This window comes from Papio anubis, unplaced genomic scaffold, assembly GCF_008728515.1.
Source record: "Papio anubis isolate 15944 unplaced genomic scaffold, Panubis1.0 scaffold538, whole genome shotgun sequence".
NCBI classification, from domain to species: domain Eukaryota; kingdom Metazoa; phylum Chordata; class Mammalia; order Primates; family Cercopithecidae; genus Papio; species Papio anubis.
In genome coordinates this window covers 1-53,005 of record NW_022165591.1, presented here as the reverse complement: position 1 = coordinate 53,005, position 53,005 = coordinate 1, and the positions used below count along the sequence as shown (strand labels likewise).

Below are 53,005 nucleotides of genomic sequence, written 5' to 3'. Positions count from 1 at the left end.
GAGAGAGAGAGAGGCAGAGAGGAGAGAGAGAGAGAGGCAGAGAGGAGAGAGAGAGAGAGGCGGAGAGGAGAGAGAGAGAGAGGCAGAGAGGAGAGAGAGAGAGGCAGAGAGGAGAGAGAGAGGCAGAGAAAGAGAGGAAGAGACAGAGGCAAAAGAAAAGTCCAAGAGAAAGTCACAGAGAGAAAGAAAGAGAAAGAGATATATACAAGTAGTTAAGAAAAAAAAAATAAAAGAGTACCCTAGTCCTTTAAAAGCCAAGGTAAATTTAGAACCTGTAATTGATAACTGAAGGTATTCTCCGTAACCCTATAACACCCCAATACCACTTTGTTGTCAGTGTAAACAAGGGGTATCCCAAAAGCACTGAGGCCTTCCTATCAAAAATTCTTAACCCAGTAACCAATGGATGGCCCATATGCATTCAATCTGTAGTAGCAACTGCTTTGCTAACAGAACAAAGTAGAAAAGTAACTTTTAGAGGAAACCTCCTTGTGAGCACATCTCACTAGTTCAGTTCAGAACTATCCTAAATAAAAAAAGCCAAAAAGTAGCTTACTAACTCAAAAATCTTAAAGTATAAGTCTATTCTGTTAGGAAAAAATAATAATAATAAAAAATAAAAAAGGGAAATTCCCTTAACCCAGCAGGTTTCCTAACAAGGGGTTTAAATCTTAATTACCATACAAAGGTCCGACCAGACCTAAGAGGAACTCCCTTCAGGACAGGACGATCAATGGCTCCTCCCAGGTAATCAAAGGGGGAAAAAAAAAGCCATCTATACCAATTCTAAGTTAATTTGGACAAAACAAGGTCTTATTAATAGCAAAGGATAATTGAAATCCTGAACTTACAAGGTTCTCAACAAAAGTAAAGTTTGCTAAAAGTTAACATAATATGTATTAGAGTAACTTCTAATTTTGTGGCCTTAGACAGTCTAGTCCACAGACATAAAAGAAGTTCGCTTTGCAAAAGAATGGTTATCTTCGGGAAAAAAAGGGAAAAAATGGGGGGCAGAATTTATGTAAAAAGAGTATTATATGGTAAATTATTGTCCTGAAATAAATTAACTGGTTGTTTAAAGATAGAAATGTTTGTAATAAGTGAGAAAGTTGAGGAATGTCAAAGAATTGTCTGTGAAAGTCGTGAAAGAAAACAATGTTATAACAAATAATTTATGCCAGAAATGTTGTATAATTTAAAAGTAACTAGACCTCCTGAATGCAAACTATTGGGGAAAAAAAACAGTTTATGTGCAAGATGTGTAAGGAAAGTAAAATATACCTTTGGTAAAAGGATAAGGACACATAAGAATAGAAATTTTTACCTACATTAAAAGGTTAAAAATATGTATATTTTGTTTTAAACGTTTAATCAAGTTTTAAAATGTTAATTGGAAAGAAAATTCTGTGTGTAAACATTGGCTACAGAGTATCATCCAGTTTTTCTGTAAACTGAACATTAAAATAAAAGCATAGCAGGTTTTTCTTAAAGCACCAACCTGCTCTTTAGCAAAAATTATAAAAGGTTAAAGAGTCTATAAAATCTTACCTTATTTATCCAACTTTTAATGTTTGACCATTTGTCTACAAGGTTTTATTAAAATTAAGTTTAACATTAATAACACACTAAAAAAAGGTAAAATTTAGCTTATCTGGTATAAAAATCATACAAAAAGCATTGCTAAATATAAAATATTTGGCTTTCTTTGGTTTAAAAACTAATAAAAATAGGTGCTAAAGGAAATTTCTCAGTAAAAAGGCACTAAGGACCATAAAGTCCACTGCCAAGGTCCCCATATTTAAAACAAAAGGTCAATTTCTTAAAAATTATATACTTGGTTTATCTTCCACTTTCCTTTCCCTCAAAAACTAAAAGTCTTTTAGCACATGTACCACCCCTAGAATTTCCAGTAAACCAGCACCAGCCTGAAGATCACATTCTCATCAAAGGGTGGAAAGAAGAAAAATTCGAGCCAGGCTGGGAAGGACCCTACCTTGTGCTGCTAACCACCAAGACTGCTGTTCGTACAGCAAAAAAAAGGATGGATTAATCACACCTGAGTCAAGAAAGCACCACCCCCTCCAAAGTCATGGGCCGTAGTCCCAGGGGAAAACCCTACCAAATTAAAGCTAACAAAAATTTAACTTTTCATCTATTCTATTACTCTTTCTTTCTCCTTCTATTGCTGACTATCTAGTTATTAACATAACCAAGTCAATTTTGCCTCAAACTATTGCATTTAATGCTTGCCTTGTTATACCCTGTGGAGACTTGCCAAGTCGAAGACAGCTTTCTTCTTCAGAAAAGTACTTCTGTCCCTCCTGATTCCCCTCAGACTGGGCATTAATAAACTACATCATTTAATCCAGAGAGATTTCGATAAAGACCCCAGTGCCAACAAGGAGTCTTGCCCCCTGATGTAGTGCTTTCATGCCATAGTTGTTCCAATGTTCTGTGGACCACTAAAGAGCAAGGATGGACTGCCCCAACCGTTTTTTGTAATTTCCTAAAACCATACATACATTCATTTTACTAGATGATCATAGAAGTTAGACTTAAAACAAACTTTAGCAATAAAGACAGGATACTAAGATGCAAATGCCTGGTTAAAAAGGATCCAATATTCCATCTGCATGTTAAGCAAAAGCAAATGTTATGCTTGTGCATAACATGGCAGGCCAGAGGCCCAGATTGTCCCCCTTCCACTAAGGTGGTCCTCCAGTCAACCAGGTGTAGGCTGCATGGTAGCTCTTTTCCAGGATTCTACAGTCTGGAGTAGTAAGTCATGCCGAGCTCTTTCTGCTATATCCTGAAGTCCAGCACCCTGCACGTTGGCCCCCGAGGGCCATCCAGCTTCTGTCTCCCAATACTAAGTTCATTTCATGTCTCTCACGACAGGGAGGAAATTTAGCATTCGTTGGAGACCTGAAGGGATGCAGTGAGCTTAAGAATTTTCAAGAGCTTATCAATCAACCCTTGTTCATCCCAGAGTGGATGTGGGGTGGTATTGTGGTGGACTTTTACTGGGCACTCTGCCGAATAACTGGAGTGGCACTTGTGCTTTAGTCCATTTGGCTATTCCTTTTACCCTGGCATTTCATCAACCAGAGGGATAAACAAATAAGACATCATAAAGTGAGAGAAACCCCTTATGGGTCTTTCGACTCTCACATCTATTTAGATGCAATTGGAGCCCCACAAGAAATACCAGATCAATTTAAAGCTTAAAATCAAATAGCTACAGGATTTAAGTCAATAGTTTAGTGGGTGGCAGTTAATAAAAATGTATATTAGATAAACTACATCTATTACAACCAACAGCAACAAACTTTTCATGAGTTAAAAGAAAAACTTAGGTCGGTCCCAGCCCTGGGGCTACCTGACCTGACAGAACTTTTTACGCTCTATGTGTCAGAAAGAGAAAAAACGGCAGTTGGAGTTTTAACCCAGACTGTGGGGCCCCGGCCAAGGCCAGTGGCCTAACTCTCAAAACAACTAGATGGGGTTTCCAAAGGCTGGCCTCCATGTCTAAGGGCCCTGGCAGCAACGGCTGTTAGCACAAGAAGCAGATAAGCTAACTCTTGGGCAAAACCTCAAGTCCCTGCATCCTGTGGTGACTTTAATAAATACCAAAGGACATCATTAACTAATGAATGCTAGACTAACTAGATACCAAACTTGCTCTGTGAAAATCCCCACATAACCACTGAAGTTTGCAACACCCTAAACTCCGCCACCTTGCTCCTGGTATCAGAGAGCCCAGTTGAATGTAACTGTGTAGAGGTATTAGACTCAGTTTATTCTAGTGGGCCTGACCTCCATGATCATCCTTAAACATCAGTAGACTAGGAGCTGTACGTGGATGGGAGCAGCTTTGCCAACCCCTGCAAAGTGACTCCGAAGATGACAAGCCCTGCTCCAGTCACACTCAAAAGCTGACTGGTCCACGCATGGCTGAACCATGAGGAAACTCATCACAGGACTCATTTTCCTTAAAATTTGGACTTGTACAGTAAGGACTTCAACTGACCTTCCTCAGACTGAGGGCTGTTCCTAGTGTATACATCAAGTCAGTGAGGTAGGACAAAAGGTTGCTACAGTCCTATTATTTTATGGTTATTATAAGTGTACTGGAACTCTAAAAAGAACTTGTTTGTATAATGCTATTCTATCCAAGGTATGTAGCCCAGGAAATAACCAACCTGATGTGTGTTATGACCCATTTTAATCCTCCCATGATCACAGTTTCTAAAATAAAATTAAGGACTGGTCCTTTTCTAGGTGACACAAGTAAATAGCTAAGACAGAAGAAAGAGGGGTCCCCAAACATAAAACCCTAAAATTTAATGCTTGTGCCACTATCAATAGCAATTGGCATGGAATAGGATGCAGTTCTTTAAATTAGAAAAAAAAAAAGTTACATGGCAAGAAATAAGTATATCTGCCATGAATTGGGCTCATGTGCAAATGTGTATAATTACTGGTCTTGTGTCATCTGGATTACTTAGAAAAAGGATGAAAAAGACCCTGTTTAGCTCCAAAAAGGAGAAGGCAGCCCCTCCTGTACAAGTGGAAGCTGCAATCTCTTGAAATTAGTAATTACAAATCCCTTAAACCCAAGGTGGGAAAAAAAAGAACACGTATCTCTGGACATCGATGGAAAAGGACTAAATCCTAGAGTAAATACCTTACTAAAAGTGGAGGTTTGTAAACTCTCTCCAGAACTGGTATTTCAGACTTTCTATGATGAACTAAATGTGCCAGTACCAGAGACTCCAGGAAAAACCAGAAATTTGTTTTTGCAATTAGCTGAGCATGTAGCCCAGTCTCTACATGTCACTTCATGTTAAGTTTGTGGAGGAACTGTAATGGGAGATCAATGGCCATAGGAAGCCCAAGTATTAGTGCCTACATACTCAGTTTCTGATGAATTCCTGGCCCAAAAGAATCACCCTGATCATTTCTGGGTTCTAAAAGTCTCAATCATTAGACAATATTGCATAGCTAGAGAAGGGAAAGAATTCACTTATCCTGTAGGACGACTTAGTTGCCTGGGACAAAAACTGTATAATGGTACCACAAAAACAGTTACATGGTGGAGTTCAAACCACACAAAGAAAAATCCATTCAGTAAATTTCCAAAGTTGCAGACCATTTAGGTCCACCCAGAATCCCACCAGGACCAGACGTCCCCCACTGGGCTACACTGGATATGGGGACATAGAGCCTATGCTAAGCTGCCTGACCAGTGGACAGGTACTTGTGTTATTGGCACTATTAAACCATCTTTCTTCCTACTGCCCATAAACACTGGCAAACTCCTGGGCTTCCCTGTCTATGCTTCCATGGCAAAAAATAGCCATAGATAATTAAAAAGATGATAAACGGCCTCCTGAAAAAGTTATACAATACTACGGGCCTGCCACCTAGGTACAAGATGGCTCATGGGGATACTAGACCCCCATTTACATGCTCATCCAAATCATATGGTTGAAAGCTGTCTTGGAGATCATCACTAATAAAACCGGTAAAGCCTTGACTGTTTTGGCCCGGGAAGAAACTCAGAAGAGAAATGCTATTTATCAAAATAGATTAACACTCAACTACTTGCTAGCAGCTGGAGGAGAAGTCTGTGGAAAATTTAACTTTACTATGTGCTACCTGCACATAGGTGACCAGGGGCAAGTAGCTGAAGATATAAAGACATGACAAAACTGGCACATGTGCCTATACAAGTGTGGCATGGATTTAACCCTGAGGCCATGTTTGAAAATGGTTCCCAGTGCTAAGAGGATTTAAAACTCTTATAATAAAAATTAAAGCAGTAATAGGAACCTGCTAACTGATCCCTTGTTTACTACCTGTACTCATTCAAATGGTAAAAGGTTTCATCGCTACTCTAGTTCACCAGAATGCTTCAGCACAAGTGTACTACATGAATCACTATTGATCTGCCATGCAGGAAGACACAGGTAGTGAGGATGAAGGTGAGAATTCCCGCTAATAAAATGAGTGAGAGTCTCAAAGTGGGGGAATAAGGGAAGAGACCACCCCTCATATTGTCTTATGCCCAATTTCTGCCTCCAAAGAAAGAAGAAGTAAAAACTAAAAGGCAGAAATGAAATCTACAGGCAGACAGCCCCATGCCATGCCTTGGGCCTGGTAGTTAAAGATCGACCCCTGACCTAACCAGTTACGTTATCTATAGATTCCAGACACTGTATGGAAAAGCATTGTAAAAATTCCTGTCCTGTTCTGTTCCGTTCTGATTACTGGTGCATGCAGCCTCCAGTCATGTACCCCCTGCTTGCTCAATTGATCACGACCCTCTCACCTGGACCCCTTAGAGTTATGAGCCCTTTAAAGGGACAAGAATTACTCACACGGGGAGCTCGGCTCTTACGACAGCAGTCTTGTCGATGCTCCTGGCCAAATAAACCCCTTCCTTCTTTAACTTGGTGTCTGAGGCGTTTTGTCTGCAGCTCTTCCTGCTACAACAGGACATGAGACTTCACAACCTGCTGAAAATGAGCTTTCCTAATAACTCAGGACTTACCCATCTAGGGAATACACCATCCTAGCCATGAAAGATCAGATAAAATCTTAGACCAGAGAGAGATTTATTTTATTCTAAAATACTTTCTCCAAAAGATTTTAAAAAGGGGAGAAAATGTGAATAGAAAATATATTGGGCCCCCAAATACAATAAGCTAAAGGGAAAAGTCAAGCTGGAACTGCTTAGGGCAAACCTGCCTTCCATTCTATTCAGTCACTCCTCTGCTCACTGAGACAAATGCATTATATGTTTGCCTCCTTTGGAGGGGCTAATCAGAAACTCAAAAGAACACAACTTTTTGTCTCTCTTCTACCTGTGACCTGGAAGCCCCCTCCTTGCTTTGAGTGGTCCCACTTTTGCTTCAAAGTTGTCCTGCCTTTCTGGACCAAACCAATATTTATCTTACATATGTTAGTTGTGTCTCATATCTTCCTAAAATGCGTAAAACCAAGCTGTGCTCTGACCACCTTAGGCATATATCATCCGGAGCTCCTGAAACTGTCATGGGTGTGTGTCCTCGACTTTGACAAAATAAAATTTCTAAAATAACTGAGACCTGTCTCAAATTTTGGGGTTCACAAAAGCCACAGAGCTGCAGCTGCCTTAGGCCATGGGAGCCCACCTCTTACATCAGTGTGACCTGGAGGTGAGACATGGATTCAAAGGAGACCATTTTGGAGCTTTGACTCCCCTGCTGGATTTTAGACTTACATGGGGCCTGTAGGCACTTCACTTTGGCCAATTTCTTCCCTTTGGAATGGGTGTATTTACCCAATCCCTGTACCCTCATTGTATCTAGGAAGTAACTAACTTGCTTTCGATTTTATAGGCTCACAGGCAGAAGGGACTTGCCTTGTCTCAGATGAGACTTTGGACTGTGGACTTTTGAGTTAATGCTGAATTAAGACTTTGGTGGACTGTTGGGAAGGCATGATTGGTTTTGAAATATAAGGACATGAGATTTAGGGGGGGGCGGGGGGTATAATGATATGGTTCGGCTGTGTCCTTACCCAAATCTCACCTTCAATTATAGCTCCCATGATTCCCACATGTCATGGGAGGACCCAGTAGGAGGCAATTGAATCACGGGGAGGGGGGGCGGGTCTTTCCCATGCTGTTCTCATGACAGTGAGTAAGTCTCATGAGATCTGATGGTTTTAAAGGGGGAGTTCCCCCTGCACACCTCTTTTGCCTGCCGCCATGTTATATGTGCCTTTGCATCTTTTGTCTTCTGCCATGATTGTGAGGCCTCCACAGCCATGTGGAACTGTGAGTCCAAGAAACCTCTTTCCTTTATAAATTACCCAGTCTTGGATATGTCTTTATTAGCAGTGGGAGAACTGACTAATACAGGTATTTATTATGGTTGTTGCTTGTTCGTACCTGTCCTTCTTGGAGAGGCTTTCCAGGTATTCAAAGGGACTTGGGTGTTGTGATTTATGTATTTGGTCACTGCAGCTGTATCTGCATTAGGAGGCACTCCATGCCCAAGAATACTGTGGCTTGTGCAGACTCAGAGGTACTACCTTGGTGGGCTTGGATGAGATCCAGAAGAATTCTCTGTATTAGCAGGCAGAGAATCTTGTTCTCTTCCTTTACTTTCTCCCAAACAAATGGAGTCACTCTGTCTATGCTGTGCTGCCTGGAGCTGGGAGAGTGGGTGACATAAGCACCCTTATTGGCCACCATCACTGGGACTACACTGGGTGAGCCCTGAAGCCAGCACAGCACTGAGTTTCATCCAAGGCCCACTGTAATGACTATGTGGCTACCACTTATGCTTGCTCAAAGCTCTACAATCAGCAGGTGGCAACGCCAGCAAGGCTTGTGTTCTTCCCTTTAGGGCAGTGAGTTCTTTCCATCCCTGGATGGGGCCAGAGGTGCTGTCTGGCATCCAGGGCCTGGAGTCAGATACCTTAGGAATCTACCTGGTGCTCTATTCTACTGTGGCTGAGCTGGCACTCAAGCCGAAAGACAAGCCTTCTCACTCTTCTCTCCCTTTTCCACAAGAAGTGTCTCTTCCCATGGCCAACACTTCCACAGGCCAATGGCGAGTACTGCCAGGCTACTGCCAACGTCCACTCAAGGCCCAAGGGCTCTTCAGTCAGCTTGTGGTAAATGCTACCAGACCTGAGACTCACCCTTCAGAGCAGTGGGCTCCCCTGTGGCCTAGGACAGGTCCAGAAATACCATCTATGAGTGAAGGCCTGGAATGAGGGACCCCAAACCCCCACTTTGTGCTCTACCCCACTGTGACCGACCTGTTACCTAAGCTGCAAGACGAAGTCCTCTTTGTTCTTCCCTCTGCATTTTTTAAAAACAAGGAGTCTTTCCCCACAGCCACCACAGCTGGGAATGTGCTGGGTCTCAACTGAAGCCAGTAAGTCTCAGAGGTTCAACCAAGGCTCCCGACATGTACTACCTGGCGACCACTGATTATTCAGGTTATTCAGGTTTATCCCTGATTATTCAGGGCCCAAAGGCCCCTTTACTCAGCAAGCGATGAATCCTGCCAAGACTGGGTCCTTCCCTTTAAGGCAGTGGGTTCCTTTCTGACCCAGAGTATGTCCAGAAATGTTGTCTGGGAACTAGGCTCTAGAATGAGTGGCTTAGGACACTGCCCATTGCCCTAGTCTACTGTGGCTAAACTGGTTTCTGAGTTGTGAGATAAAGTCCTCTCTACTCATCCCTCTCCTCACCTCGAGTAGAAGGAAAGTCTCTTTCTGTGCTGTGACCTGTGTGGCCTGAGCCTGGGGGAGAGCAGGTGCACACACCCCCTTGGCTGACCCGGCTGGCTTCTCACCAGACTGTGTGCCCCCCAAGTTCACGGGCTCCAAGTGCAGTACAGCACAGCATTATAACTCACCTATGAGTTGTAGTCCTTGTGGCCTAGACTGCTTCTCAAGGTTAGTTGGAACCCAAGTCACCTTAGCCTGCAGCGGCGAGGCTTGCGGAACTCAATTCTGGCCACTGGAAGGGATGACACACCTCTGGCTTGGGCTCATCTAAATATTCTCTCTGTGGGGTCAATTGATTTCTGCCTGGTGTTGCTTTCCACTGTGACAGGGCAGCACTGAGTCCAAATGCAAAGTCTCACAATTACTGTCCTCTCCCGCCCCCAAGGACAGATGCTCTCTGTCATGGGGCCACTGTGGCATTGGCAACGCAAGACAGTCTTTCTGACCCGCTCCAGTGCCTCTTTCGGTGATAAGTTAAAACCAGGTACTGTGATGGCTCACCTGATTTTTTGGCTTCTTAAGGTGCTTTTCTGTGTAGATAGTAGTTAGATTTGGTGTTCCTGTGGGGATGATTGCTGGAGGCTTCTTTCACCATCTTACTCTGCCTCCTTCCGAAAAACTAGTTTTTAAAAAGGCTCTGAAAAAATATACACATTATAAACCCTAAAGTAAAATAACACAGAAATAACAATTATACAAATTATAATGAAAAAGCCAAGAAAGGAAATAAAGTGAAATTTTAGAACACATTCAGTCAATTCAAAAGTCATCAGAAAAAGAAAAAATAGGGAACACAGAACAGATAAACAATAACAAGGTGGTAGATTTAAACCAACCATATCAATAAATGCATATCTGTTGCATGAAATGTAAATGGTCTAAACTAAGGAGTTGGGAAGAAAAAACATGTAAATTGTCCAGACCAAGAGTCTTCAAACCTTTTCTTAAAGGGGCCAATCATAAATATTTTAAGCTCATGGACCATAAAGTTTCTGTTGTAACTATATAACTTTATTATTTTAAGCATAAAAGCAGCTATGGACAATACATAAATAGATGTGGCTGCATTTTGATAAAACATTAGTTATAAAAACAGGCAGCCCACCAGGCTGTAGTTTACTAATCCCTGGTCTAAATATCTCAAAAGGTGAAGTTGTTAGGTAAAAAAAAGAAAAAAAACCCACAAAGCTTAACTATATGCTGCCTACAAAAAACCCACTTTTCTATGACACCCATAGATTAATAGTAGGGAGGAAAAAGCTATACTATGCTAACATGAACCAAAAGACAGCTGGAGTGCACATGTTTGTATTAGCCAAAGTATATCCTAGAGCACAAGTTGGGGGATGGAGAGACAAAGAGATGGCAAGGGTGAAAATAGAAATATAGAGCCATCTTTTACCAAGGGGATCAGCTTGCCAACCTCACATGACCTTGTCAGACTCCTAAGGACAAGAGAGACCAAAAGACAAAAACAGAAAAGGACTTGCTGAGTCTCTTCCTATGTGAATGTCTTCAGCCCTTATCACTACAGTAGAAAGGTCAGAGGGAGCCAGTGGAGGAATCCTAGATATACTTAGAGGCAAGAAAGAGTAGTTGCTAAAAGCATGAGCTCTGGTGTCAGGCCGCCTGAATTTGAATCCCAACCTCACCACTTACAAACTGAGCGACAGTGGGTGAGCTTCTTAATTTTTCAATCTGGGAAATTAATTTAAAAATGACTATACCTTATAGGCTTCCCATGATAATTGCACGAGTTAACACACGTGAAGCATTTAGTATAGTGCCTGGCACATGGTCAGCACTCAAAAACATGAACAACACTGACGTTGCCACCACCATAGTATTTCTTTTCTAGCTTCTTTGGAGAAAGCAAAATAAAAACTATTGTACCCTATGTGTGCAGCTATCTCTAAGTTGGCACAGTGGCTCCCGTCTTCTAGCAGTGGCCAAAAAAATGTTCTTAATGGAAAGTACAATTTGAGGTAGCATGATTATCCCAGGGGTTGGCAAACTATGACCTTCAGTTTAGATCTGGCCCACCACCTGTTTTTGTATGGTCTGCAAACTAAAAACGGTTTTTATGTGTGTAAATCGTTTTTAAAAGTCAAAGATGCTTGTCGAAAGTTTGAGAAAAGAAAAAGTCAAATGAAAAACATTTTGTGAGATGTAAAAATTACATAAAATTCAAATTTCAGTGTCCATAAAGTTTTAATAGAATAGAGCCATACTCATTGATTTACATATTATAGTTTTCAACTACAATGGCAGAGGTGAGCAGTTCCAACAGCGACCATGTGGCCCACAAAGCTTAAAATATTTGTTATCAGGTCTTCTACAGAAAAAGTTTGCCAACAAACTTGATTTAACCCATCTTTGAATTTCCCCTTTATTTCCAAATGCCCACAAAGTCTACACAAACGGCAACTTGGAAGTGGCCAACACTTTATCCCATATGTCAGAGCTCCGACCTGCCCCTAGCTCACGTTCTAACCTTGGCATAGCAGGTCTTCTTTTGTTGGGAGTTTAACCTTCTTTGGAGGTTGGTAACTCTGATCTTTAAGTTCAGGGTGTGACCCCGAGCTTTTTCTCCCCTTCTGCAGGAGAAAAGAGCCTTATTTGTAAGCTGGAGGTGTAAGGAGCGGGCTAGGAGGCCTTTGGCTTGCTCACTCAGCTTTCTATTGGTGATTAGTCACGCTCAGCTTTTTATCTGTTTCCAGTGGGTCAATCAAGCTTAGCAGTAGCCACCTGATTTTATTTACCTTTCAGTACCTATTTCTCCCATAATCTCAAACATCTGACACATCACATCAGCTAATGCCTTCCTTTCTACCGCTATACATGCCAGTGGATCACCAATGCAAGTTTGAGCAATTTGACCAGTTCCTTGTCCCATTTGCTATTTGTGCTTTATCTATTACCAACCTGGGGTCCTCACTGAAGGAAGGGTGGTGAGTGATCCAGCACCAAAGCCCCACATCAGTGGCTTCTGTCTGCGACCATACCAGGTTAGGCTTGCCAGATTCAGTTAATATAAATACAAGGCTCCCAGTTAAATTTGAATTTTAAATAAATAAATACTTTTAAAAGCATATTTCATGTAATATCTAGGACATATTTTTACTGTAATTTTTCTGTCAATTTGAAATTAAAATGTAGCTGAACATCCTGTATTTTATGTGGCAATTCGACAACAGGTTGGGTTCCCTGGGAAGCAAACTCTGAGATGGAGTTTAGCCAGCATGATGTCATTAAGAAGAGCCCTTAGGATCAACACCTGTGGAAAGGAGGTGCCAGAAGCAGGAAGGACAGAGAAAGTCAATCTGCCGTACAGGCCCAGGGACAGACTTGGCTGAACGCCGGGGTGCTCTGGCTCTAGAATTGCTCTTTAGAGTAATTCCAAGGTGGGCTGAGGTGTCTAGGCCTTAAATTCTCACACTGATCAGTCATTGGATGATGAGGCGTATCCTTGGGCTAAGCGGTTCTCTGCAGCACTGACCATTTCTGTAGGCGCTGACAGCTGAACGCTATATGCTGACGGCACTTCCAGCACCAAAAGCAAAATGTCTTTTCTGAAGTAGAATCCAAGTTGTGAGTGCATCACAGTGTTCACTGCATTTGTAGAGAGGATTTAAACATCATGTAGAGAGAAGGGGGGGATATCTAAGGACTTTCCTACTTGGGCATGGTTGAGTGAAATCATGTGTGCTGATTGCCCAGAAGACACCACGGCATAGAGATGATGAGCACTAAGTGGCAGCTACTTTGATGTTTCTAAAGCCCTGGGCAAGGAAGGGCTGTCCAGTGGTGGGAATCCCGAGAGTAACAAGTAGTGCTGGACTTGGGCGTGTGTATCTGCTCCAGAAGGTGAGGCTGGCCATTACCCAGTGATGGAACTTCTCTGCAAGACGAGGCTGGGTTTGGCATATTTCTCTAGACATAGCTTTTTAAAAAGGAGTGCCCTAAAAAGCGTTCAAAGTTAACTTTTCCACTTTCCAGTTATAAGAACCAGATCCTATCTTTGGAAGCGGTGGGATGAGGTGGAAAACATAAAGTCGGGAACAGTGTTTCCTTTTGACTCTGGCACTTAAGCTGCACGTGGGGTGAGTTAGTCATGCATCTCCTCTGGTCTCACTTTCCTAGACTTTACAATGAGAGTGGGATCGAGTGCTCTGTAGGGTTCCCATCCAGTGTTGACCTTTTATCATCCTGCAATTGTGGATGTGGCCTCTGGGCAAGCAGCTTGGGACATTGACAATGTCATGTTGCCAGACACAAAAATCTGAGTTTAGAAGTAGTTTAAACTACTTCTTTATTAAAGCTTAACTCAATTGTTGAGCTCGATCATACCAGAGTGTTTGGAGGAAACAGTAGTGGGACTGAAAGACCAATTTCACCTTCATTTAAAATCTTTACAGTGAATAGATAGAAGATTAGCTATCTTAAAATCACATGCACGGTCTGAATGGTCCTCTTAAAGGGGTGAGACTATTATTTTCTCCTTAGATTTTTCTTTTTCACTTTGTAATATTTCAGTTACAAAAGTCCAGTAACAAGCACTTCTAGGGAAGGTTATAAAGAAGCTCCATAGGTCAAAGTAACAGGTACTTGAACCATTTTTTCATTATTTGGGGAGTTTTATGTAAATCTGTTGTATAACTAAGGGACCACCTTTTGGTGTTGTGACAGTGTTACCTGATGTAACAGGTCTTTGGTCTCAGCCCATGGAAACTTTTCACATGGTGTCCCTAACCATTTCTGCAGCCCTAGATAAGGCCATGAGAACAACAGGGTCACTCTGGTTCCCTGCAGGGAGGAACAACAAAAGTAACAATTATGATTTGTCAAGAACTGTATAATTATCAGAGCATTTCGCATAGAAAAACCAAGGGAAGTAAATACTGTTACTTTTTTTTAGACATGTTTTACAGATGAAAGAGGCTCCGAGGGATTAAGAGACTTGCCTAAATTCACACAAATCCAGTTTTAAATTTTTGTTCTTTTAATTTTTAGCCTCAAATATTATGTCCTCAGTTGCCTTGCCCATGCTGATGAATTGGCAAATCTTCATTGCATTTATGTCTACGTATAACCCAGTTCTAGTATTATATTTCCATTGCTCGTGTTTTCTTATAGAGAAAAGACAGTCCATATCAACAATTTTCCAGTACTGTATTCAGAAGGAGCTAGCAAATTGAGAGTTTCCGCAGAGGAGCAACTAATATTCTACCACAATATTGTTTTGGATTTTTTCTTTTAAATGTTACATATAAATTAACAAGAGGTAAAAATAACAACACACTTGTTTCAACATGTGATTGTGCTCAGCAATGATTATTTTATTTGACTTGTTAAATTACAACCAAAAAGACATTCATCATTATTCATTTGTTGTTCAGAATCTGTGCAGGTCGGAAATTACGGCTCTTAATGCTGTGAAACACAAGGCCACGGCATCTGGATGAAAATGAAAAGCCCTATCACTCATTTCTCCTTCACTTGCCATCAGATGATCATAGCCAAAACGTCCTCTGTGTGACGGGAAGGTGACAACTGACTCATCAAGAATTGTACTGCTTCATTTGACTTTTCGCCTTGTGACTGTTAAGACGCCTAAGATCAGAACGCCTCATCTTAAAACTTCCACCCCAGAACTTTTTCTGTGATAGCACCTGTGCCTAATGATACTTTGAGACCAGAACCACCTGTTTGGCTTCAGGAAGCCACCTTATCAGTTGAAAGAAAATGCTTTGAAATAGAGTGTGGCCTAGCTTTGAGGTTGGGAGGGATGGTGTTGTTTACTCTCCAGTGGGAAGCTATCTACTTTAGATGAAAGAAGAATTAGAGAATTATCTGGTTTGATTCTGACATCAGAAGTGCAGATATTTGGAAAGTGCTTTAGAGCAACTTTGGTTATAAATAAGAGGGCAAACTCCTAAAACAGTATCTTGACTTAAAAACCTTAGGTTGCATAATCTATTTTAGCAGTGAGCCCAAAACTTTTTTAAAAAATCAAGTAATGTTTACAAGAAAGAATAAAATCTTAATCCTCTTCACTTTTAAAGACAATCAGATAAGATTACCCACTGCCATTAAACACTGATCAAACTCAGTTGTCCTTACATTAGCATTATTCTATCATAACAAAAAAAAAAAAAAGAAAAGAAAAAAGAAAAAAAGTCCCAGTGTAAGCTTCTCCAGCAGTGAGCATGATCCCTTACTCACGAGTAAGGAAGGCAAGATAGCTCAGATATCAAGACTGAGGTTTCTAAACCATTTTTCTAAAAGGAATATGTGCTAATTAACCTCTTTTGGTTGCTACCGTATATACAATTAGTATTGTATATACTATTACTATGAAACTATATCCCTATCCCGGTCTCCTGTGTTCAGCAACGGCAACATAGATATTTAAATACTTTAAAAGGACACCAGCACTCATTAGACATATCGATCTTGAACATGAGACTGTTTGTTATAGAACGTGAATCTGAAAAGAGTATTTTTGCAAGCTAAGGTAACATGGCATAACCAATCTAATGAAAAAGTAGGGGGAGAAGTTTCAAATACCCATCATGTTGACGACACAACAAACAAGTCACTAACAGCTGCCTGGGGACTTTCAGGGGAGCTGGGAGATTTGAATATTTAAATCTGTACATCCCCTAAGTTTTATTTACTTATATTTTATTTTTTAGAGATGGGGTCTTTCTAGGCTGGTCCTGAGCTCCTGGCCTCAAGTGATCCTCCCATCCCTGCCTCCCAAGTAGCTGGGATTACAGTTATGTGCCACCATGCCTAGCTCATCCCCTAAGTTTTAAAATGCTGCTGTTAATAATGTATTGAACTCAGGGCCACTGAGAATGAATTTGGTCCCAGAGAAAAAGTTTCAGAACACACACAAATTGGGGCAAGTTGCTGGAAAATCTTTACATAAAATTTGTCCTGGTTCCCCTTCCTGGCTGCAGAGCCCCAGGAACTTTTCCAGCTTCCTCTCTATTCGCAGTGGCCCTTCCGGGGGCCGCAGCGCTGGGCTGAAAGATGTTTAAAGAAGTGAGTTGGCAGAAAATATGCATATTTAGGAGCAAGTTCAACCGGATTCTCTCCTGGCATCCAAGGGGACCAGATCACATCCTTTAAAACTATGTTAAAGAACAGTCCCCTAACCAGCCTTTGTGGAGGGCCACTTCATTTTACGCCGTTATCACCCTTCCCCTCTACTCAAAATGCAAGTCACTCCTATGTGGCTTGTTAGTTTAGAATAAAACAAAACAGGCTCTGGTTCTGATTTTTTCAAGAATCAGGCTCACTTTATATTCTTTATCAGGAGTCAGCAACCTTTTTCCATAAAGGGGCAGCTAGTCAATATTTTAGGCACTGTGAGGCCATACACTGTTTGTTGCAATGACTCGATTCTGCTGGTGCAGAGCAGAAGCAGTCACAGGCCGTGCTGCATAAATAAATGAGCGTGGCTGTGCTCAGTAAAACCTTATTTAAAAAACAGGCAATGGACTGGCTCTGGCCCAGTTCTACGTAATAACCACAAATGGCACCTCTCCTCTGAACACTGAAAAGTGCTTCCCATGGTTCCAGCCAGATTAATGTCTACTTACACAGCATTTAGTACTTTGATAGTGGATCCACAGAAGAAGCATAAGAAGTCAGCGTGATCTGAGGATTCACTGTTCATGATCCACAGCTACAAGTCAACATGATAAGAAGTTGGGGGGAATCTGGAAGATTGTGATTCTCTGTTATTAAGAAACCTGGGGCTGGCGTGGTGGCTCACACCTATAATCCCAGCACTTTGGGAGGCCGAGGCGGGTGGATCACGAGGTCAGGAGATCAAGACCATCCTGGCGAACACAGTGAAACCCCGTCTCTACTAAAAATACAAAAAATTAGCCAGGCATGGTGGTGGGCGCCCGTAGTCCCAGCTACTCGGGAGGCTGAGGCAGGAGAATGGCGTGAACCCGGGAGGCGGAGCTTGCAGTGAGCCAAGATCATGCCACTGCACTCCAGCCTGGGTGACAGAGCAAGACTGTCTCAAAAAAAAAAAAAAAAAAAAAAAAGAAACCTGGGCCAGGCACACATGCCTGTAATGCCAGCATTTTGGGAGGCCAAGGCAGGAGGATCACTTGAGCCCCAGGAGTTCAAGACCAGCCTGGGAAACATAGCAAGACTCTCTATTTAAAACAAGAAAAGAAAAAAAAAAATAGCTTATTGAGAAAAAAAAAAAAACCCTGAACATGTAGCTGTCCCTGGCTTTTGCTAATCTCAGAGCTGCCCAGTCAGCAGCTGAGGGTAATGGTTATTCTGTGGTGGCAGGTGCAGATGCAAAGAAAAGCAATAAATTATGGATAATGTGATACTTTAGATGTCTTGAAGAGTTAATGCACCTTTTCAAAGAACCAGATCTAAGTCAGCACTGAGGGATTCACTACTCAAGCCACTGGACTTCTCAACTCAAAGGGAAATTTGGTCAGCATGTGGCTAAAACAGCTAAACAACAGAAGCAGATACATAAAAGTTGTGAGAAGAGAAGCCGCCAAGAATCACCAAATTTCCTACAGGTAGAGAAAATCTTCCCAATCATCTTAGCCAGATGGTTCAGATTACCAATGGGGAAACTAAGGCCCAAGGAGAAGGAGGTAACTTGCAGAGCCAGTTGTGGCGAGATCACCACATTTCAGCCATTTCAACTTCCAATCTGTTGCTATTTCACTAAGGGGGGCTCACTGACCATTTAAACACTTATGTCATGAGGTTATGTTCTAAATATCTGGCTGCCGTTAAAAAAAACAAGTTTCCTGTTGGCAGAGAACTGGTCCCAGAAAACACCTGAAATTTGCTGAAGGGAGCAGAATGCAGCACATCACTCCTTTAAGGTAGTTGACAAAAACTGCACAGGATAAAGCATTAAATGGCCGTCTTCCCACGAATATAAATGCTGATCTCTCATGTTGTATGCTAACATGGCAAGAACAGACTGGGAAGTTCTTAAATCAAAGTTTGCATTGATCTGTTTCCCTCCTAACAAATCAAAGGCAAATGTGACCCTCAGATCTTTGGTGTCTGTGACATAGAGGATTCCTCGGGCAATGAAGGCGTTGCCGGCCTTGGATTTGGGGTACGTGGTATTGATGTGCTGCACCACTGAGAACGTCCTCTCATCCAGTTGTGCTACAAGAATGTTTGAGCCGTCCACACTTGACGCATAGATAATCCAAAGGCCCTTTTCATCTACAGCTAGATTGAAGTAAGTCTTGGAATTTGCAAAAAGGTATTTTCGATCAAAATACAAGGCATTTTCAAGCTTCAGAGTTTGGGATGTTTCCTTGCCAAATTCAAATCTGAAATATGCAAACAAAGAAAAGTACACATGAATCACTGTTTCTGTGGACAAAGGTGGTTTATTAGGCTCCTCTATTAAACTGAGTTAGTGGGTCAGGGGTGAGGGCTGGGATTTTGCATTTCTTACAAGCTCCTGGGTAATGCCTGCTCTGCTGGTCCTTGGGCAATGCTGTGAGCAGTGAGGATGTAAGAGACGATGACTGGCTGTGCTAGCAGAGGCAACAGGGAGACAGTGGTGTGGTGTTAAAGAGAATACTCCCTATAGTCAGAATGAATTTGCATCTGAGTGACCACTTACTAGCCATGTGACCTCCACTTCACTAATGCCCAGATGTTTGTTGACCTCCTGAAATGCCCCCTCGAAGATTCTTAGAGCTGCAAGGGGGCTGTAAAAGAGGATCTAGTCCAATATTTTCATTTTATAAGCAAAAAATGAGAAGCGACTGGCCCGAGACTACAAGTAAGAGGCAGAGCCAGAGGTTGAACTTAGGGTTTCTAACTCTAAGTGTGGTGGTTATTCCTTTACTCCCTGCTGAAATTTAAAAAAAAGAGTTTCACAGTCTGCAAAGTTGAGAAGAAAGTCACCAGGTGAGAAAGGCTGTTGCAAAGTCATGACTGTGAAAACCATTTTCTTGTCAAGTAAGTGGCTGGATACATTAAACTATAGTATGGAATGTCATGCCCCTTAGCTCCTGGAGGCTGATTTGACAGATTCCAACTCTAGGCTGTAGCATAAAAGTGAACTATAATTCAAAGGGTACTCCAGGAATGAAAATTCAGGAACATTAGGGCTAAAAGAAAACACCAGAGGGTGCCATTGAGCAGCAGAAGAAACATGAAATGTGTGAATCTGTGGATATGCGTTTGAGCAAAACAGACTTGAATTCTATTAAGAAACCATGAAGAAACTAGAGAAGAGTGAGGCTTGGGAAGGTCCCTGCACATCTCAGTTCACGGGAGTTCTTCCTCTGAATACCTGGGGTTTAGTGCTGCCATTTGGCTGTGTCTAGTCTTGCCACCTCACAGCTGCATTCCTTGGTGAGACCCATCTCTCCCAGCAATTACAGGGTCGAATTCAGCTCTGCCTCTCTGTGAGGTCCCAGTCAGTGGCCTGGCATAGAGCAGTACAGCCTCCTAACCACTGCATCCAAACTTAGCTTCCTTAGAAGATACACCTCCTTGAAGAGGCCAGTTCTCACTGTGGAGGTTATCCACCTCAGAACTCCCCCCGACCCCACCTCCGTGTGGCAATAGCCCTATAGAACATGGCAGCAGGGGACCACAAGATTCAGTGAGCAGCATCGGACGAAGGAGTGTGTCTTGAGAGCGAGGACTGCTAAGCAGGTGGTAGGTCAGTTGCCTTTTTCTACCAGCACAAGATTGCCCAAATGAGGCGGCCAGGGAGGTGTAGAGATGATGATGGGGGTGTCATGTACAGGGAAGTGAGAGGCAAAGGAAGGGATGCTTCCTGCCACGGCTGACGCCAGTGTTCGATATGTCTGATCAAATTGCAGATTATACTAGGAAACTCACCCCATTCTAACCTGAGCATTCAAACGCCAAAGGTTGTTAAAGCTGGACCTCACTAAGGATAGGAGAAGGATGAGGGAGAGAGAAGGGACCCAGTCCTCCCTCAAGGTCACTGTCTCTTGTTTTGAATGAGTAGGACTGTGGCATTCATAATACTGGGTTTACTGTTTCAGACGGGGAAGAGCTAGAAGGACTCAGAGGCGGTAGTCCATCTTTTTATTTTTAGTTGAGGACAGGGAGACACAGGAAGTGCTGTCTCTTGGTCCAAGGCCATAGAGGAGGCAGAAGAGTTGGAGCCAGAAACCAAGTGTCCTGGCTTTCGGTTCGTTGCTCTCTTGATTTGCCCAAGATGACCTTCTTCTGCCTCCAAAGGCCAGAGCTTGATTTCCTCTTCTTGAACCCTAAAGACAGAACTTCAGCAACTCTTGTGGGGAAGGCTCAGCGGCTGCCCTGGGCAATGTCTACCCAGGTGACCCTCCTCGCTTCCCCGTGGGAGAGCAGAGGGCGGCCTGGGAGGACTCCATCAGGATGACAGACGGATCTGAAGGCAGAGATGCCTGACTTGGGGTTCATTCCCCAGTCTTCAATGATCTCAGCTGTGACATGAAATTCCCCACACCCAAAGTTTTCCAAAACAAAACTTCATCAGGGAGCAGCAGCACATTCCACCAGGGGGAGCTCTGAGTTCAGGCTGCTTCTCTCTCAGAGGAAGGGGAAGCTGCAGCCATTACCACTCCAGGTCCACTTCTCCCTGGCTCTGACCTTCCTCAGGCTGTCCAGACCAGCAACAAATGCAGACCCCAGGCAGGGGCTGGGTCACGGGGCTCACTAACATATCCTGTGATTCATTCAGTCGACAAACCCTGACTGACCTCTGTGTGTCAGCCCTAGGGACACAAAGATGATGAAAACACAGTCCCTACCCCCAATTGCTCACAAAAGCACCATGGGCAGGTGCTGCCTGAGAGGCATGAGAAGGTGCCGTGGTGCGACTCACCTCACTATGGTGTTGGAACCCCCTTTGTGGTAGTAGAGAGAGTTGTTGTAAACCACGTGCCCACAGCCATGGAAATAATACGGAAGGTGGATGAACGTGTAACTGCCATTCAGAAGTGAGGGCTGGTCCTTGAATTCCTTCACCATGATGCCTGTAGGAGGGAAGCCAGGGAGAGGCCGTTACCTACCTCCAGCAATCACAGCTTGGGAGGGAGTCCTTGGGAGGAATTTCAAAGGAGGGAAGTTGAGAGTGAAGTGTTCCCTAAGGTCCCTTCTCCAGTGTGAAGAGTCTAAGACTCCCCATCTCAAAGTCCAGCTCTCCATATGGATTTCTGAAATGTCTTTCAAATGTGGTAGGCATCGAATTGGCCTGACTCCCGGGAGAACTATGTATCACCCTCTCCCACCCCACTCTACACTGTTTATCTCTTTCTATGAGAGTGGTGTAGGCCTTCACCAGGAATAGCAGATACTTGGCGCTTGGACAGTCACCTCTTGCCTCCTCCCACCTCTTCCTGCACTGTGCAGCAGCCACTACTAATGCACAACATTACTTTCTTTTTGAGTCCCCAAATCCTGGTAATCTGGGCAGTTACTACCAGCTTCCCCGTTTAATAACTGGCCTTGATAAAACAAAGAAGTGATTTCTTCTCAGCTATTTCTCCAACCAGTGAGTATGGTCAGACCCCTTCTTTAATGAGGCCACTGTTACTACCACCAGCAATTCCTGACCACCTCTCTTTGGGACAGTACAACTAGGGTCCTGCTCAGATGCAGTGTAACTGCAAGGTGGACCTTCACCTTCTCCCTGGGCTCTCTGTCCCACAGGTGGCTGGGAAAGATGTCCAAAAGTACTCTTCTGGGAGAGGGAGCAACCTTAGAGAAAGATGGGTGGTCCACAAGGATTTTGTCTTTGATATTTTTTTCCCATTATGGTTTGGAGGTTTATGAGGCCTGCAGTCATAATGCTATTTGTTTCCTCCTGGATACTTGTCCTAAAACAGGCGATCTCTGGGTTACCCTCGTCATACTCCTGTGACCTGAACTTCAAAGCTTGCCACCAGCATGTTCAAAGGAAGAAAGTTTTCTGCCCACTCACTGGTCTTTCTAAAATAAAGAGACATTTATCACACCAGCTACTGAGGATTTCAGACACACGCAAATGGAATACGCCCAAAGGTAGGCAACAGATGAAAAATACAGTCACCACACAGATATGGGTCATCGGCCGAGTGTAAGTACCTGAAAAATGCTCCGTCACCCAAATCCGGTCATCGCTCTTGTTAGCAGACTCTCTTATCCAAGTCCCAAATGTCTCTGTCACTTTCAGCACTTGCACTGGGTTTCCAATGGAAGTGATCATGGATTCTGCCAAAAGAAGAGAAAAGAAAGTCACTTACCTGCCAATTATGACTTGAAGGCATTCAATTTCTGACTTTCAAGACAGGATGCTTTGTTTCCATACCTGCTTGTGGGGAATGGTGTTCACTGGCTTTCTCATCAGCTTTTCCAACCAAGGTATCATCATTTGGTATGGCACAGGTCTCACCTAAAATGACGACAATCATCAGAGCAAATACAGCTGGCACAGTGAGATTTGTTGGACTTTATAGCTGCTGCTCTTCCCCACCTCATTCCAGACTCTAGTTTCATAAGCATCCCTTGCAATAGGTCACCAGATTCCTTGGTTGCTTGCTTTTAAGCAACTCCAAGTCATAGCCTTCCAAATTCTTTGCCCTGCTTGTTGAGTTCCCAAGAAGCTTTTCAGGAGTACAGTTGCTAACATAATACAACCCCAAAAGGATATCAGTAAAAGCAACAAAGTGGCCTGAGCCAGCCTGTTCAAGGCCTCAGCAATTTGGGGGAAATGAGAGGCTTGCTGACGCCCTCCTGGCCCATCTGGCAGGTGGTATCACTATCATGATTGCCTTGTTCTGGAAGGATTTTCACTTTCAGGGAAGCTGGTGGAAGCTGTGAAATAGCAGCCCCAGAGAATGGGGTGGTCCACTTTATGCAGCATCTTCCTGGGAGAGGCATCAGGAGGGGAAACACAGATTTAGAGGAAGAAGTAATCTAGATTCCATCCAGCCCAGAGACACAGGAGTCCCCTCATGACCATTTCCCCGCTGTCTCTGTCTAAGGGCCTACATGGGAGTCCCCTCATGACCGTTTCCCCCACTGTCTCTGTGTAAGGGCCTAGAGAAACACAGGTCCTTGACAGGGGCCTGGTTCAAGTTGGCTTGAGGCTACAGCTGAGCTATGATTCATCCTCCTTGGCTTATCAGTGTCCCCCTTAATGAATGGGCTGAATTTAGACCTTTGGTGAAGAGGTGCCTTAGGGCAGCAGAAGTAAGGCTGAGAGAGAAGAGGGAGGAAGATGCGTGTGGCCAGGGTGAAGAGGACAGGACATGGACTGAACCGCAGGCCCACTCAAATCCTGAGGGTTTCAAATCACCCTGTGGTTGCTTGATGGAAAGGATCATCTGAAGGGGCTCCCGACCCTCCGTGATCTCTAAGCTTCCTTCCAGCTGGATAAGCCTGTGTTTCCCTGAAGTCCTTCTGTCACCTGATGAGAGCGGGCTCAGGGATCTGTTACAACTTCCCACGGGCAATCCTGCTGCCCCCAGGGTTTCAACTGGGGTTTCCACTTAGGGAACTATAGGGTATTAAAGACATGGAGTTGGAGCAGGAGAGAGGGCCAAGTTCAGACGCAAATGCCTGGCAACCAAAGACTCATTTCTAGGAGGCAGAGTGGAAGATAATGCCTTTCATTTAAAGCCATTTTCCTTACTCTGCATCCAGCCCCTGCCGATCCAGCCACCTGGTAGATTAGGCTAAGCCCAGAGACTGCTTCTCTAGACAAGAGCTGTCACTGGCTGGCAGAGCCTGTGGCAAATTAGAATTCTGCAAAAGCTCGAGTCAGAGCCCCCTTCTCTCAGGGGAGGTCCCGCTCAGTTCATTCTTCAAGGGAAGCTGAGCAAAGGGCTGATGCTAATGGCTGGGGAGGCACTGCACAGTAGCCCAGCAGAGGAGCAGCTCTGCCGTGGTCTCACGTTGCAGAATTACAATCAGGCTCTACTGAACTGGGGAGGGCGATGGTGCCATCTTCGAAAGCACAGATTCGCCCACTCTGACAGCTGACTGTGTGCCCCCAAATGTCTTTCAGAAAGAACAGTGCACCAAACAGAACTCAAGACTGTTTAGGAAAATGACAGCAATGGCCACAGCAAGGCTGAGAAATTCCAGTGAGGATCCTCCTTATGAGTGCCATTGAGGAGATGGCCGCAAGTGGCCCTCGTCATAGTTTCAGTTAGGTGACAGATCCTAGGTCACCCCTTTTGGGGGAGAAGTCCTAGCATCACCCTAGAAGTATTTTCCATTAATATAATCCTTGATTTCCAGTTAGCTTTCAACCCTGTGGCCACTGTGCCACAAACTGGCTAAAGAACAAGTCCACCAGAGGTCAAGTATTCCTTGTTCTTGGTTGGCTTGACCTTGGGTCAGGTCTCAAAGTGTGAATTTCTATTTAAATGGAAGATGCCCTGAGAGCTGGGACTTTACAGTTAGGCAGAACTGAGTTTGAATCCTAGCTCCGCTATTTACTCCTGGAGCGAGTTCCTTAGCTCTTTGGGGTATCGGTTTTGTTATCTGTAAGTTGCACACAATAATGATTCTAATATCATAGGATTATTGTGAGAATTAAATAAGCACATAGCCCTGTGCCTGGCTTAATGAAGCACTGTTGTTACTATTCGTGAGGACTTAACCAATCCAAACTTCCCCTTCATTTCCTGAGCATCAGTCAAGCTTCTCACTTCCCAAGAGTGCAAAAACAGCAGCTTAGCTTTCCAGACTGTTTCAGGGGAAAGGGATGGTGGACAGGGCAAGGAGGAGGACTGGGCTGCTGGTAAATGAAGGAAGCAGGAGGAGGGAAGGGGAGTGGGAGGCCTAATTTTAATACTGTCCCTGGTCTTCAGCCCCAGGGCAGACTACGAAGACCTCCTGTGAGAAGGTTGCAAGAAGGGAACTCTCATTTTGGACAAAACCCTCCTCCCTCTATTAAAACAAATCTGGTCACAGAGCCTGGGGTCCAGACCAAGAGTTTGGAATAATTGACAGAGGAGGCGGGCCCCATGGGGGAGAGCTGGTGACCTGGGCACTGGCCGTTGAACATGTTTGGCTGCCGAGGGCCTTTGGCTCTTCTGCTTCCAGGGGGTCCTGGAGGACCTGGAGGGCCTGGGGGCCCAGGTGGACCGGGTGGGCCTTGGTCACCTTTGGCACCTGGAGAGAAAGAGAGAAAGGGAGAGAAGGAGGGAGGAGGGAGAAGGAGGAAGGGGAGAGAGGGACAGAGAAGGGGAGAGAAGAAGAGAGAAAAGAGAGAGGGAAGGAAAGGGGAGGGAGGAAAGGAGGGAGGGAGGGAGGAAAGGAGGGAGGGAGGGAGGAAAGGAAGGAGGGAGGGAGGGAGGAAAGGAAGGAGTGAGGGAGGGAGGAAAGGAAGAAGGGAGAGAGGGTGGGAAAAAGGGAAGAGAGTGGTCAGCTAAGGTCTCTTTAGCTGCCTCCTCGCAGTCAGACCAAATAAGGCTTTTCAGTTTCTCTACAAGTGGACAAGTGCGGCCACAGAAGCTGGAGGCAGGTCTCTGTCCACCAGGAAGGGGCAGAGATCTGCAAGCAGAGCAGATGAGGCCCAACCTCCTACGCCCTCTCCAGTCTCCTCCAGGGGACACCCTCTGCTCTGACCTGGTCTTTTCAATTGGGGTTCATAAGGGATGGTGCTTTTCTGAAGGGTTTGTCATCACCCCTCATGTGGTCAGCAGCATGGAGGAACACGGTACTCTGGATGTGTAGATTTTCTATGTAACAGAAGTGTAACAGAATTTTATATTTTTTCAAATACATTTATGTATATTACCCTGTTGAAAACACCTCTGAAATTATACATGTTTTGCATAGCAACATCTGCTGTTCATGAGACAAGATGTATTAACCAAGTTCGATCTTTTCCTTGATACTTTGGTCTAAGCACAGTGCCTGGTAAACAATAGGCACTCAATCAAGTCTGAATGCATGGATAGATGGTTGGATGGGCAACTGATTCAGGGTCATTATTCTGAACATTTAGCATCATCCTAGCTTCCTGAGGACAGACATTATGTCTTCCTCATTTCCAGCTACTAGCAAAGTCTTTGATTCAGAAATGGTGTTCTCTGGTATTTGATAAATCTGTATTGACTACATAGTTATATTTACATGTTATATTTTTATCATATAGATGATCTCCAAGGTACTGTGCTTTAAAAATTCTTCTGCCTCCTGCTCCTCCATGAGAGTCAGCTGTTACCTGTTCTTTCCCCTGTGCTGTTGCTTTGTGACTTTCTGCCCCTTACCCTCTTCTCCCACAAACACCAACTATCTGCTTTTACCCTGGGCTGGAAAAGCAGCCACTGTATTTGTAGGGGAAACGCCCCTGATTGCAATAACTGAAGTGTATCCTTAGAATGACCCTGGATAGCAGATGCAACTGAATGTGTGCTCAGAGCTAGGGAATCTGGGAGTTGCCAACCCAGAGCTTTGTTCCTTGTTTTGAGGAACATCTGAACCCCCAGCCCATCTCATGGAAGAGGGGCCGTGCAGGCAATTGAGGCCCTGAGTTTTGGGTTAAGTGAAGGTTGCCAGGTGGAGGTGGTTAAGGGGAGGGTGTTGATGTGGTGTGGATATCCCACGCAAATCTCATGTTGAATTGTAATCCCCAGTGTTGGAGGTGGGGTCTGTGGGAGGTGTTTGGATCGTGGAGGCAGATCCCTCATGAATGGCTTGGGTCATCTCCTTGGTAATAAGTGAGTTATTGCGAGATGTGGTCGTTTAAAAGTGTGTGGCCCTTCACACCCCACTCTCACTCTCTCTCTCACTCCTGCTCTCGCCATGTGATGTGCCGGCTCCCCCTTCACCTTCTGCCATGATTACAAGTTTCCTGAGGCCTCTCCGGAAGCCGCGCAGATGCCAGCATCATGCCTCTTGTATAGCCTGCAGAACTATGAGCCAATAAACCTTTTTAAAAATATATAAATTACCCAGTCTCAGGTAATTTATAGTAATGTGAGAACGGACTAGTACAGGTGTTAAGTGAAAATGCCAGGTAAATTGCATGCTGTTTGCAAGTGGCTGCAGTTTTCCTGCTCAGTCCACTGCCTCTGGGCTGCAGGTAAGGCGGTTAGCTCATCCAGCACACTGCCCCTGGGTTGTTTTTGTCCTAAGTTGGTTCTCCTGTCCAGTCCGCCACCACTGGACTCTCTCCTCTGTACGAAGCCTCCAGTAAAGCTCCGTGTCACATTTGCTGGCCCTGGATTTCTTCTTTAGTTTCTTGAATCTGTTGCCATCCCTACTGAGGTTGATCAGGGCTTGGCACAACAATATTTTGCCCTAATTATATGTAAAAAGGCCATTAGGATCAGGGCCTGAGGATGGCTCGACCTCATCAGTGAAGCAAATGCTTGTGCTTCCTGTCAGTTGTCCTCTGAGGTGTCGTAAGTTGCCTGCTTACTTGTCTTATTCTGGATTGTGCTGGATTTCAATATATCTTGGAAAAGAAAACTTCCTTTATTCCATTCAAGTCAACCGTGGTTTTTAGACCCAATTACCTGAACCATGTATGCTTAGAACCCAGATCTGGTCTTGCCACATGGAGTAACATGCTCAGGTTTCTCCTCTTTGAAAGCATAGAACTCCAAAACATGCTGCAAAACAGATGGCCACATAAGGCCATAAAGGAGAAAAGACACAGGAGCAGCCCTGGTGTTCGAAGCCAGGAAGTTCTCTGGGCACACAAGCCCTCAAAGAGAGCCAGAGCGCACCCCTCTTACCTGCCAGGAGCACATCGTTGGACACATCTCCTTTGTCACCCTTTTCTCCCTTCTGCCCTGGTGGGCCCTCATTTCCCTGCAGGCCCAGTTCACCATGGTCTCCCTTTTCTCCCCTTTCCCCTGGATTTCCTGCAGCTCCAGGTATCCCTGACCAAAAAAGCAAATGACATGTTAGCCTATGGCGCAAAAAGTTCTGGCATACCACTTTATATTATTGTACTTTGTGCTTTACAGGGAAGCAGTTTTATACACCAAACATACAGCTTTTCATAACTGTTTTAGAGCAGTAGTGTGACCATACGTTCATTAAAGAACAGCATTTCCAGGTGGCTTTGCTGGATTATTTATTTATTTATTTTTTGAGACGGAGTCTGGCTCTGTCACCCAGGCTGGTGTGCAATAGCACGATCTCGGCTCAATGCAACCTCTGCCTCCTGGGTTCAAGCAATTCTCCTGCCTCAGCCTCCCAAGTAGCTGGGATTATAGGCGTGAGCCACCACACCCATCTGATTTTTGTATTTTAAAGAGACAGGGTTTCGCCATGCTGACCAGACTGGTCTTGAACTGACCTCAGGTGATCCGCCTGCCTCGGCCTCCCAAAGTGCTGGGATTACAGGTGTGAGCCACTACTCCTGGACTGCTGGATTATTTTTAGAGAAATCTGGCTGAGCCAACAGGTTGGAGAGAGGAGTGAACTGCAAGAGGGGGCGATGACAGCAACAGTGGAAAGAAGGTAAGGAAGGCCTAATGAGAAGTCTGCAACCATGATGCTCAGAGGCGTGTATCTGCTGCCATAATAGTGAGTGTTAAACACATTATTTAGTTTATTCCTAACAACATATTGGAGTGGTAGGCTTGGCAGTCATCCTTACTCTCATTTTATAGATGTTGAAATTAAGGCCTACAGTGGTTATAACAGATGCTGCCAAGTCAGAGCAGCAAAGCACCTCTGATTCCATCTCCAGTGCCCTTTTCTGTGACCTTCCAATGCAAAATACTTTCAATCACAATAGGAAAACAGGTAAAGTTGCTTTAGGACAACCATTAATAGGGATGGTGAACAAAAGGTAGTGGGTGAAATTTCTGCCTCTGTTCACGGGGAGCTATGACTACCGGAATTGCTGTCCTCCCTACATTGCTAGAAACCAGTCAAGGTCTAAGTAACAGCTTGTGTCAGCCTTGAACCCTGAGCAGTGAAAGCACCCTTGGATTGTCCCAGTTCACTGCTGGGAGGTAGTTCCCAGTGGCACAGGGAGGAGGATCTCAAATAGCCTGTCAATCTCACTAAGTTGAGGGGCCAAAAACCAGAGTTTGGGGAGATGGAGATGGCTAGAATTTGCAAGATAGAAGAGCAGAAAGACGACAGCTGTGTGAGAGAGCCCTGTGGATCTGCAGAGGGCTCTCTTGAACCTGTGACTGAGGGATGACTTCCACACATGAGGGAATTCCAGAGGGCTGGGAAAGGAACTCACACACTGTTCGCTATAAAATTCTCAGGGCTCACACAGCAAAAATTTCTCATTCCCACGGCTAACATGGAGAAATCTCATCAAATACTGAAATACTGGGTAGAGTCCTTGAAAAAGTCTGGTTTTAGTAGTGGGGCTAAATTAGCCCCAGGTTAAAGGCTGTGGTGGACCCCATCATTACAAAGTTTCAACACAAGTTTCTAAAGGATCAAACCTATCTGCCAGTGATTTAACTGCCTGACTCTGTGCCTGCTGAGAGTCCAAAATTTGAATCATTCAGTTCATTTAACTCAGCGTATTAGCAATTTAAGCAAGAAAAAGTATATGATCATCTCAAGGATATAGAAAAGGCATTTGATACAATTCAACACCCATTCTTGATTTGTCAACAAACTGGGAATAGAAGGGAACTTCCTCAGTCTGGAAAAGGGCATTTACAAAAAAACCTGCAGCTAACATCATCCTTAATGGTGAAAGACTGAATGTTTTCTCCCTAATATCAGAAAGAAGGTGATGGTATCTAATCTCATCACTTTAATTTAACATCCTACTGGAGGTCCTAGCCAGTGCAATAATGCAAGGAAAAATAACTCAAAAGCGTACAGATTGAAAAGGATGAAGACTGTTTGCAGATGTCATGATTGTTTACATAGAAAATCTCAAGGAATCTATAAAAGGCTACTAGAACTCTTGAGTATACAGTTATACAGGCTCCTTGAGAGGGGAAGTTATTATCTAATATTGTACTAAGTTATTGCCAGATATGGATCAATTACCATGATACCCTATCTCAGAGAATATGTGCTCATTTTAACAACCACCCCTTGGAGATATTGCTTAACAGAGGTATTGCCCAAGTGGCAGAGATTTCAGTGATGGGGAAGTGAGCATCTCACAATACCCCACAGTTCATATCCAAATGCCCTGCATTGCCACCAGATTAATTATTCCCTAAAACAGCGGTTCCCAACCTTTTTGGCACCAGAGACTAGTTTTGTGGAAGACAATTTTTCCATAGACTGGGGTGTGGGGAGGGATAGTTTTGGGATGATTCAAATGTATTATGTTTATTGTGAATTTTATTTCTATTATTACATTGTAATATATAACAAAATAATTATACAACTCACTATAATGTAGAATTACTGGGAGCCCTGAGCTTGTTTTCATGCAACTAGACAGTCCCATCTGGGGGTGATGGGAGACAGTGACAGATCATCAGGCATTAGATTCTCAATAGGGTTTGTACTCCTATGAGAATCTAATGCTGCTGCTGATCTGAAGGGCGCTCAGGCGGTAATGTGAGCACTGGAGAGTGGCTGTAAATACAGGTGAAGCTTCGCTCAATCATCCGCCGCTCACCTCCTGCTATACGGCCCCGTTCCTAACAGGTCATGGACTGATATGGGTCCAGGGGTTGGGGACCCCTACCCTAAAAATAAACCTAGAGCTCTTAGCACCTTTCATTTACCCCAGAGCAGTAATAAATATTCAAAATGGTTTCTGCTCTTCCATATTCATGCTCATATTCCATATTCAGGGAAGTGTCTGCAGACTATTATAAGGATGACAGCAGTGCATGACAAAGCCTCAAAGTGTTGATCACTGTTAGAAGAAAACTGTAGTGAATAAAAAAAATTTGCTAGATTTCAACCAACCAATAAAAAAAAAAAAAATCTTAGTGAAAACCATGAAATTCAGCTGCAGCTGGGAGTCAGAAGTCCCAGGGTCCTCACCACTACCAGTGGTAAGCTTGGGCGGTGGCTGCCCGTCCAGTGGAGCTTGGGGAGCACAGTAGAAGAGGATGTGAAGAGGAGCAGGGGATCCCTCCACTGTCAGCGGTGGCTCTGCCATGGATTCAGTGATATAGGGGTCAAATCATGCCTCTTTGAGGGGTCATGGCTCGTAATACCTCCCTCACGATAGCACCAAAAACCTGTTGCACTGGCTCCTCCCAGCCCTCAGTCATCAGGACATCTGGGTGGAAAGTGGTTCACTCACTTGAGAAGAGCCCTTCTGCCAGGCCCTCTGTGTGAGAAGACATTCTTTTGTCAGTGTTTTAAATAGGCAATTTGGCACATTATCTGAAGGAGACAAAAGACAGGGCATTGCCATAGAGTCCAGCCCGCACAATGCACCAAGTGTAACTGACACCTTCGAAAGGTTTCACGTGACCCAGATTTAGCAGTGCTCAGGGAAATGGTATCTGCTGGTTACTGCAGGGATATCTTCTTCAGGCATTTATTCTAGTCACAAACAGCCTTCTGCATCATCAGCTTATTTCCCCTTCCTTTCTTTTCTTTCCTCCTCTTATGTCTTTTATTTTCTTTCTCGGAAAGGCCATATGTGAAATAGGGGGCAGCTGTTGTAATGCGCCCCCCACAGGGGCAGGTATTTAAAGCTATTCAAGGCCTTTGCTTGAGGCTGCATTTTGACTCTAGTTGGGAAATGCATGATCATTTTATAGCTTTCATTAAGAAAGGGTTGGGGGACATTTTGTCTGCATAGAGTCTGCCTTTGCCCTCTTGTCCACCATAGCTCTGACAAAGCATCCCCTCGTCTTTGTTGGTAAAATTGCCCTGGCTGTGCTTTCGCTGTGGTATGTCAGAAATTAAATACCACCTAATCACGATTCACTATCAGGAACCTGTGTGTGGCATTTTCTTCCCTGCCCTGTCCCAGGGAAGGTCAGGGATGCCAGCTGTGCAAAGTGACACTATGACACTATGTGATGTGGACCCCTGGCTGGCTTTGAGTCGGCACATTCTGCCAGAGAAGAAAGGCCAGACTCTGCCTGCCTAACTTGTGCGAGGAGCGGCTCTCTACTGTTTTTCTCTGGTGTCGCCCACTCAAAACAGTTTCATCAGCATTCGGGTTTGGAGTTGTGTGATATCTCGAGACTGAGGTCAGCTCTCATCTTCACAACATGGGGTGAGGGAGGATGTTTTATTTTCAGCAGTATCATCTGTTGCTAAGGCGGGGGAAAGGGGCGAGAGGGTGTCACACAAAACCCAGTCCTGAGACACGAATATGGAGGAGGGTTTCATTTCTGTTTTTATAAGAATTTGACTTTTAGAGAAGATACTGCAACATTAACTCTTAAGTGAGAAAATGAGAGGCAGCTGGAAAGAAAGAAACTGCTTTTGAGGCAATGGAACGTCAGACTTCATAGAAGATGCTGGTTGCACAATTGACAACATTTAGGTTTCTTTCAGTTCTGACCTTTTTCTTCAGATCTAGGTTGGTGTTTCCACATGAATACAGAACACTTCCACTTAGATTTCCTTTTGGTTTAAAATAAAGTTTCTCCTTCCCCACTTTTGAAAACAACAACAATAATAGCTAATCCCAGTATAGCACTTACCATGTGTCAAGCCCTCTTCTAAGCACTTTGTATATATTAACTCATTTAATCTTCCTAATAACACTATAAGGGTAATATTATTATTGTTTCCATTTTACAAATAAGGACATTGTGGCACAAAGTGATAACTTGCCCAGGGGCATACCGCTCGTAAGCGGAAGAGCCGGGACACAAATCATCTGGCTCCAGCTCTGCCTCTGAGCCATTCCACCATCATTCTTAGCTTTTCTAAGCTCAGAACCTGAGAAGCTTTGATGTGTCAGTCTCCTGGAAGCAACCATTAGGCTACAGAGCTTAAACTCTGGCTTCATCAGGGTAGTCTTATAATGGCTCCTGGTTGCCTCCTGCGTATGTGGAGCTGAATCCCCGACCTTACTTTGAAGGCCATTACCCTCTAGTCCTACCCCAATCTAGCCAGGGTCCCCACTTGTACCCAGGGGTGGCCTCATAACCTGTGAGCCTAGGCCTTTCTGTTCTCTCCCTGCAGTTAATGCTGCTGCAGTATCTTCTCTAAAAATCAAATTCTCATTAAAAGAACAAAACAAAACAAAACAAACCCAGAAATGAAAGCCTTCCTTCTTATTCGTGTCTTGGGACTGGGCCCCATTCCCCAGCCTTTCCCACCACTCCTCTACTTATTTCCAAGGTGCTGATCCCTCTTCTCTCTCTCGTGCTTTATGCTTAGTTCTACGGCACAATCCATCCTCTACACAGGGTCCTATTTGCTCATCTTCTGCACAGGGGAGTTTGGCTTTTTCTTCTGGCAGTACTGCCTGCTGTGAAGTATAAAGCAGTCTTCCAACCGGAATTAGTAGTTACCGAGTACCTGCTGTTGCACGATGTATCTTCTCTTTCAACTGGATTGTAAGCCCTTATATACAGACACGATGTTCTAGTCTTCTCATTCATGCATTCATTCATTCATTCGTGCACTCATTCATTCATTCTTCATTCATCAATTATTTATTGGGTCTTAGCTGGGCCCTAGCTAAGAGATGCGATGAATAATAAAATCTATAAAACATAGTCCCTGCCTTCACTGACAAACACTATAGTGGACTATTTAAAACCAGAAACCATATTAGAGTTGTCATAACCCAACCTCTTCTGGCTACAGATGAGGAGGTCAAGGCCTCATCTTGGAGTGACTTGCCCAGGGCCTCAGGGCCAGTAAGGGATAAAGGCAAGAGCTCCTAGAACTCCTTCCACTGTTCCCCTCTGCCTTGAAGGCAGGGAACAAGAGGGACAAAATCAACCGTCTCTGACTGGCAGGTTATACTCATTGAACTGTGTGTTCTCAACAGTGTCCTACAGGCCTCTCTGAAGGGCTGGAAGGCTCCCAGCCCTCCCAGGAAGACTCAGCCTTGAAGCTCAGGTTGGAGGGTGTCTGAAGCCCTATATTCTCAATCATTAACTGCACCAGCGTTCAGGGCCCTGGCTTCCTTCCTGTTTGCTCCTGCTCTTTGGCACCTCCTGTAACCCTGCTCTCACAACAGGGCCCAAGCCCCTTGAGCACAGAAGTTGAGTGTCACTGTGGTTAAGAGCAGGGGTCCAGAAGTCAGAGAAACCTGGATTCAAGTTCTGCCTCCTTCACTTATTAGCTTTTGACATTACACAAGTTATATCCAATAATTCAACAGTGAATTTATTGAGCTCCTTGGCTGTGTGTTCCAGGCACTGAAGGTAGGAACTAAGCAAGACAGACATGGCCAAGCTCTGACAGGCCTCACATTCTGCTTGGGGAGTCAGCCCATCAGCACAACAGCAAATAATCCCCACGGGGTGATTTCAGGGAGGGATATTTCGATTGATTCCAACTGGGGAGTCAGACCATTAGCACAACAGTGAATAATCACCAGGGGATGATTTCAGGGAGGGATCAATATTTTAATTGATCCCACTTGGGAGGTCATACCATTAGCGCAATAGCAAATAATCACCATGGGTCGATTTCAGGGAAAGATCAATAATTTGGATTGATTCCACTTGGGGAGTCAGATCCTCAGTGCAGCAACAAATAATCACCATGGGGTGATTTCAGGAAGAGGTCAATATTTCAAAAGAGCAGGGGATGTGACAGAGTAGGTGAGACAGGGGCTAGACACAGAGGCCAGGGATGATGATGTACACGAGGTGACATCTGAGCTAAGACCTGCACCATGGGAAGACAGGGGAAGTCAGGGAGAGGGCATTCTGGGCAGTGGGCACAGGCCACTATGCCCTAGTCCCATCCCAATCTACTCTGGGTCCCTAGCGGTACTCGTGCTAAGGTCCTGGGATAAGGGTGGGCTTGGCCTGTTTAAGACAGAAGTATTTCCATCTGGAAAAAATATGGCTCACGAAAGTATTCATGCCCTTGGGTTGTTGTGAGGACTAGATGAGTTGAGTGTACGGAGACCTTAGTGGAGTGTCTGGCAGTAAATGCTGGCTGCGTATTATGGTTCCGAAGGTTGTTGCTAGAAGGCACACCCCACCCTAACTGGGTCCCTAACTCTGTGGAACCCAGGCCTTTTTTCCTTTTCTTCGAAACAACACTTGTTCCCTCTTTGTGGAATGCACTCCCACACCTCTCCTACCCCACCCCTGCCTGGCAAACCACGAATGATCCTTTAACTCTCAGTTTAAATGACAGTCCTTCCTTCTCTACAGTCACAGCAATGGCCTGGCAGGTTGCATACCCACGTGAGGACCTGCAGGGCCATCCTGGGAGCTGGCTGCTTATCCAAAGGTCTGGAAAGGTCTGGAAAGGCCTGGGGCCAGCCTCCAACCTCGCCTGACTGTGTGACCCCACCCTCTGTGTGCGCCGGGCCCTCCCTTCATGTCTGGCCAAAGCTGTTACCTCCCTGCCCTCCCTCTCTATCACTGTACCTCGGAGCACCTCGTTCTTCCCTTCAAACACACGTCTCATGTTGAGATGGTAGGTGGATGTGACTGTCGACTATGGATATTGGCCTCGCCACCAAAGATGGAAAGTTCCAGAACAGTGTCTGTGTCTTTTGTGGTTCCCCAACAGCACTCGACGTCTGTTGAATAAGTATTTGTTGATGAATGTCCCCACCCTCTCCTGGTGCTCCTCTTGCTGCTCAGTCCCCTGCTCAGTCTCCTTTGCTGACTCGTCCCCTTCTACTTGGTCACTTGAGGTTGGACCTTCTCAGGGATGAAACCCAGCCCCTCCTCTCCTGCCAGGCTCTCTCCCTAAGTGACCTCACCCCCTGCCCACATGCCCAGGTGCCTCGATGACTCTCTGATATATATCTCTCACCCCAGACCTCCTCCGACTACAGACCTGTTTTCCAAGGCCACCATCCCACCTCCTCCTGGATACCTCAGGGCATCTGAAACTCAGCACATCCCATGCAGAGTCCACGATTGTCCCTTTAGATCTGAGTTGAGTGCAGGGCTGCCCGCCTCACGCAGGAGCAGCTCATCCATCCATCCAGTCGAGCATGACAGCAACCTCAGAGTCAGTCTTGTGCCTCCCTGACCCCCTAACTCCCTGTATCTACTGTCCACTGGGAACTGCTGGCTTCACCCCTAAATATCATTTACCCCTGTGGGTCTTTCCGCCCCTGCCCACTGTCTGCCGCCTACGGAAGCCATCTCCCTGCCTCTACGCTGGCTCACTCGCCTGCCGGTTCCAGTGCGCTCTCCATGCAGCAGCCACAGTGGCATTTAGAGAGGCAGATCTGATCCCATCAGTCTCTCCCACCTGACAACCCTCTGGGGCTTCTCATGGCCCTCAGAAGGAACCCTGTTCCCCTCAGTGGCCCTGCTGCCTCTGGACCCTCCTCCCTATCCGTTTCCTGCAAATGCTGGGTAGGAAGGGAATCTGTCCCAGGGCTCAGGAGTGGGTGAGGAGGGAAAGTGCAGCCCTGGGGCCTCAGCAGGGTTAACAGGACAGTGTGGCTCTTGCTCTGCAGCCTGAGCTGGCCCATGAAGTGAGTGACCCCATCGAGCTGGGTTCTTCAGATAGCCTTTGGTGGCTAGTCTCCCACTTCCCCTGGCCTGGGACAATGGACTCCTTGTGGGGGCCTCGGGGACTCAACTTCCACCCTCAGTATGAGTGGAGGCTTCACGGTCTAACGCTGCCAACCCCCAGAAGCCTTACTCTCTGGGGTACTGCTGTAGAGAAGGGGGTCTTTGCTGTAGTTCCTATGAGATCTCCCAGAAACCAAGGATTGGGGTCACCCTCCAGTGACAAACAGGATCCAACACCTTCTCCCTTCTCTGCTGCTGTCCTCTGCTCCAGCCTCTTCCCTTCCCTCCTATAGCCTCTCAGCACAGCTGTCAGGCCAGCCTCTCATCCATATGTCAGGCATAGCACTGTTCCACTTCACATCCTCCCTGTTTTGCTCTGAGTACAAACCACAGTTCTTGAAATGCCCAGGGCTGACCTGATTTGGCCTGATTACCTCTCTGATATCAACTAGACTAGGTTAGCCACTCATCCCTTCTGTCCAGCTGCCCTGGCCTCCTTGCTGATCCTCAAACTGTCCAGGTACCCTGGTGACTTATATGCTCTGCGCAGAGCCCTCTGCCCCAGAAACCCGAGACTCTCTTTTACCTCCTCCTGGTATTTGCTCAAAGGCTCCTTCTTAGGGGGTCTTACTGGCCTCCCAATCTAAATGTACCGCCTCTAACCCCACTTAAACTTCCCACCCCTTTCTATGATATTTTTTCTCCTTACCATTTATCACCATGGACCAGACTGTATATTTTGTTTATCTTATTTACTATCCATCTCTCCCAACTAGAATGTAAGCCTCATGAAGGTGGAGGAGGGGAGCTTATTTCTGAATCTCCAGCATCTAGAATGGTACCTGCCACACAAATATGTGCTCCATAAATGAATGCACTTTTTCTTTTCTGTACTCCCTGGGTTGCAGACTGCATGCAAAGCACATCCTCAAGGCCAGGGATCTGTCTCAAGCCTTTTTGAAAACCACCCCTTTCCTACGTGCCCCACACCCAGCTCTAGCAGGGTGCCCTCCTGCCCCTGAGCCTGCCCTCCTCATGCCCCTTGCCGAGGCCTCAGGACTGAATCACATTTTTGGAGTCTCCCTGGGATAAGCTAATAGGCATCATTATTCTACAGCGATGCTCATGTATAATTATAATTATTATCCTATATGAACGATCCATTGCTGCTCGGTAATTCCAATGGTAATTGCTGGCCTTCTGAGAACTGAGCTGGCTTGGACGGTGTGTGCCCATTTTCTCTGAAGCTGCCCTCTGGAACACAAGCAGGTAGGCACTGCCAAGTGGCAGAGGTGCTCGACAATTTTTCCCTCTCCACTGGCCCTTACTTCAATTGCTAATGAGAATAAGAGTGGAGGTGACCAAAGGAGTAATTGCTGTCTGGAAGAAGTTTCTACCATTTCTTCTAGTCCAGGGCAAGTCCAAGTGAGTTTGGGTAGCAGAGCCAAGAGGTTGAAAATGAGACGGTGCAGTGGAGTCTCTGGCCGAAAACAACCTCCCTCCCCTCTCAGCAGTGGCCTTGACGGGTGGCTGACAGCCAGGCCTTCATAGGAGCCTCCTGAGTTGTTTTTTACCCTCTGGTCTTTGAGCTCCCAACACACCATGTGCTAGCTTTCTTCAGGTGGATCTGCCCTGGGGATCCCAGGACGGGGGCTCAGAGCCCTTCAGAATCTTCCCCTCTGTGCCCCAGCCTCCTGCCAGGCCCTGCACCAGCCCCTGCTTCTTACTGCTCCCTGGGCTCATCTGATGCCTTGGTGCTTCTGGGTCTTTGCTCCAGTGGTGGCACGGCCCTGCTCGTAACAGGGCACAGGAAGCTCCTCCGAGATGCCAGCCATATCTTCGTAGTTATCCTGTAGCCCCTGAAGAGGAGACCCTTTGACCTGAGTGCCGGCCTCAGGGACGCCGGGATGCTGCCTTTCCACTCAAGCAGTTTGAGCTATTCCTCTAGCCAAGAAAAGCTTTACCAGGGGCCAACATCAATTCATTGATTTTCAACCAAACACAGATTCGCTGGGCAGGCGGAGGCAATAGAGGGCAAGGCAGGAGCTGAGGCTCGAAAGAGCATGTGCCAGCACCAGCTGTCACACGGCCCACAGAGTGCCCCTCCCAGGGCTGTGGGCTCCTGCTGCTTCCACCTCCCGTCTGCAGAAGGGAGTCAGTTCCCAGGAGATGGCTTCTCCAGTTTGAAATAAACATCTGTCAAGGTGGGACCAAGAAGTGTACCCTTGGTATCCCAGAACACAATGGCTTCTAGGTAAGAGTTAAACAGGTCTTACACTGTGCAGAGATGAAGCACCTTACCCCTGCTGCACACAGCTTTAGTCAACCCAAATGCAATCATGGAGATAAACAACAGGGAAATTAATTAGAAGAGTTGCCAAAAATACCCATTTTTCCTCTTTTTCCATTTGCTCCTTTTTCTCCTTTTGGGCCCTGAGGACCAGGCTGTCCATCCGATCCATTGTGTCCTGGCAACCCGCCAGCTCCTGGAGGTCCTGCATCAAAACACAGAAACAGGGACGTTAACAACAACAACAAAAAACATTCTTCACTGAAGTTACTGTAATTTCCTTTACCGATGAAACTGAGCAGGCATCAATACCTTTTCCACATCCTCTCCCACTTCTTCCCTTCCTTCTCTGGCAAAAGCAGTGCCAAGTAGGGGAATGGTGATGGAGGAGCCTCAGGTGAGGGGCACAAAGAAGGAGACACACAGCAGGACAGCCTCCAGGCTCTTGCCCTCCCCTCATCTGTCCCATCAGAGAGATCCTAGGGGTCTGGCCACCCACAGCCTCCCCTTAAACTAGAAAAGTCCAAGGGCTCTTACCTGGTGGTCCGGGAGGTCCTACAACAGAAAAAAAATTTAAATGAGAAACCATGGGTGGAAGAAAGAGAAACCAGCATCGAACCCAGAAAACAAAGATCACCCCCGACCTTCAAATCTCCTAATTATCTACCGACCCTAAGCAACGGATTCTACACCTTGTATTTAGAACTCATTATATTTGGCCAAAAGACCCTTCCTTTAAAGCAATTCAACAAAGACCCATTTGCCAATCAAACCACATTTGCTTGTTTCAAGGAACCAAGATTAACTTCTGAGCTGTCCTCACTGTAGATTCCTAAATTAGTCATCTCTCAAGCAGTCAACCTAATAAACGGAGGGCCAGTAACAATACTGGTGGCCATGAATGCAGCCCTAGCACAGGGGGTTAGCAAATGATGGTGCTGTCATTGTGGGGCTGAGATTTGGCTGTCCCAGGAGGCCTCCAAGTGTTCTCATCTAGCTAGCTTGTCTCATCTGAGCCACTGGGGGGAGTCGGGAGTGAAAGCTGGCTGGCTAGATTTCTCTTTTGTTATATGAACTAGCCTGAGGAAAATTGAGAGCCCAGATCAGGTAACACATACCTTCCTTAGCGTGTAATTACCCAAGGATCTAAGGGGTTCAGATGAATCCAAATTGATTTTGCTCCCACAAATAGGGGTGTCTTATTGTCAACTATTCTATTTGAGTACTCAGACAAGCTAATGAGGTTGTAACATGAGCAGTTGAATTCCTTTTGTTTCTTTTTTTTTTTTGGAGACGGAGTCTCACTCTGTCGCCCAGGCTGGAGTGCACTGGCGCCATCTCGGCTCATTGCAAGCTCCGCCTCCCGGGTTCTCACCATTCTTCTGCCTCAGCGTTCCAAGTAGCTGGTACTATAGGCACCCGCCACCACACCCGGCTAATTTTTTTTTTTTTTTTTTGTATTTTTAGTAGAGACAGAGTTTCACCGTGTTAGCCAGGATGGTCTCGATCTCCTGACCTCGTGATCCGCCCACCTCTTTAGACCACATATAATGATTACCAATATTGGAATGGCGAGGTCTTTCTATAAATCTAAGCCTGTGACCATTCACAAAACAAGCATTAACTAAGCAGTTACTATGTGCATCAAACTCCACCAAGAAATCCTGGTCCCTGTATCTGTTGTGTTCACAGTCTATGTGGGGAAGATGGACTCTTTGAAATCATAATGCAGTATGAGAGAGCTACAGTGAAGTGTTCACTCCCATACCCCTGACAAAGGGTACTGGGGAAGTGTGGGCATGCAGTGGTCTGAGAAGGCATCTCAAGATGATGATCCTGGAGCCATGACATTGAAGAAATGGGGCTTAAGATGGCAGCAGATGAGGTCTGACATTTCCATGAAGGGGCCACCAGGAGTACAGGTACAGAGGTGGGGACTCATAAGATTCAGGGTGGGAGGAAGTTAGAGGACTGGTCAAGTGTGTAGAGATGAGGCTGAAGAAGGACCTGTGTATGGTGGGTGGCAGAAGCACTTGAATGTCAAGCCAGGAGGTGTAGATGGTATCTGTGAGGCAGGAGGGAGCCATGGGAGGTTCTTAGGCAGGGGGATGATGCTGTGAAAGCAGTGTGGGTTTGATAGCCTCTTTGTAGCTGGAAGATGGATAGAACTAGGTGCAACAAGACGAGAGAGACAGTGACACAGACACAGGAAGAGAGACATGGAGGATGGGCATTGCAGAAAAAAAACCCTAGGGGATCTTTGTAGTTAAACTCGGTGACAAGGTTGTATATAAATGAGCTGACTGTAGAATTGTAGAGAAAGCTAGACATTCAAGAGGTATTTCAGCAGAATGAGCAAGAATCCACATTTGATTGGGTAGGAGACAAAGGAGGAGGACTTTCAGATAACAGGGGGCCAGCAACACAGATAGAGGCTATTTTGACTGGCGTGGGGACTCTTGGGATAAATAGGTGTTTGAGGATATGCTTTCAATACATAACAGCCCTACTCAGGGCAAAAATGGCTGGCTAAGACGGCACCACATCCTCTAGGTTCAGTACAGCCTGTGTCTCCATGACTTTACCACCAGATGGCGCACACGTACTGGGAAGGGGGTGATGTGGCCAGTTAACAGAGGTCAGAGGAAATCAATTAATCATCGTTCCTGATGACAGCGGGAGCCAAATTCGGATACAGAGATTGGTGGAAGGAATAATTTGACTGTAAGACACAAGACTTGCCTGTACACAGTAGGTTTCAAGAGTTCCCCACGACAGTCTGATAACCATGCCCATGCATCAGTACTGTTGGTGAGAGCTCCCGGCTGAAGCTGTATATTCAGGACATATTAGCCGTGGCCAAGGCTGTAACTATGGTGATTAGATTAGGGTGTCCTGCAAGAGCTCCACTGACGCCCTGTGGATAGAGTTCTTCTCATATGAATCCACAGAATTGCCTGCAATGCCTATTAAAATGCAGATACCCAGGCCCTATCTGGGGTTCCTAATTCAGTTTAGATTTAGAGGCCCAAGAATCTGCATTTTTACCAAGCATCATAGGCGACTGGAATGCATCTGGACATGGGCCCTCTGATGTGGTGTGAAAATTTTCCGGGAAAAGAATCAGTCACCATCAGCAGATCCTTAGAGGGGTTCTTGACCCTAAAAAGGTTCAGAGCTACTAGTCTTAAGGCAAGAGTAAAAAGTCTGGGCTAGAATTGGGGATGGAAGAGCGGGAGGGCCACACCCCACCTGGGGAGAGGTAAGTGAGAGAAGAGGCACCAGGAAAGAGAGAGCTGTCAGAAGACACGTGGAGGAGGAAATCCAGCAGGTCTAATGCCCCACAGCTAGATGAGGAGAGAATTTCAGAAGAGAAAGGAAGACAGCCCCAGAGAGCTCAGCAGTCCAGGCAGACATAAAATGTGCTGAGGCATAGGGAGCTATGGTGATGGCAGGATGCCCCCCATCCTCTCAGAATACCAGCCCAGCTCTCCAGGGGCCTGACATCTGGAAGAGCTCCTACATGGGTCAAATAATGTCAAATGTCATGATGTTTGCCAACTGAGTGTTTAGAAAACTGTTTCTCAGCTCCTGACCCTTCTCCCTTTCTTGAATAGCACATCCTCGAGGAATGTGTGCAGACATCCATGTTCATGCTAACAGTGCATGCAAGGCTGGTGTCCGGGGCCTGCCACCCACGCAGGTGCATAGGGTTTCACCTCACAAGGGGGCTTCAGGTGTGGGCTTAATGCTCTGCGGTCGCCATCTAGAAATTCCCAGTGATCATGTTTTTGAATTTGTGTTTTGTAAGTGAAGTCCAACGGGTCAATAAAGTATGCACAGAGGGCTTGGTGGGGTCTCACCTCCCACCACCTTCCTAGGACATGCCACCTGCTCCCTTGTCCCATGATGTACTCTTTGTACTCTCTGTACTCCTTGCCCCATCAGTAACTTCTGCCACCTTCCACCCTGGTAGGGGCTGGGGCACAAGTGCAGGAAAGGTGGGGCTGAGTGTTGCCCTGCATGCCTGAGTCACAAGGCAAGACCCCTGGTGCCTGTGAGGGTCTGTACTTGCCCTATAAGTATTCCATGCTTCGCGGAGTATGACATTAGGTAGCAGATAAAAACTCACACCAAAACAGGTCAAGACTGTGGAAGAAAGAAGAAAGCCTTTTTCCTGCTTCTTTTGGACAAGAAACCCTGCATTTTCATTTTGCACTGGGCCCTGCAGATTATGTAGCTCATGCTAACTGTACCCATCCCACACTCCTAACCAGAATCGATTAAAATTGGGTGGATGCTTGATAAGAGCTGAGCCACTTAGATTTTTTTTTTCCCTTGAAATCTAAAATTGGCCCACAATGCCCCTAGTTATGTAAACTTGAGGCCTGTGATGGCCATGAACACCAAAAACAAATCAGTCTGCAGAGAGAAGTGCCAGTTCCAGTCAATTAGTGTTGGCTTTCTGGAACAGCAGAAAAGAATGCTATGAGGCTGTGCTCAGCAGCATTGATCCATGATTGATATTTGCCTAGGTACAGAATGAGAGAGTAGTGACACGTATCATAACTGGGTTAGGGTCACTTGGCTGCAAGGAGAATGTGTAGTGCTTCTGCCCCAATATGCAGTTCAGTAACGTGATAATTTAGATGTTTTCCAACAGATACACATGAAGAGGATGCAGTGAGTGAAGAATAACCTGATAACACGGCTTCTTCAAGACACCTGCTCTCCCAGAAGATATGCTTCTGGGTTCCCAAGGAAATCTGGGCTCCAGAGTAAGATGCATTCAGAAAAGCATGTGTTGTTTGACAAACTCTGTACTAGCAAAAATAACTAATTTCTCTAGCTAGGGGATTACCCTCACAATCCACCTGAGATGTTAAAGGTTGCACAAAATCACATAGCATCTGTCCTGACTGCCGTAGCAGCATAGCAGCAACAGCTGGGCAAGGAAGAGGGACGGGAGCCGGGTTACCTGGTCACAGCTGGACTAGCCTCAAGTTATGAGGACCTGCTTTTTCAAAGATGAATCCAGTGGAACGATAAATCTTGTTCCCAGTCCCCAAGCCCAGGTTCTGCTCTGGCACATTCTTCCTGCCAGGCATCCTCTTAGGGCTCAAGACCAATGCTCTCTGTCCACCCTCTGAAGCTACCCAGTTCATTCCTGGGTCCTGTCACTCAGCCTCCTGCCCACTACCCTGCCCCCAATCCGGACCCCATGGTCTATCCCAAAGCATCCTCTCACTTTGCAACTTGTACTTTTCACATCTAATTTTAATTGAAGAACTTTCTGTGTAAAAGGAGGCCCAATTTCAAGCTGGCATGAAAGGAGAAGGTGCTGTCTTTTGAAAAGCTTTTCAAAGTGCTAAAGAAAACCTACTCAACCCACTTCCAGCACGGATGTCATCCCCTACTCCCTGCCAATCTCTCCTAAGTGGTCTCAATAGCTCCGTCCCGTGCATTCACTGTACAGCCTGGCTCTCAGGTCTATCACTATTAAAAAAATAAAAAAGGAAGAGGCTTTTCCTGTGCCTCTCAACAGGCTTTTGTGCCTGTAATTCCATCCATCCATTTCTCTAGCACTCATTACTGTCGCATGTAACTCTGAAAAGGGACTTCCAGAGATGGAAGAAAGATGCTTAAGCTACAAGAGTTTCAGAATAAAGGACCAAGCTGTTCTGAAGATCTTTAATTTTCAGTGAGGGCCGGAATATGACTTGAGTTATTCAATTAGCATTTCCCAAGAAGCCACAGGATTATAGTTTTTCTCTCTGAGGCCAAAATAAGTGAACGAGAGTCAGACTTGGATTTGGGGTTCCTGAGGGGAGTTTCTTTCTTACCATCTCACCTCCATTCATACACTCATATACCCACAGGTTTATTCACTCAGCAAACTCACATTGCACTCCTAATACAAGCCAGGTAATGAGAGGGAGGTGGGGGAAGTACTGTGGAAAAAGGCTAGGCTTCCTACAACATGATGCAAACTGTGCAGGTTTTCTCAACCCTGAGAAGCTCTAGCCTGGCCTCCCCAGAGACTGGGACCATCAACTGAGAGATCCAACAAAAGCTTCAGGTGGCTTCAGGTCTCATGGTCATGTTTTATAGTCAGAGGGGACTACTGTAGCACTCCACAACGTACAGTTTGGGCCACCACACCTGGCCAATCTGGCCAATAAGTACTTCTGATAAAAGAACTGTATCAATTAGCAAGGTCTTTTCCCTTCCATTTTCCCCCCTTTTAAAAACTAATGGGAAAAGGAAAAACATCTATGGCTCTGGTTCAAGGTACCACACGTTTCTAATTACCCAAGTCCTAGTTATTTTCCATGGCTATATTTCTATGGCATACTGAAAATATTATTTTTCATAATCATATTACAATGGGTTTTCAACTCATTAAAAACATCTGGTAAAAGTAAACCAACATGTATTTTTATAACACAAAGTGTCCCTAGGTGTTCATTCTACCACGGGCCTTCGGTGGCGCGTGTGAGCGGCTCTGCTCAGCGGCCGGCCTACCTGTGAGGCAGATGCCCTTGGTGCTGTTGCACAGGTCCACCATCACTCGAATCTGCAGGGGAGAGAGGGTCATCAGAGCAGACAGTGGGCAGCAGGCCCTGGGCTCACCCTTTATTCAGATGAGCAGAAAGCAATCATAAAAAGTTACCAAGTAACTTTAGGAGAACTCGTGGAACTTCAAGCAAAATGCAGTGATACCCCACCTAGTGATGTTGCAGTCAACAATGAATCGTATACAATGGTGATTTCGTCAGATTACAATGGAGCTGAAAACCTTCTTTGTCTAGTCACGGGATAATGTCTTGGTGCAACGCGTGACTTCGTGTTTGTGGTGATGCTGGTATAAACAAAGCTACCACACTGCAGATTATAAAAAGCATAACACGTACAATTACGTATGGTACATAATACTTGATAATACGTGACTATTACTGCTTTATGCATTTACTATGTTATACTTTTCAAAATCTTTTTAAAAAGTTTCCAGCTGACATCTTGACTCCACCATATTTTGTATTGTTATTTTAGAGTGTACTCCTTCTACTTAGAAGAAAAAAGTTAACTGTAAAACAACCTCAGGCAGGTCTTCAGGAGGTATTCCAGAAGGCACTGTTCTCACAGGAGATGACAGCCCCATGCATGTTATTGCCCCTGGAGACCCTCCAGTGGGACAAGATGTGGAGGTGGAACCCAGTGATATTGATGATCCTGACCCTGTGTAGGCCTCAGTTAACGTGTGAGTTTGTGTCTTCATTTTTAACAAAAAAGCTTAAAAAGTGAAAAAACAAAACAAACAAAAAAACACCAAATTTTAAAAATAGAAAATAGCTGACATAATAAGGATATAAAGTATTTTTGTAGATCTGTATAGTGTGTGTTTTAAGTGTTATTACGAGTCAAAAGGTAACAGAAATTAAAGTTTTATAAAGTAAACATGTCACAGTAAGCTAAGGTTAATTTGTTGAAGAAAAATATTTTAAAATAAATTTGGTGTAGCCTAAGTGTACAGTGTTTATAGAATCTGCAGTGGTGCACAGCTATGTCCTGGGCCTCCACATTCCCCCACCACTCACTCACTGACTCACCCAGAGCAACCCCAGTCCTGTAGCTCCATTTATGGTAAGTGTCCTATACAGGTAAGCCATTTTAAATCTTTTTTTTTTTTTTGAGATGGAGTCTCGCTCTTTCGGCCCGGCCTGGGGGGCGAGGGGGCGTCTTGGCTCACTGCAAGCTTCGCCTCCCGGGTTTACGCCATTCTCCTGCACTAGCCTGGCGAGTGGCTGGGACTACAGGTGCCTGCCCCCTCGCCCGGCTAGTTTTTTGTATTTTTTAGTAGAGACGGGGTTTCACCGTGTTAGCCAGGATGGTCTCGATCTCCTGACCTCGTGATCCGCCCGTCTCGGCCTCCCAAAGTGCTGGGATTACAGGCTTGAGCCACCGCGCCCGGCCTTTAAATATTTTATACTGTTGTTTTAGGGTACCTTTTCTATGTTTAGATACATAAATATTTACCATTGTGTCACAACTGCCTACAGCATTCAGTATTGTGACATGTTGTATAGGTTTGTAGCCCAGGAGTAATAGGCTCTACCACATAGCTGAGGTGTGCTGTAGGCTATAGCATCTAGTTTCGTGCAAGTACACACCATGATGTTTACACAACGAAATTGCCTAATGACACATTTCTTAGAATGTATCCCTGTGATTACATGACATTTGACTGTAGTTAACACTTGAAAGAAACTCTTCAAAGATCTAAGAATATTTGCTGTCAGCAGCTTATCTATCAACATCATCAACAGAATTTCCTTGAATTTCTATGGCATTCTGACAGAGGATGACGAGGGAATTGCCAAATCCAACTTTCACCACTGTCATGAGCCAGCCCCCACAGCATCTGGAGGGCTCAATTTGTGGGCCTGCATAAAAGGGGTGGTGAACCTAGTGGTTGGGAGGAAGCACCGACTAACTGGGTGAGCACAGAAGAAGTACTTAACCTCTCAGAACTCTGATCTCCCCCTCTGAATAACATAAGCAGGTGGCCTTGAGGACTGACCTGCTCGGTACCCGGCACGTGGAAACTGCACCTGAGTGGCAGTGATTCTCATGCCATATGGACACTTCCCGCTGGATGACCACCTGTGGCAGGTGGTCACTGCAGCATGGCATTAGCCTGATGTTTTCAAAACCACTGGGAATAAGGAAAACATCTGTCTGCCTCACACCCACTGTATACCCCTTCCCATTCTCCACGCTGCTCCAGTGAGCTTCAGAAAAAACAAATCTGTGCTAAATTCATAGGCTGATACTGAAAGATCTCTAAGATAAATGAAAAAAATGCAAATATAGAGCAGCACATATAACATACTTTTGTTCATGTAAAACAGTCCTGCACACAGAAATGCTTCTATAAGCTTCTCTCTTGCTGCTTTTAAGATAATTTCTTGGTCTCTCTGGAATATTTCTGGAGATAGATCTAGAAAACCACAAGTGAGGGGAAAATGGAGGGCCAGGGTGGAAGGGAGCTGTACTAAACATGATACAGTCTTTGTCTTTTTCAACAATGTCACTGATTACTCTTTCCATTAAACTATTTTTCAAAATGCCATGTTTTGATGTGAGGGGAAAATGATTTTTGTCTTATATCTAGATTTATTCTTTTTGTTAGGAGATCCAGAGGAAAACTCATATTGTATTTACTTTTTGTCGAGTATGTCAACAGCTATTTATTGCCTGTTTTAGAAACTTATTATGGAATATATCATACATATCACACATGAAGAAAATGTGAGCCTGATGTGGTGGATCATATCTGTAATCCCAGTGCTTTTTTTTTCTTTTTGAGACGGAGTCTCGCTCTGTCCCCCAGGCTGGAGTGCAGTGGCGCGATCTCGGTTCACTGCAAGCTCCGCCTCCCAGGTTCACGCCATTCTCCTGCCTCAGCCTCCCGTGTAGCTGGGACTACAGGCACCTGCCACCGCGCCTGGCTAATTTTTTGTATTTTTTTAGTAGAGACGGGGTTTCACCGTGTTAGCCAGGATGGTTTCGAATTCCTGACCTCGTGATCCGCCCGTCTCGGCCTCCCAAAGTGCTGGGATTACAGGGGTGAGCCACCGCGCCCGGCCATCTCAGTGCTTTTTTAGGCCAAGGTGGGAAGATTGATTTGAGCCCAACCAGCCTGGGTAACATAGTAAGATCCTTTCTCTGTAAAAAAATGAGAAATTAGCTGGATGTAGTGGCATGCACCTATAATCCCAGCTACTTAGGAGGCTGAGGCTGCAGTAAGCAGTGATCCCACCACTGCACTCCTGCCTGGGTGACAGAGCAAGACCCTGTCTCAAAAAAAAAAAAAAAAAAAAGGAAAAGAAAGAAAAAAAAATGTGTACAGATATTTAATGATGAATAATATGACAAACACATATATATGAAATGGAAGTTTACCAATGCCTTGGAAGACTTCCGGATGTCCCCTTACCCCCAGTAGCTCTCTGAGTTGGAGTACACTTATCCATTTTATTCAGATAAGAAAATAGAGGCTTAGAGAGATGCCATCATTTACTGAAAATCAACAGCTTGCTGGTAGAAGAATGGGACTCAGCTCCAGGTTTCCTAATTCCAGGTCCACTCCACTTGTCTATTATGGCTCTGGTGATTATCTTAACATCACCAGACAGAAAAAAAAATGATTCACTGCCTTTAGTCATTTTCATAAACGAATGTAATCAGCTGCACTAGAACAAAATTTATTGTCTTAAAAAATGTGTAATTGCCCATTGAAAGGACCAGAAAAGACTTCACAATGGCTTCATTTGTTGCCTGGGGGATCACAGCAGAAGGGGTGGTCAGAAACAACAGAAGCATCAATAGGGAAAATTAGCCTTTCTCTTTGGTACTAATCACTGATCTGGGGCAGGTGCAGCTTTTGTAAAAACTATGAAGCAGTTTTCATTTCCTGACCTTTTGGTTTCATTTGTATGCTAAATGTCAATTTAGATATTTGCCAGTAAATTTTGTTAATCTTTACTCGAGAATAGTCTTTTAACGAAATTGTTGTAAGAAACTGTGTATATAAGATTGTATTGAGATGAAACATATGGTATATGAAAAGGTGTGGCCATAAAGTTAGAAACTTTTTTCTGGTCATAGGATTAAAAATTGGAATGAAAATAAGAAAACTCCCAATTGAAAGTCACAAAATCTAGATGTTCAAATTAAGGAGTCATATTTGGCATAAAGAACCTCTTAAATCTTGAGGTAGGTCTTGAGAAGGTTGAAGAGTCCTTAGAGGTCATTGTCCTGGGGTACTGGGCATGACCCATCCATGTTGTGGCCCTGCCCCCCAACCTTGTAGAGCATCTCCCAGTGCTCTCCCCCTCCCTGCCCATCACTGTCACTCTGCTCCAGTCACACTGGCCTTGTCGCTGGTCTTGGCTGTGCCTAGTATGCTGTGCAGCACATCTTTACCTGGTGAGCTTCACTGATGCCTCAAGTCAGGCTTTCCCTGGCTCTCAGCTGATGGGAGCCCAGGCAGCCACTCTTCATCACCTAATCTGGCCTTTTGCGTTTGTAGCACTTATCATTATTCAGTACAGTTGACCTTGAATGATATAGGTTTGCACTGTATGGGTCCACTTGTACACAAGCTTTTGTCAGTAAATACAGTCAGTTCTCCATATGCACAGGTCCTGCACCTGCAACCAAACATGGATCGAAAATACAGTATTTGAGGGATGCTAAACTCTCAGAAATGGGTGGCTGAATTTTCATATACGTAGGTTCCACAGGGCCAGCATCAGGAATTTGAGCATGTGCGGATTTTGGTATTCACAGGTGTCCTGGACCCAATCCCCCACAGATACTGAGGAATGACTGTATTCTCTTGCTTATATGTTTATTACCTACTCCTGCTCCCCAGAGAAAGGAAGCATTTTGAGAGCAGAAAAACTTATTTGTTTTGTCTGCATCTCCTGTACTATGTTTTGAATATGTCCTCCCAAACGCATGTGTTGCAAACATAATCCCCAACATAACAGTGTCGGGAGGTGGGGCCTAAAGGAAGAAGTTTAGGTCTGCAGAACCCACCCTCATGAATGAATTAATGCTGATTATAAGAGGGCTTGAGTTCACCCTCTTGCCCTTTTGCCTTCTGCTGTGGAATGATGCAGGAAGAAGGCTCTCACTAGATTCCGGTCCCCCAATCTTGGACTTCCCAGCCTCCAGAATTATGAGAAATAAATTTCTGTTCATTATAAATTACCCAATCTGTGTTTTTCCATTATAGCAGCACAAAAGAGACTAAGGTACCCTGTGTCTAGAATAGTGCCCGGTCCCAGGCCTGGAACTTCTCTGCTGAGGAGAAGGTTCAGGTGTGAAAACACATCAACAGTCTCCAAGGGAGAGTTTCCCTGAGAGAAGGTGACAGTAAATTGCTAATCAGTTCATGGTACAAGAATCTGGTGGTGCTGGGGAGAGGGTGGGTGAGGCACAGGAAAAAGTCCAATCCAGCCACGCTAGCATGGAGGACAGACTTGGTGGGAACAATGGGCTGTCAACCCAAGTGCAAGATAATAAACAGTAGCCCCGAGAGCTCAGGATGAACGCACTGTTGGCTGTAAGCATCACTGAGGAGTGAGAATTATCTCTCAGAAGAAACACTGGGGCCCATCAGGTTCATCTCCCAGGTGGGAAGATCAATGCAGCAATGGACAAGGACACATTACATTGCACAAGGACTTGTTTTCAGCATTGAATGTTTGGTAGCTGCTATGGTTTGAATGTCCCTTCCAAAACTCATGCTGAAACTTAATCCTGAATGTGGCAGTACTGAGAAATGGGCCTTTTAAAGAGGTTATTGGATCATGAGGGCTCTGTCCTCAAGAATGGATTAATCCATTCATGGATTAGTGGGCTATCATGGTGGGGAAACTGGTGGCTTCACATGAAGAGAAAGAGAGTCCTGAGTGAGCACACTTCAGTCCCTTGCTACGCGATGCTCTGTCTCACTTGGGACTCTTCAGAGAATCCTCACAACAAGAAGGCTGTCACCAGATGCAGCCCATCAACCCTAGACTTCTCAGTCTCTATCACTGTAAAAAATAAATTCCTGGACAGACGCGGCAGCTCATGCCTGTAGTCCCAGCACTTTGGGAGGCCGAGGCAGGCGGATCACCTGAGGTCAGGAGTTCAAGACCAGCCTGACAAATATGGCGAAACCTTGTCTCTACTACAAATACAAAAAAATTAGCTGGGTATGGTGCCACACTCCTGTAATCCCAGCTACTTGGGAGGCTGAGGCAGGAGAATCACTTGAACCCATGAGGCAGAGGTTGCAGTGAGCTGAGATAGAGCCACTGCACTCCAGCCTGGGCAACAGAGTGAGACTCCATGTTGAAAACAAAAATCCTTTTCTTATAAATCATCCGGTTTCAGGTATTCTGTTATAATAAACAGCAAGTGGACTAATACAATAGCATTAGGGGAAAAGATAGCACAAATGGGCCCTACTGGTAGCCTGACCAGATTTTCCAGTTTTTTTCTCTGAAAAGGGATTCTCATTGGATTAGCAGAACTCTTGGGGATCTTGGCCAAGGTAGAGGCCCCAGGAGAAAAAGAACAGACTTCTTGCTAACCTGGCGTCAGATGGCTTGAGCTTGTTTTAATTCAAACTAAAGAGAGATGGGACATAATTGGGCAGTATCTGTTAAAAAGAAAATGCTACAAATGAGGAATTCCACCTGGAAGAGTATACAAGGATATCTGGACAAAAATGCTCAAAGCAACATTTTGTGGCAGAACATGCAAAGGCTCATCAATAAGGGTCTTACTGAGCAAATTTTAAAGGATGAGGTAGATCTATATGTACTATTGGAAAGACAGCCTTGGCATGGTGTTAAGTGACAAAACCAAAGTGCAGCCCAAGGCACACAATGCAACACAACTTTTTGGTTGAAAAAGAATCCCTAGATGTTTCTGTATGAGTGCACAGAAAAGCTGGGAGGTTCATGAACCCAACCAACTGATATTCTTCCCCCTAGAGACTGAGACTAAAGGACAAGAAGGGGATACTTTTTTTTTTTTTTTTGAGACGGAGTCTTGCTCTGTCACCCAGGCTGGGGTATGGTGGCGCGATATCGGCTCACTGCAAGCTCCGCCTCCTGGGTTCACGCCATTCTCCTGCCTCAGCCTCCCAAGTGGTTGGGACTGCAGGCACCCGCCACCACGCCTGGCTAATTTTTTATATTTTTAGTAGAGATGGGGTTTCACTGTGTTAGCCAGGATGGTCTCGTTCTCCTGACCTCGTGATCCACCTGCCTCAGCCTCCCAAAGTGCTGGGATTACAGGCGTGATG

The 53,005-nt window shown here is 45.2% G+C and overlaps 1 protein-coding gene across 2 annotated transcripts; it reads right to left on the bottom strand.

Annotated features, from left to right (window-relative positions):
• Positions 1 to 17,472: 17,472 nt before the first annotated feature.
• On the bottom strand, positions 17,473 to 46,227 carry LOC116273307 (gliomedin-like). Of its 2 annotated transcripts, none has more exons than XM_031662300.1 (9): positions 45,658 to 46,219; positions 39,670 to 39,687; positions 39,230 to 39,337; positions 28,032 to 28,178; positions 25,327 to 25,455; positions 22,640 to 22,723; positions 22,417 to 22,542; positions 21,176 to 21,326; positions 17,473 to 18,647 (listed from the first exon to the last, which is right to left on the bottom strand). In XM_031662300.1, the coding sequence occupies exons 1-9, from the start codon at positions 45,728 to 45,730 to the stop codon at positions 18,170 to 18,172; spliced, it is 1,314 nt and encodes a 437-aa protein (XP_031518160.1). In that variant the 5' UTR covers positions 45,731 to 46,219; the 3' UTR covers positions 17,473 to 18,169. The 2 variants fall into 2 exon arrangements, with proteins under 2 accessions (XP_031518160.1, XP_031518161.1); XM_031662301.1 differs by lacking the exon at positions 17,473 to 18,647 and adding an exon at positions 19,741 to 20,579 and having other exon boundaries at positions 45,658 to 46,227.
• Between the last annotated feature and the right edge of the window lie 6,778 nt (positions 46,228 to 53,005).

Bases quoted from the DNA above. Each gene is read 5' to 3' on its own strand.
- LOC116273307 (XM_031662300.1), bottom strand. From the start codon at position 45,730: ATGACCCTCTCTCCCCTGCAGATTCGAGTGATGGTGGACCTGTGCAAC. The intron at 25,456-28,031 runs GTAAGAGGGGTG...CTTTCTCTCCAG, and splicing joins CAACGATGTGCTCCTGGCAG to GTGCCAAAGGTGACCAAGGC. The intron at 22,543-22,639 runs GTATGGAAACAA...TTCTTTTGGCAG, and splicing joins ACACCATTCCCCACAAGCAG to AATCCATGATCACTTCCATT.